Consider the following 61,878-nt stretch of genomic DNA (forward strand, 5'->3'; position numbering starts at 1 on the left):
GTTTTGTGCCAGAGGGAGCCTCTTCTTGGTGGGTTTTTCTTTAAATTTTATTTTTTAAAAAATCAACAACAATCTATTTTTTCTTCTTCCAATCTCCATTGCCTCTCCCCATTGATGAAAAAACACCATGAAATCCAAAATCCCTGTCATAAACTTGAATAGTCAAACAAAACAAATTCCCATATTGTCTATGTCCAAAAATATGTTTCAACCCAATTCTATCACCTCTCTATCCAGAAGCGTTTAATATGTTTCATCATGAGTTCTCTGAAATCATGCTTGATCCCTATGTTGATGAGTTTCATTGTGCTGAACACAGTCCTAACTCTTTCAGAGTTACTTATCTTTGAAATATTGTTATTATTATTATATGAACTGCTCCTGATTTAGCTCACCAAGCTTTAAATCAGTTCATAGAGATCATCCTGGGTTTCTCTGAAACTGTCCCTTTCATCATTTCTTTCATCAGAATAGTATTCTATCACATTCATATATCATGGCATATTAAAATTCATGACACCTGCTCAGTTTCCAGTTCTTTACTATTAAAAAAACTTCTATAAAATATTTATAAATATGTATCTATGTGTATATATGTGTATATATATATATATATATATATACACAAATATATATGGACTTTTCCTAACTTGACATATTGTTCCTTTTCCTTTTCTTTGATCTCTTTGCCTCTTGCTGGTATTTAATACCTTAGCCTTTTTTTTTTCAGATATCACTAGATTGCTCCCTTCAGTTAGTCCAAGATAAATTGATCTGTTTTTGGTATTATCATCTTTTTTCTCCTGGCTTCTCTTCCTTCTCCCTTATGTACCCATAAAAATGCAGGTTTTTCTAATTTTTTCTCTTTCATTAGAATCTCAAAAAGAATTAGCCCAATTTAATAAAAAAAAATACTTTTTGCTACTGTCAGTGTAAGAAAACAAATGAGTTTTTTTTAAAAAAGAACAATCAAAAGAGTACAGTTTTAGTTAAGAGAAGTCACAAATAACCCAAATTGTATAAGGAGTAAGTAGCCTTAATTTAATTGTAAATGGTCTTTGCTGAATGTAAATAAACTTCACTTCAGAAGCTCTTTTCTATATAGTATGTTGCAAGAAAAAATAGTTGAAAATGTACAAAAAGGATTGCAGTCTGATCCTTCTTAGCTGCTCTTTTTCACTCACTTTTTTAAGTTATTGTCTACAAAATGAACCTGACTTTGAATTTCTGGGCTTGTGCTTCTCTTCTGAAAGGAGAACCTGCTTTAGGCAGCAGAACTCTCCACCCTCAAAAATTCTCATCCTTTCAATCACCTCAGAGACTAGCATAGAATATGGGCTAGCAGAGGAAGAGTCAGTAGCTTGCACCAAGGATTTGAGTTTATATAAATTAGGGCAACTCAGAAAGATCTAACCTAAATGCATGTCTATGGCTAATTACCCATCTTGCTTCCCAAACAAATTATTTTAGATTATGTTTGTGTTGTACCAAAGGAGACAAAATGTCAGAAGTTCCTTAAACATAGATTGGAGTTGAATGAATTCTAATATACCTGAAGTACAGAGGAATGAATCTCTATAGTTGAAGTCAAGGAATTAAGTTCTATTGTCTGCTCTTCTACTCACCAGCTGTATGAAGTTGGGTGAGTTTTTGCCTGTAATGAGATAGCGGGATCTTCATTACAGATCTTCAAAGAAGATTGGATCTCCACTAGGTCTCATCACCCAACAAAAACTTGTCAAGAGTTGCATATAGAATTTAATTTTTATTTATGGCTACAATATAACCCATACCAATGAGCAAAATAATAAAATGCAGTAATTTAAGTATAATAAAAACAATGAGTAGAATATTAAAACTTTTATTTAAAAATAAGAATGTCATTTTTAATGTGAACCCTGAGTCTGCTTTTTTGATATAAATGCATTTATATCTGAATTGATAATGTAGCAATGTGAAGAATATTCATTTGAAATTTCTGTTCTATTTCTACTTTTTGTATGCTTCATATGAAAAGAGACATCACAAACAGGGCATGTTTGTGAAATGCTGGATTCAATAAAAGGGGGGGCAGCTAGGTAGCGCAGTGGATAGAGCACCAGCCCTGGAGTCAGGAGTACCTGATTTCAAATCCGGCCTCAGACACTTAATAATTACCTAGCTGTGTGGCTTTGGGCAAGCCACTTAACCCCATTTGCCTTGCAAAAACCTAAAAAAAAGTCCAGTAAAGTCACTTCAATAAAATTTTCTTTAAGTTGTATATGATTGCAACTCTGTCCAAGTTTGCATTCTCAACTGAGAATGGAGTAGCAAATATACTGAGATGTAGTTGATATTTTCTGAAATCTTGAAATCTATTCTTGAAGACCTGAGAAAAATTGCAATTAATGCTACATATAATAAAGTTATCCATTGCTATTACAATGATTCATATAATGTTTTAAAATAAAGATCCTGGTTCCTACAGGCATAGCTTTTGTAAAAAAAAATAGTTCTGCTGGTGTGTGAGATTGCACAATTACATGAAAAAGTTGAGCTGTATCACTTAAAGGTTAAGTTGGTCTGTGATGTTGCAATGGTGTTACATGCACTTACCCTTCCTTCATTTTTTGGTTATGTCATGCGGGCAACATGAGGGTAGTTTTGAGGGTCTCATGTAGCCCGTGGCTATAGGTGTGTCACACCTGCATAGAGGGTTTTCTGTTTGGGTTTGGATTAGACTAGGTGATCTCACATTTCTTCCTACCTTGTAACTCTGCAGTGATGTGACTCACTTTGGCCTTGTTTTCCTTATCTGTAAAATAAAATTGACAAGATCTTTTCCCCAACATAAAATATTATGAAGACTAGTAAACTCTCTAAGTTACCTACTGAAAATTGCTCTTGTTTAAGGTCAGCCTGACAGTTTTCTGGGAGATAGAGAGAAGGAGAGAATAGCAAACAAGGAGAAGGAAGTAGTTTTTCCAATTTATGTAAATTTTTAAAAATTAAATATATATTTTTTTATTTGACAAGTATTTATTTTCTTTCCCTCTTCCTCTTACTGGAATAGAAAAAGGAAACCATTCATACAAATATTTATATTCAAGAAAAACAAATTCCCAAATTGGCCATGTCTAAAAATGTGCATCCATTTCCCCCCATTTTTCTTTTATGTTTCAGGAAGTGAGTAATATTTTTTGTCATTGACTCTCTGGAATCATGCTTGATCATTCCATTGATCAGAATGACTGATTCTACTGGTTCTGCAGTTCAAACACTACCCCCCCAGCCCCACACAAATTATTAATCTTTAACACTTTCTCACAAATCACCTTGTATTTTTTGTATATACTGGGGTATATATGTATATATTTTCTCTCTGATAGAATGAGAAAGTTATTGAAAAATTATTATTGATATTATTGAAGACACTACTTCATTTTTAAATTTGTAGTCACAAGACCTAAAACAGAGAGTAGACAATTAGCAGATGCTTGTTGATTGATTTATAAGAAACAACATACCACAACTACTGTGGTCTATGTCATAATGACTCCAAATTTTTCCTGCCTTTAAGTCACAGAGGACATTCTGTAAATACCTCATGTTCATTCTTCCATTTTCGGTATGAAGACTGAGAGAAAATAGGGCTAGAAATGTGTTGGCAGAAAATATCAATTTTTTTCAAAAGAAATATAGATAAATTGTTTCCTTTCAATTTCCTTTCTTCCTATCTCTGTAGGAATTAAAAACTCAAACTCAAACAGGTAAAGCCTGGAGTTTATTCTAAAGCTCTTCCATGTAGCAAACTCAGATTAACTAAATTGGAACAGTCTTCCTTAAGTAATAATAATCATTATTGATACTACTATTTCTCTCATTGATGCAATTAATACTATTCCCTGGACTGACTCTGGGTAGATTTGGACAAGGAGGTGATCAGTGGAAGAGGTAAGAATGGGATGCTATTAGTTGACAACACTGTATGGTGACAAACACACTGAAATTAGAATAAAAAGTCTGGGATTGAAATTTAAGTGGTCTCTTACAAGCTGTGTGAACTAGAGTAAATTCATTACTTCTTTCTCTGTATAATTGATGGGCTCAAATGAATCTTTCCCTGAAAGAAATGAAAGAGTAGCTAAGGAACAAAAGGAGGCCCAAAAAAGTGGAAGTTAAAAAATTAGAGCTAAAAAACTTGGGAAGAAAAGGGAAACATAATTATGGCATTAGTTGTAAATTAGAAATAGCATACTGAAAAGAGTGCTGTTGAGGCACTTGAAGTCAAGAATATCTAGGTAATTCTGCCTCTGACATTATATATGTATATATATATATATATATATATATATATATAGCTACACACACACACACACACACACACACACACACACACACACACACACACATATATATACATATATATAATACCTTGTAACTCTGGATAAATCTTAGCTCCTCAGGCAACTCTATAGCTCTAAGAATGCTGATAAGACTTGTGGAGTGAATTTCCTCAACCAGAAATACTTAAACCAATGAAATCACATGTCTGACAAAGAAAGAAAAATAATTTGCAAACAAATAATACTTCATGATGTGTTCATTGAAACTATAACATTCAAAGCATCCTTGTCCACCCTTTTCCACTGCAGAACTTCTAGGTCACCCCACCCTTTGTCAAAGTTGCTTCAGTTAGTGGAGAACACGGTGATTGATTTCCTTGTGGAGGTCAACTGTGCTAAAAATATTATATCAATATTTAGTACTTTTCATCAGTCACCTAGTTGCTTAAATGGATAGTATGTGAGTAGGGACAGGTGGGAATATTCTAATAAAGCAATTTCTGTGTCCCCTTGAGATTGTGCTTAATGAGTAATTGTTATTGTCCTAAAATAATCATCAGAAATTCAGCTCCAGAGACAAATGAAAAATATAATATTTTAGTTGGCACAAATTTATATCCTTCTGTTCATTCCCCATGAAATCTTGTACTTTTTATGTACCTAATTATGCTATTTATGGAAATTGGAGAATTTGTTCTCTTAGCTCTATCACTGACATCATAATCCCACTCTTTCTTTTTTAAAAATTTTATCTATTTAAGGCAATGGGGTAACTTGCCCAAGGTCATACAGCTAGGCAATTATTAAGTATTTGAAGTCAGATTTCAGCTCAGGTCCTCCTGACTCCAGGACCAGTGCTCTATCCACTGTGCCACCTAGCTCAACATTTTAAATGATTTGTATGTTGAAAAGAAATCTCACGGGTCGGCTAGGTGGCATAGTGGATAAAGCACTGGCCTTGGAGTCAGGAGTACCTGGGTTCAAATCCAGTCTCAGATATTTAATAATTACTTAGCTGTGTGGCCTTGGGCAAGCCACTTAACCCCATTGCCTTGCAAAAAAAAAACCCTAAAAAAAAAAAAAGAAAAGAGTTCCCTTTTTCTCCCAGTAAGTTACAACACAGATTTCTGGAGAATTATTTTTTCCTATAGTTGTAGAATACAGTGTATTTGTCAAATTATCTGGAAAGATTCTTTCCAGTATGAAGGATGTGGAATAGGAAAAGTTTGGCTTATATGGTATGAGGTATATTTTAGGATTTTTCCCTTGATACTGATTTTCACCCATGTTTTATATACATATATATATATATATATATATATATATATATATATATATATACTAAATTCTTTTTCCTCTAAATTCATCTGCTAATTAGATGAGATTGCCTAAAATAAATTGTAATTATTTTTTCATGGCCTAAAAATAACTTTTTGATCAATCAACTAAGAAGCATTTATTACATGTCTTCTAAGTAGCAGCCAGTATGTTAGATGCTAGAAATATCAAAACAAAAATTAAACAGTCAATGTCTTCAGGGAGCTAACATGATGCTAATAGTGAAGCCAAAGCTAGTGACCTGAAATTTTGTGCCTTCCAGACCTAGGTAGGATAAAGCTTGGGCAAAAAGTCCTTATGATATAAGGACTCTGTAGCTGAAAAGAGGAAGAAATTTTCTCATCACTGAAGTAATCTGTGACTTGAAACTCTTTATTGTGTCAGAATGAACTAATTCAAGTGCAACAAATCAGATATAATCATAAATTTACTGAGTTCTCAGTCAGTTGAAACATTTATCTATTTATTTGTTCATTCGTTTGTTTATTCATTCATTTGTTCATTCATTCATTTGTTTATTTATTCATTCATTTATTCTTTTATTTATTTATTTGGGTTTTTTTTGTTTATTTATATGTACTTTTATAGGTAGCTAAGTGGTGCAGTGACTGGAGTGTGGACTTCCAATCAGGAAGATCTCAATTGAAATTCTGTCTCAGACACTTTTTCACCATGTGATTCTGGATAAATTTCTTGACCTCTTTCTCAGTTTCCTCATTTGAAAAATGGGGATAATAATAATAGCACCTATATCCCAGGGTTGTTGTGAGAATAAAATGAAATGCTATTTTTAAATTGCTTTGCAAATTTTAAAGTGCTTTGCAAAAGCTATTAATGTTATTATATAGACCCTTAATTATATATTTCTATCTTTATTAATATACTTAGATTAAATGTTGCTTGTTACAAAAAAGATATTGTGATATGGTGAAAACAGAACAAAATAAAAAACTGACCTTGGAATTACAGGACTTGGGTTCAAGTCTTAAGCAAATAATTTATCTCCCTTTTCCCTTAGTTTCCTGATCTATAAATAAATGGGAATTGGAGTAGATGGCTTCTGAAATCTTTTCAATTATTTTTTTAAGGCCAGACTCACAGAGGTCATCAGTACACTCTATAAAGGCTAGGCATTATTATTTACAATCCTTGAGATCATTTCACAAAAGTGGGTTTTTTGTAATAACCTTATTGCTGTTTTTTTTTAGGAGAAATATAACCCAATTCAGGTAAAGGGTGGGTAAATAACTTATCAAAAACACAAAATATATATGAATTTGTTCAGGCCCTCTGAATTCAAATCCATCATCCTTCCTATTTTAACACATAGTTTCCTGCTACACTAATCTCTCAAGTGCCAGCAAGGTTGTATTCTATGTTTTTTTTTTTTATCCATTATGGTTTTGTTACTATCTCATTCTTTATGTCTTATGAACATAAAGGTCTATATGTCCTATATACTGTTCAGCATCCCTATTTTTTCTTATGTCCAATGGTTTCCTCCTATCTTGAAGCAAATTCATTTTTTACATGTGTATCCTTGGTTTCTCCAATGAACAGGAGAAGTTAGGACACAGAGAGCATGGGTTTATCTGCTTTTCTAAAGGTAATATGTTGTAGCATTTCATGAATCACCTAATCATATATATTAGTGTTCTTTAATTGAAAACCATGAATTCCAAAAAGTGAAGAAAGGTTTTAAGTAAATTTCAAGTCTCTGAGGTAAATTCTGAGGGTTAAAAGTTATGATGTCTTTAGGATTAAATTTTGATTCTTCATCTAGTGCTATTAAAACACCCAAATAATTTCCCCATTGTGGCTCTAAATGAATAGGAGTTGTAAAATAAATCAAATGATTACTCATCATCATTTACTGAATGACAACATTAGACCAAATACTTTTCTTCCTATTGAAGAGTACTATAAAAGCCAAAATATTATAGCACCTTCAAAGATCATGAGTTAGTTAAGATTTATTTTGGAAATTCATTTGAATGGTGTATTGTAGTTATCAAATATTTAAAAGCATATTACTGTTGGATGTAAGCTCTTACCCAGGTAAGAAATTTTCACCTGGAGAAAAGAAGGCACTATCTATAATCATTTAAATACTAAGGGAGCTGGCAGACCTTAGCAAGCAGATTGATTCCAAAAGAAAATAACACATAATGATTTTAGACCTCTTCTTGAGGTAAACAAAGGTAGCTGTGGACAGAACACATGTGATTCATTTGTATATAGTTTCATATATATATATATGTATGTATATGCATGCATATATTATGTCAGTATACATACATAAGTATATAGACATATACGTAAAATTATTCTTTACATAAATCTATCAATTCTTTATCTGGATGCAAATAATGTCTTTCTTCATTTATCCTTTATAGTTAATTCAGATGTTTATAATAGACCAAATAACATAATTTCTCAAAGTCATTCATAAAACTGCTATCACTGTATATAGTATTCTCTTGGTTCTACTCATTTGCCACTTCTTTATTTTGTTCAGGTCTTTCTATGTTTTTCTAAAATCACTGAGCTCATTTTTTATATCACATTATTATTCTATTCTATTCATATGCCACAATTTGTTCAGTCATTCCTCACTTGATGGATATCCCTGCAATTTCCAGTTTGTTGCCACCACAAAGAGAGCTGCTATAAACATTTTAGAACATATAGACTCCTTTCCTTTTTTTCCCTAGTCATCTTTGGAAATAGTTCAAGCAGTGGTATTCTTTAAGCTATTTGGGATGAAGGGCTGGCTTCCTCAGGAGTCTTTTAACATCCAGTTTAAAATCTAGTTGTTTATAAAAACTCTAAAATTGAATTTTGGCATTGTTTCTCAAACAAAACTATCTTTAGAAGTTCTTCAGAAAAGGTTAGATGAGCTCAGTTGTTATAGGATGTATTAGTTAGGCACTTCCAACTCGGAAATTATGTGCTTTAGTAAACTAGTTGGATAAACAGAAATAATGAGAACCCTGAAAGAAATTCAAGATATTTAATGAGTGAAATCTGAAATAACTGAGGAAACAAAGACTGAAGGTTCTAAATATAATGATTTAATAAGTAATGTATATAAATATATAACAAATCAGGACCATACTTCATTAGCTTGAGAAAGGATCCCAAATACAGACTTTTATGCATTAAAATAAAATAATTAATAGTATAGAGACTAGTTTATGAAATTAGGTAATCTTCTAACTGGAGAAAAGATTAGAGACTTTCCAAGTTGGGAGGATGATAAACAAGTTTCAGGAATTGGGGGGTGGGGAGGGTGGAGAGCAAGGAAGCCTACTTTCCCAGATATGAAATAAGATTTCATTCAATTCCCCTGATTAGCAAGGAGATGGAATTAAAGGAAAATGGAATCAAAATAGAGTAAGTTTGGTTTACATAATTTTTATTATATCATATTAGAATTTATAATAGTCAAGGAAAGATAGTGGCACCATGAGTCTTTGGGAAAGCAGATTTCAAAAATTCATTGAAAAGAATGATTTTGGGGCCCTCTCTGGACTTTTGAACTGGCTATCCCCAGTATCTGAACTGATTTCCATTCTTATTTTGTCTCCTGGAATTCCCAATTTCCTTCAAGATTGAATTCAAATGCCTTCTTCTATATAAGACTTTTAATACCTTTTCACCTTGTCAAGCTGCTAGTAACTTTTCCCATAATTATATTGCACTCATCATACATATATATGTATGTATATGTATACTCGTATGTGTGTGTGACCTTGCATATACTTATATGTGCGTAGGTATGTTTATGTGTGTGTGCTGCCTTCTTTTTTAGAATGCAAATTTCTTAAGATAAGGGACTATTTTACTTTTGTGTTTGTTTTCTCAGCTCTTAATACAGAGCTTGCTTATTCTATGCACTTATTATAAGATCTTTTGATTGATAGACCCAAAAAGATATGAGGCTTAAAACCCTAAAAATATAATTCTGACTATAAAATATTTTTTGGTTCTAGGGAAGGAAGAGTTACACAAACCAAAGTAAATACACCAAGAAATCTCAAATAATTTCTGATTTTAAAATCATCACATCATCAAAAAAGCTTGTATTTATATATAGCCACTTTAAGATTTGCAAAACACTTTATAAATTTTATCTTAGTTAATCCTCATAACAACACTGGGTGGTAGGTTCTATTATTGCTCCCATTTTGTAGATGTGGAAACTGAAGTAGAGAGAGGTTAGGTGACTTATACATGTCTGAGTCAGGATATAGATATATTAGAAGATGAAGCCTATAATCAAGTCTGAATATCAAATAATGCTTGCCTTTGTAAGAAAAAGTGTCATGAAGAGAAAATTTCAGAAATGCACTAATATTTATTTTAAAAAAAGTATTAAAGACTTTTTAGCCTTTTGGGAGGTAAATGTTGTTAGGGGCAGATAGTGTAATACTAGCGATATTATAGGAGTGACCATTCAATATTTTTGCATGTATTTTTCCCCCCAACAAGTAGAAAAAAAATTTCAAATTAGAAAAAAATAGAATAAAGAATGGAAATAAGAGGAAATTGAAACCCAAGACAGAAAAGAAGCTACTTGTCTCGACCTATCCAGAAGCAACTTTTTCCTACAAAGGAAGCAGAGAACAGAAGGCAAATTAAAACTGTTCACATCTGTACTTAAATGGAAGGTGAAAGGAGAGCTATAACTGGGGTAGAGACTGGTGCTTTCCCCAAGGATACTATGTCCACTGTATAGTTTTACTGAACCAAAATTTTGCTAGCCACTCTCTTGTCCTCAAATGAACACTTTTGTTTTTAACAACCTGGTCTTTGACAAGCTGCTACAAGTACTGCCTTTTGCAATATATATACAATCTTTGTTTCTTTCTTCAAAAATATAGGCAGTCTCATGGCCAGTTTTCTTCTGTCTGTTCCCAGCTCTAATATTATTGCAAACCAGCAAGTTGGTGCCTTAAAACATTCCTGGACAAGGAACACCTCCTGAATAACTGGAAAGGTATTACAATAGTGCCTAGTCAATTTCAATGAATGCAAATTGCCAAGCCCCGTGGCGATCAATCAATCAAAAATAACTTTTTAAACACCCACTGTGTGCCAGACATTATGCACTGGACTAAGGATACAGAGATAAAATAAAATAGTTTCTTTCCCTAAGGAATTTCCATTGCATGGACAAAAAATCATTATTTACAAAAATTTACAAAATACAAAAAATGATTTTGGTGGGGAGGACACAAGTTGTGGCTTAATCAGAGAGTGCAGAATTGGGGCGGGGGCCTCAGATAGAAAATGGCATTTTAACTCAGTCGTAGAAGAGATTGGGAATTTTGGGAGGCAGAGGTGAAGAGGAAGTACATTCCAGGCAAGGGAGTTAACCAGTACAAAGTCATAGGAATGGGAAGTATAGTGCCATGTTTGAGGAAAAGTAAGAAGACCAGTTTGACCAGAATGTATGAAGGGAAGAAATAGAAAATAAGCCTATTTGAGTAGGTAGGGATCAATTTATGAAATATTTTAAATACTAAGCAGAAATGTTTATATGAGATCCTAGATGTAATAGGAAGTTTATTGGGAAAGGGAAAAACATGATCAGACTTATATTTTAGGAAAATCACCTGATCCCTATGTGGAAGATGGATTGAAGCTAGGAGTGACCTGGGGCAGGGAGGATACTAAAGAGACTATTACAATATTCCAGGCAAGAAGCAATGAAGGCCTGACTAAAATGGTGATGTGTGGGTGGAGAGAAGGGAATGGATGCAAACTATGATATGAAGGGAGAAATAACAGGATTTACTCCATATGGAGTAAGAGTTATGAAGGACACCCAGGTTACAAATCTGAAGGAATGGAAGGATGGTGTTGTGCTCAACAGAAATGAGGAAATTTGGAAGAGAGGTTTGAGGGGCACTGAAAAATGTTGTAGAAGTTACTGCAGGATCACTTGAATTAATGTCAAAGATCATAGTTTTGGAAGGGTCATACGCAAAAGGGTGAGCTTATATAGACACATGGAAGCTGCATTTATCAGCAACATGTCAGCAGAATTCAAGGGAGTAGTGACCTTTTGAAATTACGGAGAATGGGAAAAGAATCAGAATGCTGGTGATGTTCAACAACAAGCATGAAGCTAAATTCATGAGTGTCAGGTAATACTACAGAGTTGTTTTAATTTCATTGTCTCATTATAAGTAATTTTGAGCATTTTTGCCTTACTGGTTATTGAGTTTGTACTTATAATTTCAAAAACTTTCAAGTCCTTTGATCACCTGTCTATTGGAGAATGGTTCTTAATCTTGTGTTTTTGTACTAATTCATAATGATAATGATGATGATGATGATGATGATGATAATTGTCCTTTGATTACAAAAATGACTGCACCAAAAAATTAATGGCATGGCTTACACAATTATGATTATTATAGTAAGGAGTATGTTGTGAAAATGCATCCTTCTTACTTGCCTTTTACCATTTCACCCCATGATCTGATTTAATAGGAAAGAGAACTTTTGGTGATGGTCTGAATGCTGTGGGAGTCTTTTTGGTCTTTTTATGGTTTCCTCTCCCATATCAACAAGTTTGGACAACAGGGTATATCCAAGCCTGTCTCTAAATGGACTAATTGTTAACTGGGCTAGATCTTTCAATAACCAGCCTGGCAGTTCATGGGAATAACCCAGATTGCTAGTTGGCATTGTTTATGATAAGGACTGCAAAACTGGCTTCAGAGCTTTGACTTTTATTCTTCATTAATGAAAATATAATTGGCAAATGCTTTTTGTTCTGGTCTATTTTGGGCCAATTCAAGAATTTCATCTCGAGATGGTCTCTGGCTGACCCTCTTAATCCAATCCAAACTCTGATTCCAAAAAATCAATTCCCTATAGATTTTAAACATCAGCTGTTTATCAGAGATATTAATTGCAAAAATTTTCTGTCTGTTTTTTAGTTTTACATGATATTTCCCTCCCTCAATTACATGTAAAAACAATTTTTAATATTTGTTGTGGGTTTTTAAATTTTGAGTTTCAAATTCTATCTCTCCTTCCTTCCCTTCCCTGTTCCCTGATTTGGCAAGTAATATGACATAGACTATAAGATATATATCTGATATATGTAAACAAATATATAATCTGATAGACATCTGCAATTGTGTAAAACATTTTCATATTAGTCATTTTGGGCAGGAACATTCAAATAGAAAAGAAAGAAGAAAGAGAGAAGAAAGGAAGAGACAGGAAAATAAGAAAGATAAAGAAAAAAGAAGGAAAGAAAAAAGGAAGGAAGGAAGGAAGGAAAGAAAAATAGAATGCTTCAGTTTGTATTCAGATAATCTCAGTTCTTTTTCTGGAGGCAGATAGCATTTTCATCATGAGTCTTTTGGGATTGACTTGGATCATTGTATTGCTGAGAATAGCTAAGTCATTCATAGTTGATCATCATACAATATCACTCTTACTTTCTTCAATATTCTCTAGGTTCTACTCACTTCATTATCAATTCTAGTCTTTCCAGTTTTTATTCCACTACATTCATATAACACAATTTGTTTAGCTATTCTTCAATTGATGAATATCTCCTCAATTCTAATTCTTAGCCACTGCAAAGAGAGCTACTGTAAATATTTTTGTACAAATAGATTCTGTTCTCTTTTTTGATCTCTTTCCAATACAGATCTTCTTGTGGTATTGTTGAATCAAAGGATATATAACTTTATAGCCCTTTATATAATAGTTCCAAATTGCTCTCCAAAATGTTTGGAACAATTCACAACTTTACCAACAATGCATCAGGGTCCCAGTTTTTCTACCTCTCCTCCAACATTTATCATTTTCCTTTTTTTGTCATATTAGCCAATCAAATGGGTATGATTTGGTACCTCAAAGTTATTTTAATTTATATTTCTCTAATCAATAGTGATTTAGAACATTTTTATATGATGATAAATAGTTTTGATTTCTTCAACTAAAAATTGCTTGTTCTTATCCTTTGAACAATTGTCAATTTGGGAATAGCTTGTATTCTTATAAATTTAACTCAGGTCTTTATTGTTGTTCTTGAAGAATGAAGATTGGGGAGGTGATACTGTGACATTCATGTGAATTGGAAGTCACTAGCATCACATTCTTCTCTGGATTCATCTGAGTACCATGGCTAGTAATGGATTAGTATGACTGGAGATGAACCTGGATGCAAAGCCATCAGGATTAAGTGACTTGTCCAAGGTCACACAGCTAGTAAGTATCATGTCTAAGGTTTGATTTGAACTCAGATCCTTCTGATTCCAGGGTCAGTGCTCTATTAACTGTGTCACTTAGCTGCCCTGTCAGGTCTCTATATATTTGAGCAATAAGATCTTTATAAGAGATACTTGCTGTAAAAATTATCCCCCAGTTTTTGCTTTCCCTCTATATTTGGCTGCACTAGTTTTGTTTGTCCAAAAACTTTTAAATTTTATATCATTAGAATTATCCATTTAACATTTCCCTATATTTTGTTTGGTCCTAAATTCTTCCCTTTCCACATATTTTGTTGGGTAAACTATTCCATTTTATTTATGGTATCACTCTTTATGTCTAAATCATGTACCCATTTTTGACCTTATTGTGGTATATGGTTATGAGATGTTGATCTATATAAAATTCTTCATTTCTATTTCCCAGTTTTCCCAATTATTGTATTATAATGAATTTTGTTACAAAAGTTTGGATCTTTGGGTCTATTAAACACTAAATTACTATGGTCATTTACTATAGTATATCATGCTTCCTAATGTATACCACTGATCCACATCCTGTTTCTTAGCACCATATTGTTTTGATAATTATTTTAATACAGTTTAAGGTCTGGTACAGCTAGGCCATGATCTTTCAAATTTTTTTCATTGATTCCTTTGATATACTTGACCTTTTGTTCTTCCAAATTTTGTTATTTTTTCTAGCTCTATGAAATATATTTTGGTTATTTGGTATGACACTTAATAAGTAGTTTAGTTAGAATTGTCATTTATATTATATTTATTTGGATTACACAAGAGCAATTAATATTTTTCCAGTGACTTAGATCTGACTTTATATGAAGTGCTTAATAAATTTGTTTCATGGAAAAATTTTCTCTGATACACATTTTCTCTTATTTAAGCTATACTGATTTTTATCTTTGCAAAAGACATTTAAATTTTATATAATTGCACATCTCTATTTGATCTTTTATGATCTCATGCATTCCCTATCTGGTTACAAATTTTTCCCTTATTCATGATTATAAGAAAAATAAGCTTCTTTTTTCTTTTCCTTCTCCTCTCCTCCTTTTTTCTCCCTTTTCTTCTTCTTCTTTATTCTTCTTCTTCTTCCAGTATGACTTTTATATTTAATAAGTTAATCTATCTCAAATTTGTTGTGGTAAAAAGTTATCTTTGGTTTGTTTGGCTAATCAGAAGCATTGGAAAGGTGATCGGTTTCTTACATACATTAAACATTTAGAAGTAAATGCTTTATAAAAGACTGTGTGTGGTGAAAGTAATTGCTATTAAAAAGGTGAAAACAGAAATCAAACCCATATATGTATACATACATATATATGTATGTATGTATTAGTCCAGTGAGTTATATTAAAGGATATGGCATAGCCAACCAGTTCTTCAGTTATCAGTGAATACATTGAATACATGAAAACGTTCTAGCCTCCTCCCTGCACCCCAAATACTTCTAGATGAGGAGCATGTTTCTCTGACCTGGTAAAATTCTTATAACAATCATTAATATGCTTATAAATCTCTAAAATTCTTGTTTTAGTTGTTTAGTTATTTTCAGTTGCATGCTCTGTATGGGGTTTTCTTGACATAGGTACTGGAATGGTTTGTCATTTTCTTCTCCAACTCATTTTAGATGAGGAAACTGAGACAAACAGGATCAAATGTCAAGGTCAGATAACTAGTAAATGTCTGAGGATAGATTTGAGTTGATGAAGATGAGTTCTTCCTGACTCCAGGACAAGTGCTTTATCTCCTGGGCCACCTCAATAATATATGAGAGTCCATCTTCTATGCATCAAATTAACAAAATTGACAAAAAAGAAAATGTCAAATGTTGGTGTATCTTCAAGAAAAATAAGGCATTGATGTATTTTTTTGTGGATTTATGAATCAGTCTAGCCATTCTATAAAGTGATTTGGAACTATGCTTCACAATTCATTAAAATTGTGCTCTTACTTTGTCACTATTAGTCTGATTCCCCAAAGAGTTCGAAAAAGGAAAGGAAAAGGAAAGGACCCATATGTACAAACATACTGGTAGCAATTCATTTTGTGGTGACTAGAAACTGAAAAGAAAGAAAATGTGATGGATCGCTGTGGTGCTAAAAAAAATGACAAAGGTGCAAAGGGAAAAAATTCTATATGCTCTAAAATGTTTATAGCAACTGTCTTTGGGGTGGAAAATGCAGCAATCAATTGGGGAATGGCTGAACAAATTATATAAGGCTAAGACATACTAATGCTGTGGAATAAGAAATGATGAGCTCAGTGATCTTAGAAAATCATGGAAAGAGTTGCACAAAATAATGAGGAGTGAAATGAGCAGGACAAAGAAAACATTGTATACAGTATCAGTAATTTTGTTTCAAATTGAGCAAATAAACTATTGTGGCTAATATAAACACCCAAATTAACTATAAAGGACATATGAAGAAAGATGCTATATTTAGAGGAAGAACTGAGACATAGAAGTATGCATAGAAGTATGTTTTGAATAACTTTATATCTATTTGTGTCTACTGGTAGCTGTCTTGGAGGGGATGATTAAAAAGAAAAAAAAAGAAGCCCTTCTTTGTCTTCTCATATGATTTTCAATTTATCCTATATACATTTTATTTGCACATAATGATTTCCAAGTTGTCCCCACTACTATTACCTCTGAGAGAAGGGAGATTTTTTGCCCTTCTTTGTAGTGCCTAGGACATGTTTGGTACATAATAGATCCTGAATAAATACTTTTTGATTAAAAAAATCCCAAAATGATAAAGGAGACAATTTTATTTTATTTATTCATTTTTTTTAAGCTTTCGCAAGGCAAATGTGGTTAAGTGGCTTGCCCAAGGCCACACAGCTAGGTAATTATTAAGTGTCTAAGGCCAGATTTGAACTCAGGTACTCCTGACTCCAGGGCCAGGGCTCTATTCACTGTGCCAGCTAGCCACCCCAAAGGAGACAATTTTAGAGAAACTGAAGAAGCTTGCAGTGTTGTGGAGTAGTCAGCAAAATAATGTTTCTGGACTAACTGTATCATTATCAAGACAAACCACTCTGAAAGACTTCAGAACTTTATCAGTGCAATGACAAATCATGATTCAAGAGGACCAATGATGAAGAAAATACTATCCACCCATTAGGAGAGAGGTAATAGGCTACTAATGCAAAATAAAACATATTTTGTGGGAATTTGTTTTACTTGATTATGCATATGTGATACAAGGGTTTTTTCTTTTTTTTCTGTTTCATTTGGGAAGAGGTGGGAGGGATAAAAAATAAATGTCTATTAATTAAAATATTTAATTTTATAAAAGAAATAGAACAATGTATCTTCCTATTTAACACATAATTGTTCACTTAGTATCTGGAACAGTTTTGCACTATTTCCCCAGATAATAGCTGAGGAATTATCTTAATTGTGAATTCTTTTTGTCCAGTTTCCTGGAAATGAAACTTTAGAATTTGTTTTTTTATATCATTAAATTAAATCTGTGAACTAAACTCTAAGTTATAAAGGAAATCACTTACAAGAAATTAAAAAATTAGGTCAGTTCACCTACCATGAAGGACACTGGAGTAGATTTGTATCTGCCCCAGCTTAGACTTGAAGGGTAATATAAAAAAAATCTCACCTCAGTACTGGTATTTCTTGGGAAGTTGACTTGTTAGGTATTATTTCAGGAGGTTATTGGGTAGTCTCCAAAATAATCTACAAGGGCCTTTTGGACATTAACGAAAACAATTTAGCATCACTAAGTGCCAATTCTCCCTCCCCAACTATTTATGAAACAACTATAGGCATCAATTGTGAAGACAAGTGAGATTTCGTTGAGTGGTAAAAGTGTCCTTTTCCTTATAGGGAGTGGAATACATATTTATATAATGTCTACTATGTGGTGGGAACTGTGCTGAATGCTTTACAAATATAATTTCATTTGGTCCTCACAACAATCCCTATTTACAGATGAGAAAATTGAGGCAAGGTTGCTACAGCTATTCCAGTTCGAACTTCAGATAAACCAGCTCCAGCTCATTATATCCAGGACATACTCAATGTAGTAGAGGAAATACTGAACAGAGGAAAAAAAGTTGTGCCAAATGGTATTTCCTTCTGTGCTGGTCCAGTTCAGTTATGGAGCTAAGCAAACAGCTATTCAGAGAAACACAAAAAAAATCTAATGGAGCCTTCAAGATTAAAAATTAATAGGAAATTTCTAAAATTGTCCAGGGTCACACAATTAGTAAGTATCTGAAGCTGGATTTGAACTCAGGCTTTCTGATTCCAGACCCAGTGCTCCATCCACTGTATTGTACAACTGCCTAATAAACACTGTGGACAAGATTATTATCTAATTCATTTAAAAACTTTATATTTATGATGCTGAAATATTTACACATAGCATATTTGCAGCCAAAGATTACTGAGTCAAATCTGCAAATCTCAATTCTTTGCAAACTTTTTTGTACTCTTTGCATCAGTTTACTTGGTGGGATCAAATAAAACATAACATGTACACATATACACACATAAATGTCAAGAAAATTGAGATCAAATATTTCATAATTTTTTTTCATATATATCTCCCATCTTTCTAAGTTTACAATATAGCAAGTCCTCAATATGCAAATAAACCTTCTTCTAAGATTTCATTCCTAAGTCAGTTTAACACTTGGAGCAGTTTTGCAGAAATGGGTCTTCTGGTCAAGATGGTGGAGAGCAGCTAAGCACTGTCCTAATATCTCCTGGCTTTCTTTTAGAACTAATATGAATCAAGCCTCTTAACAGAATTTAGATCCACAAAACCTAGAGAAGAACAAAGGAGAACATCAACCAACAAGGTCTGTCTCAAGGGAGCATGGGTGATCTGGGGGCAGAGAGCAGAGTAGCCAGCCCATGGGTGGCATGATGATGCCTGGGGAATAACCTGAGAACAGCCATGGAAACTTTGGCTATCTGGGTGGCAGGCAAGAGAAGTCCAGTGAGGTTGGTGGGAGAGTTCCAGCACAGCAGGCAGGAGATTTCCAGAGTGCAGCTAGACAGTCAGCTCAGCTGGTCTGAATGACCAGGGTCATGAGCCCCATATTTTCAGTGGAATCCTCATTGAGTCCCCTCCCCCCATCTCTGGAGGAGAAAGTGACTGTTCCCAGAGCAAACACAGTAACAATACCCACCCCCCCCCACACACACACAACCCCCAGGCTAAGTATGGGCAGCAGATCTCTCTCACTCCCTCAGTAAAGAGTGAAGGAGATTAATTATATAGCCATAGAGTCTAACCTAAACTAACCAGTATCCTGCTGTTCCCCCCCAACCCTCCCAGGCCTAGGAAGTAGGCCACTTATCAAGGTCACAGACACACCAGAGAAAGCAACCAGCACCCCCTACTGGCCAGCTCACTTGGAGTTACTAAGCCCAGTGAGCAAAGCCTCTGGAGATTTCAACTCCAAAGGTCTGTGAACCAGCCCCTCCCTATCACAAGATCCTAGGAAAATGAAGAAAAGTCATCAAAAAGGGGGGGTTCCATTGAAAGCTATCTGGAAGACAAAGATCCTAACTCAGAGAGAGTTAGGACTTCTGAGAAGAATATGAATTGGTCTTCAGCCTAAAAAGATTTCTTAGAAAAGATCAGGAAGGAGTTTAAAAATCAGTTGGAAAAATTGGGCAAAGAAACACAAGAGAAAATTAACATCTTGTAAGAGAAAAGGAACATCTTGCAACAAGAAAACTAAATCTTGGAAAATACAATTGGACAAGTGCAAAAAGAAAATAATTCTCTCAAAAACAACAATTGGATAAATGGAAAACTTCAAAAATAGAATTGACATTTGAAAAAGGAGTTGCAAAAGGCAAATGAAGAAAATTCTTCTCAAAAAAAGAGAATGGAATCTGTGGAAACTAATGACTTCATGAAACAACATGAATCTGCTAAGCAAAAACAAAGAAATTGAAAAAAATAGGAGAAGATGTGAAATACCTCATTGGCAAAATGACTGAGCTACAGAATAGATCCAAGAAAGACAATTTAAGAATCATTGGGTTTCCTGAAAACATTGAAGATAAAAAAGCCTGGACTATAATTTCAGGATTTAGTGAAGGAAAAATGCCTAATATCGTGGAACCAGAGGGCAAAATAGTTATTGAAAGAACATATCAATCCCCTCCTGAAAGAGATCCCCGAATGAAAACACCAAGGAATATTGTGGCCAAATTTCAGAACTATCAGACAAAAGAGAAAATCCTACAGGTAGCCAGAAAGAAACAATTTAGATACCAAGAAGCCACAGTAAGGAATGCGCAGGACCTGGCTGCATCAACAGGGCCTGGAATATGATATTTTGAAGAGCAAGGGAACTTGGAATTCAGCCAAAAATTCACCATCCAGAAAAAAATCTAGCCTTCTCTTCCAGGGAAAAAGAATGGACATTTAATGAAATAGGAGACTTTCAACTTTTCCTGATGAAAATCCAGAGCTAAATAGAAAATCTGGACTTCAAACAGGAGACTCAAGAGTTACATGAAAAGGTAAAGAATGTGATACACCAAGACAGAGCAATGGTATCAGAACACAGACTGAAATACATTTTCCCCTCTTTCTTTCATTTCATTTCTCATGAGGTTTTATATTTTTTTGGGGGGAGGAGGGTATTATGTTTACTCTTACAGTAGTGGGGAGAAAAAGGTGTATTTTTGGTTAAAAAACTTAATTTGAAAATAAATAAAATGATAAAAAATGAGGGGGGACAGTAAAGAGATGGGATGATGGAGGAGATTGAATGGGGGTAAATCACAATATATGAAGAGGTACAAAGGACCTATTGCAACAGAGGGGAAGAAGGGAGGAAGTGAGAACTGCTTGAATATTACTCTCTCATCAGATTTGACTTGAAGAAGGGTTAACATACATACATTCAGTCAAGTTATGAAACTTATCTTACCTTTCAAATATTAAAAGGGGAAGGGGGGGAGGAAAAAAGGAGCTAACAGAAGGAAGAGAAGGAAGAATGGGCAAAGGGAAAGGGGAAAGAAAGGGAAAGGGGGGTTAGATATAAGGGGGCAAACACACTGAAGGAGGTAGTATTCAGAAACAACATACTGGGGAATATAATAAAATGAACAAAAGGGAAACATAAAAGCATAGGGAAGATAGCATGGAGATCAATAAATAGCTGGTAACTATAACTTTGAATGTGAATGGGATGAACTCTCCCATAAAATATAAGTGAATAGCAGAGTGGATTAAAAACTAGATCCTACAATATGCTGCTTACAAGAAACTTATTTGAAGCAAAGAGATACATATAGATTAAAAGTAAAAGGTTAGAGCTGATTATATTTTGTTTCAGCGGAAGTGAAAAAGACAGAGGTAGCAATCCTTATCTCAGACAAAAGGAAATAGATCTCATTAAAAGAGATAATGAAGGAAACCATATCTTTCTAAAAGGTACAATAGGCAATGAAGCAATTTCAATACTAAATACATATGCACCAAGTGGTATAGCATTTGAATACTTAGAGGAGAAACCGAATGACTTATAGGAAGACATAGACAGCAAAACTCTACTGGTGGGAGAACTCAACCTCCCTCTCTCAGATTTAGATAAATCTAACCATAAAATAAGCAAGAAGGAAGTCAAGAAGATAAGTAGCATGTTAGAAATCCTAGACATGATAGACCTTTGAAGAAAATTGAATGGGGATACAAAGGAATATACTTTTTTTTTCTGCAGTACATGGCACTTACACAAAATTGACCATGTACTAGGGTATTAAAAACCTTATAATCAAATGCAGAAAGGCAGAAATAGTGAATACTTCCTTCTCAGATCATAGTGTAGTAAAAATCATGTGCATTAATGGGCCATGGAGAGATAGATTTAAAATTAATTTTAAAGAGTGAGTGGATCAAACAAAAAATTATAGCCAGAATTAATGATTAATGATTTTATCCTAGATAATGACAATAACAACAATACCAAAATCTATGGGATATGGTCAAGGCAATTATTAGGGAATATATTATATATTTAAATGCTTACAAGAATAAGTTAGAGAAAGAAGAAATCAATGAACTAAACATGCAACTAAAAATTAGAGAAAGAATAAATTAAATCCCACAATTACATACCAAAGTAGAAATTCTAAAAATTGAAGGAGAAATTAATAAAATCAAAACAAGAAAACTACTGAACTAATAAATAAAACCAAAAGTTGGTTTAATGGAAAAAAAATTGATAAAACTGATTAATTTGATTAAAAAAAGAAAGATGAAAACCAAGTTATCAGTATTATAAATGAAAAAGTTGACCTCACCACCAATGAGGAGGAAATTAAAGTAATAATTCAGAATTATTTTGCCCAACTATATGCCAATAAATTTTATAATCTAAGTGAAATGGATGAATATTTACAAAAATATAAGTTGCCCAGTTAAATGAAGAGGAAATTAAATATCTAAATAATCCTATCTCTGAAAAAGAAATTCAACAAGCCATTATTGAACTCCCAAAGAAAAAATTTCCAGGGCCAGAAGGATTCACAAGTGAATTCTATCAAACATTTAAGGAACAATTAGTTCCAATTCTATATAAATTCTTTGGAAAAATAGACAAAGAGGAACTCTGCTTAACTACTTCTTTGACACAAATATGGTACTGATACCTGAACCAGGAAGATTCAAAACAGAGAAACAAAATTATAGAGCAATTTCCCTAATGAATATAGATGCAAAAATCTTAAAGAAAATCTTAGCAAAGCGATCACAGCAAATTATCACTAGGATAATACACTATGACCAAGCAGGATTTATCCCAGGAATGTAGGGTTGGTTTAATGTTAGGAAAACTGTTAGTTTAATTGACTATATCAATAACAAATCTAACAAATCATATGATCCTATCAATAGATGCTAAAAAAAGCTTTTGTCAAAATACAGTACCCATTCCTACTAAAAGCACTAGAGTGTAGGAATAAATGGATTATTCCTTAGAATGATAAGCTGTATCTATCTGAAATCATCAATAAACATTATATACAATAGGGTTAAGCCAGAGGCATTCCCAGTGAGATCAAGGGTGAAACAAAGATGTTGAATCACCTCTATTATTCAATGTTGTTTTAGAAATGTTAGCTTCAGCAATAAGAGGAGAAAAAGAAACTGAAGGAATTAGAATTGGGAAGGAAGAAATAAAACTGTGACTCTTTGCAAATGACGAGATGGTAAAAAAATTTCTAAAAAACACTATTAGAAACAATTAGCAACTTTAGCAAAGTCTCAGGATATAAAATGAACCCACATAAATCCACAGGATTTCTAAATATTACTAGGAAGATAAAGCAGCAAGAGCTAGAAAGTGAAAAATCCCATTTAAAGTAACTTCAGACAACATAAAACACTTGGGAGTCTACCTGCCAAAGCAGACTCAGAAACTCTATGAAAACAACTATAAAACACTTCACACAAATAAAATCAGATTTAAATATCAACTGCTTATGGATAGGCTGAGCTAATATAATAAAAAAATGACAATTCTACCTAAATTAAACTATTTATTTAGTGCCTTACCAATCAAACTTCCAAAAAATTACTTTAATGAGCTAGAAAAAAATTGCAACTAAATGCATATGGAGAAACAAAAAGTCAAGAATATCCAGGGATTTAATGAAAAAAAAGTGCAAAAGAATGTGGTTTAGCACTACCAGATCTAAAATCATATTATAAAACATCAATCATCAAAACTGGTATTGGCTAAGAAATAGAGTGGTGGATCAGTGGAATAGACTATAGACAGCAGGAAATGATTATAGTAATCTGTTGTTTGATAAACTCAGAGTCCAGCTTCCAGGATAAGAACTCGCTCTTCAATAAAAGTTGTAGGGAAAATTGGAAGTTGGTATGTATGGCAGAAACTTGGATTAGATCAACATCTTACATTCTGTACCAACAGAAGATCAAAATGGGTACAGAATTTAGATCTAAAAGACAATAGGAGATCAAGGATCTATGAAAAGCAAAGCAATTTATGACCAAGGAAGAAATGGAGAACATTATTAAAAATAAACCAGATAAATTTGATTACATTTAATTAAAAAGTTTTTGCACAAACAAAACCACCATAAACATGATCAAAAGAAATTTAGTAAATTGGGAAACAATTTTTACAACTAGTATTTCTGACAAAGCACTCATTTCTAAAATATATAGTGAACTGAGTCAAATTTATAAAAAAATAAGCCATTCCTCAATTGACAAATGGTCAAAGGATATGCAACAGCATTTTACAGATGAGGAAATCAAAACTATCCATATTCATATGAAAAATTAAACTAAATTATTCCTGATTACAGAACAAAATAAAGCATCTCTGAGGTACCACCTCATACCTCTCAGACTGGCCAATATGACCAGAAAGGGCAATGATCAATGATGGAAGGCATGCGGGAAATCTGGAACACTGACACATTATTGGTAGAGCTATGAATCCATACAACTGGAGAGCAATGTAGAATTACACCCAAAGCTCAAAATGTGCATACCCTTTGATGCAGCAATACCTCTACTGGATCTATACCCTGAAGATATCATGAAAAAGTATAAAAATATCACTTGTACAAAAATATTCATAGTAGCTCTGTTTGTGGTAGCAAAGAATTGGAAATTGAGTGAATGTCCATCAATTGGGGAATGCTTGAACAAACTGTGGTAATATGTACATTATGGAACACGACTGAACCAGGAGGGATGGGATTTCAAAGAAGCCTGGAAAGACTTCTGTGAACTGATGCTGAGTAAGATGAGCAGAATCAGAAGAACATTGTACACCATAACAGCAACATTCGGGTGATGATCAATTTTAAAGGACTTGCTCATTCCATCAGTGCAATAATTAGGGACAATTTTAGGGTATCTGCGACAGAAAATACCATCTGGATGCAGAGGAAGAACTGCGGAGTTTAAATAAAGATCAAAGACTATTACCCTCAATTTTTTTAAAGTTATTTTATATACTACATAATTTTGCTATCTCTAATATTTTATTTTTCCTTAAGGATATGATTTTTCTCTCAACACATTCAATTTTGATCAATGGATACTTAGAAACAATGTAAAGATTATCAGACTGCCTTCTGTGGGCCGTGGGGGGGAGGGAAGGGAGAGGGTGAGGGGAAATTGTAAAATTCAAAACCTTACAAAAATGGTAGGTAGATTATTATTATTATTGTATATAATTGGAAAACAAATGAAATATTTATATAAAAATAAAAAGTTAGAAATGATGAATAGATTCCCAATACACCTACAAATGCCTATTTAAGTCATATCATCATCTAATTTAAATTCTGGATTCTGGAAGCAGCCATATGTTCACTATGAAAGAGAAAAGAAAATTTCCTGCTTTTCTTTGAATTCAAGATCAGCCCCAGACAGTTAAAAAATAACTAAGAAAGCTTATATATGGAACCATTTCACCTCCTATTTCTTTTTTTGTCATTTACATATTTTTAATATTTATTTTGTCTTCACTTTACCCCTTCTTCTCCAGTTATTAACTACCTCAGCCTTGGAAATTGCTAAAAAAAAGTGGTGTCAGTGTGTGTGTGTGTGTGTGTGTGTGTGTGTGTGTGTGTGTGTGTGTGTGTGTGTGTGTGTTAAAATAAATGCAGACATTGGACCATGGTAGTTTTAACCACTTCCTTAGTAATTTTGTATAAAGTAGTGGCACAGTAATGTTTAAAAATAAAATTTGAGGAAAATGGAATTAAAGATCATATTTCATGAGTCATGATGGACCCATAAGTTGTTGAAAAAGTAATCTGATATTATAGAGCTAGCTTTCCTTTTATTATTCATATAACAAATCAGTTAAGTATTAGGTGCCTACTATGTTCAAAGGAATTGACCCAAGTTAAAATTACAGAAGTTAGTGACCATGATTATTTGATAATTTAGAGTTATTCTGTGAGGTAGTGTAGGAAACAAAGCTTAGAATTATAGAGCTGGATTCTCTTTCTTAGCCTTAATTTACTAATAGGCCTAGAAATATTTAATGGAGCTCTAATTCACACCTAGGCTTTGTGACTATCAAAATCCAATGCTTTTCCCTTTATCTTATTCTTGTCTTATTGTGAGTTGATGATCTTTTCCTTTAATCCACTTAGCAGTGTGGGAAAAAAAAAGAAAAACACTAAGAGATCTAAGACGATAAAGCTAAATTTAGTAAAGAATTATCAAGCAGAAAAAGTGAGAGTCTAAAAGAAAGAGAGTTTTGGCACTTTGAGTGAAAGGTAAAGGTTTTCAGGACATTAAAGGAAATAAAAATGTGGTTAGAAGTATAGGCATTAGGTATACAGTAGGTACAAATGCATTTTTTAAAAAGAGAATAATTCCTGGCATAGAACTTAAAAATTTGTAGTGCTTTTATGTACATTAATTTGCTTGGATGTTAAAATAATTCCTTGACATTGGGTATCATAGGAGGTGCTGTCTTGCCTTTAATGATATAGTAACTGACATGCCTTTGGTCATACAACTAAAGTATAAAAAGCAGTATTTGAACCCAGATCTTTCTGACTTCCAAATCGTGCAAATTGTTGACTACCCTACCTCTTTGAGGGTGTGAAAATAGAGCTGAATAATTAACAAAAGGACTTTTTAAAATATGTTTTTAAAAAAAACAGCATTTACATATTTACCTCTGTCTACTTTGTAAGAAAAAGTTGAGTGAAACTGACACTATTGACACTATTCCACATCCAAAATATCTGAGAGAAAAAGATGTTTACATCAGTTTTGTGATTAATATTTTACATTAACCTGAATTTTTATCTTTTAGTATTATATAATTATATAATAATTTTTTTACTATTTAAATTTATATGAAAAATCTCTTGATTCTGCTTTCTTCATACAAATCTTATGTATTTTTTTTTTTAGGTTTTTGCAAGGCAAACAGGGTTAAGTGGCTTGCCCAAGGCCACACAGCTAGGTAATTATTAAGTGTCTGAGACCGGATTTGAACCCAGGTACTCCTGACTTCAGGGCTGGTGCTTTACCCACTATGCCACCTAGCCGCCCCTTATGTAATCTTCTTAAAAAGTTTCAAATTGTTGGAATGGTTAGACCAGTGCCAAGTTCAGTATGCATTAAGAATTCTTATCTTGTATAGCTCATTCAGCACTGCTGGTTGTGGGTTTTTTTTATGTTTACCAATTTAACGTGAGGTAAAACCAATAATGTTGCAATATTCATTTCTCTTAGTGATTTGCTATAACGTTTGTTAATTGCATTTCTTAATTCTAAGTGTTACTTGTTCATATCTCGAATACTTAACTAAGAAATGGTTCTTAGTCTCATTTTTTTAATCAATTTACTATAGCAGATTTTATTCTCTGTTAGTTGATTAAACTATTTTCCCCAACCTAATTTCTCTTGGTTTTGTTTCTGCAAATGCATTTTAATTTTATGTAATTCAAGATCTATTTTTATCTTTTATGAATACTTCTAATCTTTAGTTTAGAATTCTCCTTATAATTGTGAAAGGCACCTCCTTTCATTCTCTTAATCTCATACCAATGTTTTTTTTTTTAACAGAAAGTTAAGAATCCATTTAAACTTATCACAAAAATAAGAACTGGTAAGTTTTCTGCCAAACATATACAGTAAGTTTTCCTAGTAGTTTTTGTCAAATAAGAAGGGTCATGGTTTTAATAGTAGGGACTGAATGACTAGCATCAACCTTCAAAGATACTACAAGGTATAAGAGTGCTGTTAAGAGATTCATAAGGTGGAATAATCAAAACAATTCATTCTGAAGTGAGAAAAAGTGAGCCTGGAAGAAAACATATAGGTAAACATCATAAGAAAGTTTCATTCTAGTATTGGGAGTTTGGGCTTAATAATGAAATGGTTTTGGAAAAATTATAATGCTCGATGTCCAGTTTCAAGTAGTATGCTTTTCACATCAAGCCTGCTGTTCTCAACATAAGGTTGGTATAACCACATAGATAAGTAACTTAAAATGAGATCCTGGTTTGTAGTATGGCGAGCTCTTCCACAATGATGCATTTGAGGAGTATTTCCTTCTTGTACATTTCTGAAAGCTTATGGGAAACTTCAGGCCATGTATGGAAAAGAGGTATTCGATAATTTCCATTTCCACGATGGTAATTTTCTAGGTTACAAATTCCTTTACTGGTGGATGTTAACTTTTCCATTTTCATCTGTATCATAGCCAAGTTTTCCAAAGTGTCCTGAAGCTCCTTGCACAGCATCTCAAGTTCTTCATTATATTTTGGATGTACTTTTTGAGGATGAAAACCAGAAGCAATACTGTTGTATTCCAATTCTACCTTGTCTTCAGAAAGGGCACTGATTTTGATATTTCCTATTTTGTTTGAAACAGAAAATCCTATATTGTTGAGAGCTTCCCATTTCTATAATAAATTATGCCAATCTGCAGCATTGTCTTTAATTTTTCTTGCACTGACAGATAAGACAGTCCTTTTGGGAGTCACCATGCCAGAGTTCTTCACATCTATAACTGGCGCCCAAGATCCAGGCTGTAGGAAGGTTGACAGATGACCCAGAACCAATTGGGCCAACTCCTATTTCTTTGAACAGTTTTCCAGCCAACTGGTGTCCAAATGCTCCCAACTTCCCAAGTGCTTATATTTCCCTAGGTTTCCCTCTTTGGCACTTGTGTTTTCAACATAGTTGCTTACTCTTCAGGCTAGAATTTTGGTTATCTATGACCAATTTTCTGGGTACAGAATCTTGAGAAATAGACTAAGTAGTGGATAAAGATCATGATCTATGTGAGTAAAGGTCATGCCTAAACAAGTAAAATTATAGCTGTTTGAAGTATATTATTATTATCAAGCATTTATCAGATGCCCATCATATTCTTCATGCAATAATCTTACACTCCCTGATATGGCATGGTTTTGTATACTTTAACAACAATCTATAGAATTGTATTACATTCCATTTAATGAGTGTCAAATATTCTAGCTCCACTGACCATTAAAATATAATTATATGTGTTTCATTTTAAGTATCAAACTTTCTAAACAGTTGTTATCTTTCTTTACCTTTATTAAGGTGAGTAAATATCTGTTCTGGCATATTTCTCAAAACTTTCACCTCAAGATTTCTATTTTAAATTTATTCAAGTTGCAAATTCCAATTATTTTGATGTGTATTGGAAACCTGAGCAATTGTAGCTGAAAAGTTCACAGAGAGCATGATCTAAGAGGCTAGATAAGTTCATCATTATTGATTAGACAAAGGAAGAATAAAACAAATGAGGATTTAAGGGAGTGAAAGATTATGAGAATGTATTGATGCATTTGGACTTTTAAAGTTGGAGGACTTTTAATATATATATTATATACTCTATTAATGCGATTAATATAATGTGTTGTTAGGTATATGTTATCCTATATCTAAAAGAAGAAAAATAAAAATATTATCTGAAAAGGTGAAGAGGAGGAATGGCAATCTCATTTAGTATTTTGGGAATACGTTTTCCTATGTGGTTCCCTACAGAAAAACAACCCAGGGGTCCATGGACTCTGAAATAAAATGAAATAAACCAGTTTATAAGGTCCAACCAATGGAGTTTTACTAGTTAACCAGTAGTTAAATTAAAAAAAAAACCTTTTTTTTTTTAAAAAAAAGGCATTTAATGAAATTGCATAATAAGAAAAGCAGCAATAGAACTACTCCATCAAAGGAAACAATCACCACCACACTCCTAGGGCATCCTCTGTGGCAATACATAAACTTCCATGGGGGAAGGGGAATAACATGTAAGGAACATGTGTGTCCAAGGTCAAAGAGTAGGCAGTATGCATGTATGAAGCAGCATTTTATGTCTTCTCTGCTAAATAGCTGTCACTAGCTTCTGAGGAGGGCATTGTCCTCTCTGCCACTGCTGCTCTCTATACCCTCCTATTTCTTGTCATATTGGGGCTGCTGCCATCTACTGTACATCAAACGTAATCTTCAGCTGTATGGTTAATAGAGCTGGTTTAGATATTCCTGTCTTTTTCAAAAGTTTTTTGCCCAGAGGCTAAACATGAATTTATACTCTTCAAGAGAAAAACAGACCTTGGCACATATCCAGTCATCAGATTAGGTAAAAGTAGCTTTTTGCAGTAAGGTGTCTACCCACTCTCAGAGTCTTTATCCTAAGGGTTAAAGTTTTTTGGAACATAGACAAGTCAGCTAGATAATTAGAGTCAGTGGTTATTTAGTCTTTTTGAATTAATTTCCTTTTGCTGGTAGGATTAACATCCCTATCCTGAGCTTTTTCTCTGTGGTAGAAATTTGAAGCCATGTAGTTTATTTCTGACTCCTTTCTTGGATTTTCTCTCCTGAGAACTTCTCCAGGTTATTCTTTATTGTAGCCATATTTTTAGATTTGCAAGGCACAGGACAAATACATTCTTATCAGCTTTTGTAGTATACTTCTTCTCATCTTCATTTTTAAAGCTCTGATTCTGAAGTCCAGTTACCTTCCCTGTTCCCACATTATGAAAGTACATTTCATTTACCACAGCAGTTTGTATTGTGGTGAGGTATTCTTTGAGTCCCTTTATCTCAGCTTACATTTACAACGCTGATAACAGTCATTTGACTAAGACAGAAATACAAATATACCATATGATCTCTACTCACCATAAATGTCTTGTGAATATACTTTTAACCCTAAGCACTCGGTTAAAACTTTTGTAACCAGTTTGAAATTTACTTAATTTCAATTATTCCACAACCACATCTATCTCTTTTTAACCTAGTAACAATCTTCTGTTTCAATTTGCTCTCTGATTACTTCATTTACCTTTTCTTAGTTTGTTTTTTTCCTTGTTAACTTCTTCCTTTCCCTCTTGAGTCTCCTAAGGGATTCTATTTCCTGTTTAACTACCATCCTCCTTAAACTTCTCTGTTTTCTTTATGTCCCGAGTTGTGCTTGATCCAGTTCCTTTTTCACCCCAGAAATAGAATCTGGAACAATATCTAGGCCAGAAAATTATCCTCCTTCATTTTTCCCTCAATTTCTACTCCTCAAATTCAAATTCAAATTTACTGCATAGTTTAAACTTCTCTAAAGTCATTTATCTAATTTCCTTCTCCTCAAGACCCAGTCTCTTCGTCTTTCTCTTTCACAATCTTCCACTGAAGCAGGAAATAGGCAGGGAAAATCCACCCCCACACACACACACAAAGAAGATGTGAATAGAAAAGGGATAGTAATTCATTCATTCTCTCAACAAGCATAAAAGAGTATATGAGAGTAAGATAGGAGCAGTAGAAATGAAGGATTCTACAGCTGCAGTTATAAAAGACCAAGGTAAGAGTATGGTCTTGGACAAGGAAGCAAAAGGGACCATTGAAACACATACTTATGGAAATAGGAGGAAAGGCTACATAGCAGAGGGAGTAATAATAGCTCTAATATGGGGCCATAAAAACTTTAGGAAACAACTTTGCAGACTGTTAGATTTTCCAGGATCAAATCCCACCTTAGGAGAGAGGAAAAAATAAATCTGTTTTGTAGGTCTGGCAAAGTGGGTAGGGATTCTTAGGATATACTGAAATCAGGATGGGTTATTAGTAATGATAAATGTAGGGAGTCGTTAAAAGTATTTATTTTATACTACATTGACTTTTTCATGAGTTGATATTTCTCTGACAGAGGAACAGCAGAAAAGTTATACCACCAAGGGTTAAAAAAAATAGGCAGAAAGAACATTGTTTGGTATATACAAATATAGTATTACAGGAATGAAATAGAGCAGGTAGCTCAACTCTTGTCTTCTCAAAGCACTCCCTTTTTATGAGGTGTGTTAATGGAAGGATCATGTAATCCTGATACTCATGCATGGAAAGATAGACTTCAGAAGAAGCTAGATTTGTTTTGTTTAGACCTATTATTAAATTCTTATAAGTGGAGATTAAAATAAGGAAGCAGATCATGTAAATATTTCTCAGAAAAGAGTGCCAATATGGGGCGGCTAGGTGGCGTAGTGGATAAAGCACCGGCCTTGGAGTCAGGAGTAACTGGGTTCAAATGTGGTCTCAGACACTTAATAATTACCTAGCTGTGTGGCCTTGGGCAAGCCACTTAACCCCATTTGCCTTGCAAAAAAAAACCCCTAAAAAAAACAAAACAAAAAAGAAAAGAGTGCCAGAAACAGATGTAATTCTAGTTGAAGCTGACTAATTGAAGGTGACAGAGAAGATTATAGGGAAAGGGAAGAAGGTGTAAAAAGGTGCAGTAAATATAAGTGAAAAGAAAGAGAGGTCAACAATTTAAACAATCCAGGGAACTTGGACTATATAGAAGTTAAACAGGAATTGGTGGCAGGAGTGTAGGTGAGAACATGTGGGGAAAACCTAGGTTTAATTAGTGTAAACAAAAGTCATCACAGGGATGAAGTATTCACTCAATAGAGAATGGGAAAAGGATTAAAAAGAAATAAGTGAATAAAAAGGTATATTTAACAATCATTCCTAACAATCATTTTAAATGTAAATAACACTCTCCTCTTCCCCCATGAAAGACAATGAGAAAAGGTATTTTTAAAATCCTGTTTATTGGATACAGGAAATTCATTTTTTAAAATTCAGGAAAAAGAGTGGTTAATAAAAATTTATTAAGGAAAGGAAAAAATTACCTGACAATTATATCATATATATTATCTCATAACTATCATATTTTGTACATAATAGATTTGCAATTTCATGTGATCATCTTTTTCCCTATTCTAATATGCTAGGGAAATGCTCATTTTTATTAAGTTCAGAATCAAATAAATTTTTCAAAAAAATTAAAAAATGACTAAAAAAGTAAAGGAATTGCAATCATGCTTTTAGACAAACCAACCTTGACATCATTCTCACTCTTCACTCCCCCCCCTTAGTCCCATATATATACTATAAAGTTGCAAAATCTGGATATTTCTGCATCTAGAAAACCTCTTAAATTTGACCATTTCTCCTTATTTAGTCGTAGTCTTAGTTCAGTCCTCATCATTCCTTGCCTAAACTATTTCAATTACTTTCTCTTTTTTCTTTTTCTTTGCAAGGCAATGGGGTTAAGTGACTTGCCCAAGGTCACACAGCTAGGTATTTATTAAGTGTTTGAATTCAAATTTGAATTCAGGTCCTCCTGACTCCAGGGCCAGTGTTCTATCCACTATGCCACCTAGCTGCCCCTGCAATGACTTTCTAATTGATTCCTTGGCTCCAATGTTTCCCCTTTCCTATCCATATTTCACATAGCTCCTACAGTGATTTTCCTTTAGCACAAATTTGCTACTTCCCTAATTAATGACCTCTAATGAATTCCTGTCGCTTCTAAGATTAAATATAAATTCCTCTGATTTTTAAAATTCTTTATAAACTGATCCCAGGCCGTATTTACATCTTCATTATACATGTCTCCCTTTCCCATATTAAGGTAAATTATATTAGCCAGCTGTCCACTTCTTGCATTCAACATATCTCCCATCTCCCATATCTTTTTCTTTATATTGTCTGCCCCCTAACTCTGAAGGGAGGCTAGTGGGTGCAGTGGATAGGGTAGTAGGCTTGGAGTCAGGAAGATTGATGTTCATGAATTAAAATCTGACCTCAAACACTTACTAGCTGTTTGACTCTGGGCTAGTCACTTAACTCTGCTTGCCTCTGTCTCCTCATTTGTAAAATGAGCTGGAGAAAAAAATTACAAACTACTTCAGTATCTTTGCCAAGGAAATACCAAATGGAGTCACCAGAAGTTATACATGACTGAAATAGGAAAGAAATATATTACAGAGCTGTTGTTGTTGGGGTTTTGCTTCAAGATGAAGCCCAAAGTTTATCTTTTATATAAATTATTTTCTGATCCCTCATCTACCAACACATGCACACATTTCCTGATAGAATATAAACTCCTTGAAAGTAGTTGGGATTGTTACAATATTTTTCTTTATATCACTAGCAACAATCACATATAGTTGGCCTTTGATATATGTTAATTGGTTGATTAAAGGTGCCATGAAACATGAAATAGCTGTTATCAATGTATAAGTACCTAATGGCATAGCATCTAGTTTCTTTCTTTCTTTTTTTTTTTGCAAGGCAATGGGGTTAAGTGGATTGCCCAAGGCCACACAGCTAGGTAATTGTTAAGTGTCTGAGGCCACATTTGAACCCCGGTACTCCTGACTCCAGGGCCGGTGCTCTATCCATTGCACCACCTAGCCGCCCAGCATCTAGTTTCTTAAATGAAAGTTAACTGAATTGTAAAAATAACTAATATTACTACTAATAGTATTGTTTCAATGTTGTTCTCTCAGAGTTGGATCAATATATCAGAAAAGTAGAGTAAAATGAAAATAAAGAACTGAAAAGTTAAGTTACAGGATTTATGGAGTCCTGGGGCAGCTTAGAAGGACAAGGGATAGAGCATAGTCTTTGGAGTCAGTTGGACCTGAGTTCAAATACCCCCCCCCCCCAGACACTTACTAGCTGGGTGCCCTGGGCAAGTCACCTAATATTGATTGCCTCAAAAAATGATTTATGGAGTCTTATTTTTTTTTTAATTCTTGTTTAAGGCAATGGGATTAATGTGACTTGCCCAAGGTCATACAGCTAGGTTATTATTAAGTATCTGAGGTCGGATTTGAACTCAGGTTTTCCTGACTCCAGGGTTGGTGCTCTGTCCACTGTAACACCTAGTTAGCTACCCCTGGAGTCTTCTAAATTAGAACATTAAAATTTTATTTTATTTCAAAATATCTGGAGATATTCCATAAAAATATACTATATTCTAGGTTTCAGAGAAATTATAAATTCATATAAGGTAATTGTTTTAATTTTATCTTTTATAGAAAATACCACAATATAAATTAAAGAATAGGATCTTATGATCATACTGAAGCAAAATGTACAGAAATAAATGGATACTAAGAATTGACATTTCTGAAAAATAAAGTGAATTCACAAAAACAAAGAAGAAATACAAAGATTTCTCAGAAACCAACATATATCATTGTATATCAGCAAATCAGTAACTTAAAAGAAATGAGTTATTGCTTAATATATGTGATATATATATAATGTTATATATATATATATTTTATATATATGTACCCAAATTCATAAAACTGAAAGTAAAACTCTTTATATAATCTCAGAAAGAAAAATTGGTATAAATAAACTAACAAAGTGGGGAGGGGAACCAAGCAGAGCCCAAAATAAATTCAATCAAGTATTTAAAAAGCAATTAAATCTATGCTATAAATTATTTTCAGTAATGGAAAAAGCACTCACTTTTTCTTTGTGATACAAATTGTTCTGATAAATTAAAAGGAGGTATAAAGCAGGGAGTTATAAATCAATGTCACTAATATATTTTGTTTCATGAAGTTAAATAAAAAATTAACAAAAATACTAGAAGAATATATCCTATAATGTTCATTCTAAACAAATAGAGCTACATGGATAGTCCAATCTTAGAAAAATTGACATTATTAATCATGGATAACACATAAATGATGTAACATAATGGATAGAGTTCTAGTAAAATAAGGCATGTTATCCTAAATAGAAAATAAATCATTCTAATCCCTCAAAACTAAATCAATCAAAGAAAATCAATGAAATAGGAATAGTAATTATTGATTAGGTTAAAAAAAAACCTTGTACCAAATATAAAGTCAAGATAAATCAGAAATTAATGCAAATATGTAAGAGCGAAGGTAATTGAACAAAAAATATGGTTTTTCAGAAGGACTATTGCAAATAGCAAATAACTATTTAGAAACAATCCATCATCACTAATAAAGTGAACATTTAATTAACTCTGAAGTTTATCTCATACCATACAAATTAACAAAGATGACAAGACACAGAAATAGTCAGTGGTAAAATGACTATGGGAAGAACATTTATTTTTCTGTTGAATTTTGACTTGCTCCAACCATTCTAGCAAGTGGTTTGGGACTGAATGGGAAAACCCCCCCACTAAATTCTTCATAACCTGTGGCCTCAATACTCTGAATACCCTCCACTGTGTATTTGACCTAAAGAGAACAAAGACAGAAATAAGAAGATATCCATTCATACTGATAAATATTAATAGAACTACATATCAACTTTTTGGTAGGGAAAGAAACCTGGAAAAAAGTAGATTGATTAGGGAAATGGTTGAGCAAATTGTGTTATATTAACACCATAGAATGTTATCGTACTGCAAGAAAAAAAATGTATGAAATTTAAAAAATACACGAGAAAATGTTTATGAACTATTCAGTGATGTATGAGCAATATTTATAATTCTAGAAATATAAACTAAAAGAATACCCAATTAAAGCTGAATACTGAATAATTGTGATGAGTAGTCTTGTCTTCAAAGAAGAAATGAGAAAATTCATTGCCCTCCTTTCATTAAAGATATGGAGGACTACATATGCAGAATGTTGTATACATTGCTTTTATCAATTGGTTTACTTAATGGTTTTTCTTTATTAAAAGTGCTACACTTAAATGGAAAAGTGGTCCTGAGATCCAAAAATATCTATCTACTCCAGACGAAGCCAGAAGCATGCAAAGACATACAAGTTTAAATCTCTTCAGTGCAGCTCTCTCTTCTGTGGTGGCTGTGTGAGAGGAAACAGATTTGGTAGCTCAAACTTTTGGATCTCAGGACCACATTACACTCTTAAAACCTATTGAGGGGGGCAGCTAGGGGGCGTAGTGAATAGGGCACCGACCTTGGAGTCAGGAGGACCTGAGTTCAAATTTTACCTCAGACACTTGATGATTACCTAGCTGTGTGATCTTGGGCAAGTCACTTAACCCTGCTATTGTCTTGCAAAAACAAAAATCAAAACTATTGAGGACTCAAATAGCTTGGGTTTTTTGGGGAGTATAGTTATTGACATTGACAATAAAAGAAATTAAGACTGATACTTGTTTTTTTTTTTAGGTTTTTGCAAGGCAGATGGGGTTAAGTGGCTTGCCCAAGGCCACACAGCTAGGTAATTATTAAGTGTCTTGAGACCGGATTTGAACCCAGGTACTCCTGACTCCAAGGCCGGTGCTCTATCCACTGTGCCACCTAGCCACCCCTATGATAAGTTTTTTTTCAAGAAAGATTTTATTTATTTTGAGTTTGACAATTTTCCCCCTAATCTTCCTTCCCTCCCCCCACCCCCCACAGAAGGCAGTCTGTTAGTCTTTACATTGTTTCCATAGTATACATTGATCTAAGCTGAATGTGATGAGAGAGAAATCATGTCCTTAAGGAAGAGCAATAAAGTATAAGAAATAGCAAAATTATATAATGAGATAATGGATTTCCCCCCCAAAATTGAAGGTAATTGTCTTTGTTCTTTATTCAAAATCCACAATTCTTTCATTGGATATAGATGGTATTTTCCATCACAGATAGCCCAAAGTTGACCCTGATTGTTGCACTGATGAAAAGAGCAAGTTGATCAAGGTTGATCATCACCCCCATGTTGCTGTTAGGGTACAATGTTTTTCTGATTCTTCTCATCTCACTCAACATCAGTTCATGCAAATCCTTCCAGGTTTCCCTGAATTCCCATCCCTCTCGATTCTTAATAGAACAATAGTGTTCCATTATATACTTATATCACAGTGTGTTCAGCCATTTCACAATTGAAGGACATTTACTTAATTTCCAATTCTTTGCCACCACAAACAGGGCTGCTATGAATATTTTTGTACAAGTGATGTTTTTACTCTTTTTCATCATCTCTTCAGGCTGGAGCAAAGGGTATACACAATTTTGTTGCCTTTTGGGTGTAATTCCAAACTGCTCTCCAGAAAGTTTGGATGAGTTCACAGCTCTACCAACAATGTATTACTGTCCCAGATTTCTCACATATCTTCCTACATTAATCATTGCTCTTTTTGGTTATATTGGCCAGTCTGAGAGGTGTGATATGGTACCTCAGAGATGTTTTAATTTGCATTTCTCTAATAAGTAATGATGTAGACAATTTTTCATATGACCATGGATCGCTTTGATTTCCTCATCTGTAAATTATGATAAGTTTTAAAATATCTATTAATTCATTTAAGATTTAAGATTAATGGTATCATTTAAGATACCGTTACATATTATTATGTGAGCATTTTTTTTATGCAAAGGTTTCCAAAACAAAAAAAAAATATGAGTGAGAAAAGTGGTATTATTTTACATATTTTTTGCTCTTTAATATCTGGTTTAATAGAAAAATAGCTAGATTTTCTTATGTGTTTTTAGCATTCAAACTGTTGTATTTGTGGTTTTAGTTGAAGTATACCAAGACAATCTGGCTTAACACAGATTTATATACTTGGAAAAGGGAGGAGTATTTTAATAGACAAATAAGAAATTAGTTGTATTATGAAGTTGGTTTTGATTTTGTTGATCCTTCATAATGGTCTTGGAAACCCCAGCAATCAGAGGACAATACTTTAAGAACCTCTGATTATATGGACCTCTCAGGTGAGGTAGTTGCATTTTACCAGTTCAGGGTGATACTTTCTACATTTTAAGAGTATTAATGGTTTGGATTTTAGAACACTAGGCAATGAAATGACTGCTTAAAGTCACAGGCAATCTGTCACAAGCCAGAATGGAACCTTAGTCTTCTGGACTTTGAGAAATTATAAATTTATCTCTTTACTCTATAGATAATTTTGTAACACTTTACTTAGTTTTGTTAAAAGTTATTTCAGTGTTCTTAGATCGGAGACCTAAAGTTGACAAAGAACTCATAGGCCATCTAGTGCTATCCTCTCAGTTGTACAGATGAGGAAACTGAGACCCTAAGTGATTAAGTGACTTAAGGTCATGTAACTAGTAAGGGGAGAGAGAGAGAGAGAGAGAGATAGAGAGAGAGAGAGAGAGAGAGAGAGAGACAGAGAGAGAGACAGAGAGAGAGAGAGAGAGAGAGAGAACTTTTCCCCAACACTTAGGAGAGTGCTTGTCATATGGTTATGGTAGGCATTTAAAAATTGCTTGACTTTAACTATATACCCAAATTATACCAAAAATTATTCATAAAGATTTTAAGAATTAGCTTTATTTATTGTTATAAAAGATGTAAATATAGTAGAATAGACAATTGTCTCAAATATATCCCAAGTTCTTGAAAAACATAGTTGCTTAAACTTTCAATTGGATTTCCTTTTCTTCTTCTATTGACCAGAATATACTTAGGAGCTTAGCATCTAATTATTTTCTATAAAGAATAAATATCAATCAATATTAAAATAATCCAGTTGAAAATTGATGTAATAGATGAATGGTGCCAGAGGGTGTCACTGCATCATCAAGAAAAAGGAAGACTACTACTTCAGCTCTTTGTACAATGTATTAAATACAATCAGTTTTTAAGTCTCTTCCCTTATGATTTTAACAGTGATATATATATATAGTATATATATATATATATATATATATATATATATATATACTATATATATATATGCTTATCATTAGCTTTTGGAATACACATTTTAATTCCATTTAATATGGAATGTGTAATATGTTAGATCTTTGTAATATTTTAAGCAAAATAGTCCCATTGTGAAGGCCCAAAACTGAAGGCCCTGGAAAGTTTACCAGATTTTTTAAATTAGGATTTGATGGAATCACTTATTCAAAAGTATACATCAGACTGAGATCAGGGAGCACTTCAAACTTCCTAAATCTCTGGTTTCAGCTGAGTTGTAAGCTAAGTTATAATTAAAAGTCAGTTAGAAAGACTGCAGTGTGCATATGGATAAAGTTAGAAATCAGTATTTATATTCCTTAAACCATTATGTAAAATAGAAGAAATGGAGGTGAGATTTGCAGGGAGTGTGAAGTATTAGTATTTTGGTCATAGTGAAGGGACTGTGAGCCATGTTTCAAGTTTAGATTGCTCCTCGGAGTAAAAGGTGAAGAAATTTGAAGAATGCCTCTGTTGAACAAAATTAAAGGTTTCTAAAGGAAACAAAAGCAATGATTCTTCAGGAAATAAAAAAGGATTTGTGTTAGATGAGGGGAGATTTGACCCTTATCAGGGTAATGGAGAATAAAGAAGTATCACACAATGAAGAAAAAGGAAGAGAAATGACAACCACACAATTGAACAATTAAAAAACAGGTGACTTTCTTTAAGAAAAGTATGTGTTTTAAAGAGGAAAAAATTGTTTGTCCTTCCAAGAATCAGAGGCACAAAAGATATCAAGAGAGAAATCATCTGACAAAGGTTTGAGACAGAAGAGAAGAGTTTTAACAATAGTTACCAGTTCCTTCTTTGGAGATATGGAGGCCATTATTTGTCAGATTGAGAACAATATGGAGAATATTGGGAATATTGTCTTAATGTTGTCTTTGGGGCATATATTAAAGCCATAACAGAATATTGTCTTTGGGGCATATATAACATATATATATATATATATATATATATATATATATATATATATATATATATATATATATATATATAAAACATATACTTGAAAAATCCTTTGATCTTATGGAACAAGAGCAAAGTAAATGATAATGGTTCTTAATTTTTATCATTTCTATTCATAAAACTATGTAGGCTTCTAAAGTTGAATCATTTGACATACTAGGAGTGGGGGTTGGGGGAGGGAACTATTGCCATTCCCAATGTTCTTAAACTTATCTACACATTGGTGACATTTTATTATGATGGGTGTAAAAACATCCTAAACCCACGAGACATATTTTGCATCTGGATTTATTAAGAGAAATGACAACCCATGTGAAATTCCTATGCGGGTGGAAAGAGTTCACAATCCAAAGAGAAGCTTGTGTATTTTTGAAATTTTGAAAAACAGAGTATTAGACAGTAAAGCCTTCTTAAATGGGAGTATCATGGGAGGAAGAAAAGAGCAGTAGTGATAGGAAAAGGATGCCCTCCTAAAGAGAAGGTGAAAGATAAAAGAAGGGGGGGATAATTAAAGTAGGATGGCAAAAGCAGTCTTCCTAGGGAATTTCTAGATTATGAAGCTATAATGACTGACTTAATTGCAAGGGTCCCAATTGCCCAGACAATTTCTCAATCTGGTATAGACTGACTGGGGACTTTTCTGACTCCCAAGGATGCACAGGGAGTCCAGCTTCAGGTGCAAACTACAAATTATATAAGTTCAGAAGGGGCTTTATCCATGTCATGTTCAAGGCCTCCTGTATTTAAAACCCTCTTGGGTTTAATGTATCTAGAAAATACAACAGTTGAAGAAGACAAATTCAGAGGAACCTTTAATATGGGAATAGTAGACTCCAATAAGGAAGGGTTACACCTCTCATAGATGGATTCTGGTACCAGGTAGAAGCAGCACCAGTGACTTGAGGAGTAATATTCTACCTAGGACTCTTGGATTTACTTACTCATAGGTGAAAATTGATAGGGTTGGTATTGGCAATAGCAGAGATCGTGAGTCTCTTCTCCTCTTAGATTTAAGTAACCCTATTCAGAATACAATGGGCTGGCTGCCCCTGAGAAAATTTGTTAAAGAACCACAAAATGAAGAGAGAAAAAATTATCTAATGTTTTTAGAAGAATATATCAATCCTTTTAATTTTTCACAAAAATAAATGACCACAAATTAGTGATCCTACATACAGAATATGTAGTAGTTTTACGTTCCGAACTCTCATGTGTGCTGAGGGCCATGTGTTGTGAAGACTGTCTCTAACATATAGCATGGGTGTGTGTATCACTGTGTAACTCAAAAGGAGTTAGAATAGATATTTCTAGCCTCTTCACCCTCCCTTTTTTCCAAGGGAGACTTTAGTTCTTGACAGGGGAGCGAGTAGGAAGGTAAGAACCAGAAGAGGGAGAGGAGGTACCAGGTTATAATTATAACTATGTTCACCCTTAAATAATGTCAGTCTAGGAGGTGTGATTTTGAGGTTCAAAGTTCTGATTAGGGGGAAACAAGACTCCAAGTTCTATATGCAAAGCTTGACACCTTTCCCACCAAATCCTAGTTCCATAATGAAACCCTTGGCCAAGAAACCCATTTATCCAAATTAGTAGAAAAATAAAGATCAGAAGAATTATATACATTCATATCCACATTTACATCCATCTATATCTCATTTATCCATCTTTCTCTCTCCATCTTTCCATCCATTCATCTATCTATCAATCTATCTATTGAACTATCTATTAATATATATGAGACAAAACAGAGTGAAGAAGTGCTCTCAGGAATGAGGTAACTCATCTTAACCAAGAAAATGTATCCTAGAGCCCATATAATGGGAAGTTCCCAGAACTTGTTAATGGAGCAAACTAGGGATAGGGAGATAATGGAGACTGTCCACTCCTCTCATGCCCTGAAGACTTTCCTTCAGCAGCCTGAAGTTGCATTGGCATCTTCTATCTTCTCTCTGGAAGCTGGAAGTGCCCAAAGTCTGTTAAGATTCAGTGACTTGAAGGCAGCTCAAAGAAGTCTGAAGAACTCCCACTCTTACCAACTCCAACCTGACCCACACAAATGTGCACTGATGATCACCAATAAGGATGGAGTCCCACACTGATGATCTTTGGAAGGGGTGACATGTGTGTCTCTGAAGTTAGATACTATAGAAAATAGCCACAAAGATGCAAAAGAGTATGATCTGAGATACAAAGCAATTCAGAAGAAATAAAATATAGGAAAAGATTTGGTAGTAAAATCTATGGCCTCAAATGTCTATATATTAATTTCCTAACAAATTAATATAAATAAAAGTCCTATTGCAAGAAAAAAATTTTACCTCTTTGGTATCATTGAACCTTGATAGGATGGCATCTCTATGACTAGACTCTGTGTGTGTAAATACACATATAACATATATACACATCTGTTATATTCATATGTATGAATAATAATGTTAAATATACACTTATCTGTACATACAGATATCTGTATATAGCTATAATGCTACTTCATTCTATCTCCATCTTTTAATTATCCTGTTTATTTTAAATAAGGTATATATATATATATATATAAATCTCTCTGTGTGTATATATATTTACATATGTATATAGGATAAAATAGCATTGTATCTTAGGAAGATATACTCAAGTGAGGAAATATAGGGGCCAGAGGAGGGAAACATGATAGGAGAACTTGGGTGAAGTTCAAAAGAGGTTGAAACAGAAATGATTTTTGTTACTGAACACCTGGGTAAAAAGAAGAAATCGATGACAAATTTAGGAAAAGATCCTTGACCTGGCACAGAGGTGTGGTATAGAAGTGATGAGGGATTTTCAATCCTTCCTACATCTTCTGGAGCTCTGGAACACAATAACACATAACTTTTTGACTTGCCTTATTGATATTTTATTCCTTCAAAAAATTGAGGAAACAAAGGAGAAATCAGTCTGGATATGATTCTTACTAAAAAGAAAAACTGGTTGTTGGGATCAGAATGATGTGAATCTTTGGAAGAAAGGATTTCTTAGAGTTTGTAATAAAAGAGATTAAATCTGTAGTCTCATCTATAATCTACATTTTTATAAAACAGAATTTGAATGGTTCAGGATAAAGATAAATAGGATATCATGGGCATAAAATATTGAAGGGAAGACAGACTAGGAGGGATAAAATTCTGAATACTCAAAGGGATACAATTCTAATAATTTTTGTTTCTGAAGATATCAATAATGATGTGTGGGTAATTCATCAAACAACTTTCATTTTATTTAATTATTTATTCATTTTGTAAGTTAAAAGATTTCTGTATATTTTCATGGGATGTCTCAGTTTTCCAGAATGTTACTCACTAGGTCCTCCCCTCCCTCTTTGTTTTTAGGGTTTTTTTTGTTGTCCCCAATGCTTGAAAGTTTGGGTCCAGAACACCACGTATTTGTGTAGCCAGGCAGGGCAGGTCCTTCCTAAAAGCTTTCAGATAGATAGCTGGACACAAGATGAAGACTTTCTGTATTCAGCATATTGAGACTTCTGTGAATTCTGCCCTCCAGAAATGGATCCTCCAATTTTCAACCTCACAAGGGTTTTACCACTGGGTAAGTGAGTGTCCATCAAATACTTGAAATCCAATTCTTGAAGACTTTTATTCCCTCCACTTAATAGATTTTCCCCCAATTATTTGTAAAGATAGTTTTCAACATCCATTTTTGTAAGATTTTGAGTTAAAAAATTTTCTCTCTCCCTTCTATCCCTCCTCCCCAAGGCAGCAAGTAATCTGATATAGGTTATCCATGTACAATCAGATTGATCATATTTTCATATTGGTCTTGTTGTGAAAGAAAAATCAGAACAAAAGTGAAAAGGATGAGGGGGGAAAACCTTTTAAAAAAGTGCTTTGGTGGTGGCTAGGTGGCACAATGGATAGGGCACTGGCCCTGGAGTCAGGAGTACCTGAGTTCTAATCCGGCCTCAGACACTTAATAATTACCCAGCTGTGTGCCCTTGGGTAAGCCACTTATCCCCATTTGCCTTGCAAAAACCTAAAAAAAAATGCTTTGGTCTGCATTCAAACTCCATAGTTCTTTCTCTGGGTGTGGATGACATTTCACAAGTTTTTAAGAAGTGTCTTTGATGACTGTATTTCGGAGAAAAGCTAAGTCCATCATCGTTGATCATCACATGATGCTGCTGTTACTGTGTACAATGTTCTCCTGGTTCTTCTCACTTCACTCACTATCAGTTCATGGAAGTCTTTACAGATTTTTCTGAAATCTGTTTGCTCATCATTTCTTATAAAACAATATATTCCATTACATTCATATACTACAACTTATTTATCTATTTTTGAATTGATGGACTTCCCCTTAATTTCCAATTCTTTGCCACCACAAAAAGGGGTGCTATAATTTATTTTTGTACATGTTACTTTTTTTCCCTTTTTTATGATCTCTCTCTAGGATACAGACCTACCAGTGGTATTACTGAATCAAATGGTATGCCTAGTATTACAGTCCAGTTCACAACTCCACCACTAGTGAATTAATGCCAGTTTTCTTACATCCCCTTCAACAAAAAGAATCATTTTTCTTTTCTGTGATATTAGCCATAGAAAATCTTTTTTTCAAGATTCTTGCTCTTTTAAACTTAAAAATTTGCCTCACTAACGTTGGGACCCAAAAGCCAAGAAAATAGACAAGACTTTGCTAGTCTGGAGAGACTCTAACAAGTCGATGGAGACCTCCTAACCCACAGAGACTAAAAATAAACCACAGACATACCCTCCAAATCACTTTCTTTTACTTGAAAGAAAATTTCATCTACTGTAAAATTAACACACTGAATGGAACATTAGACTATAGCATCTAAAGCATCTTTTTTTTTCAAAATGTACCTCATCTAGTATTATGTTTTGACTGGCTATGATGAGGAAGAGTAGGAAACAGATTCTCTCAGCAAGAGTCCCAGAAAAAGAAGATGCCCCCATATAGATTGACATTCGTGGAGCAACTTACATAGATTTTTAAAATGTTATAACTTGAAAGTCAAATCCTTATTGTATGTCTGAACTACAGGCATAAATTAGGATATATTTTTTGATACCTACTCCACAGGAACTATCAAATTGAGGAGTAGATTCAGACCATAATTCAGGATTTTTCATCCTTAACTTCACATTCTGATTTGATGAATCCTAGGTAGCTGGGTTCCACCCCACCCCACAATTTGGGTTCTCAAGGAGCAACAAAGTTTGGAAAAACAGTTCTCTGAATTTACATCAGGTACTTTTTTTCACTTTTAGTAAACTAGATTAATTGGAGAAAAAACATTGTTCTTACTCTCAGAAACAAAATCCATTTTTTTTCACCCAGAGTATTTAAGTACCTACTACTCCTCAAAAGCACTGGGATACAAAAAGGATGGGGAAATCAGGTCCTGTGTTGAATAAGGGTGACAGAGATACACTGTGTAGCAGAGGAGAAAATACTCATAATTTGGGGGATCAAGACATGGCTGCACAAAGGAAGGTGACCCCATTTGTGGGGAGGTGAAGGTGAAGATGGATTTATTCCATCAGAGGTGTGGAGGGGAGAGGGAAATGCCTGTATCAGAGACCTCTTTGGTAAGGCATGAAGCAGTCAAGGAGAATGATATCATATATAAGTAGGACTGGCATAGGCTGCAGACCTGTGCCTGAGCAAACCTGTGCTTGAGGAACATTGGAATTTGGAGAATAAACTTGAAGGCAGGAAAGAGACTGGTAAGAGCAGGCCATTGCAGAGGTGATGAGAAGTGAAGGCCTGGATGAGGGTGGTGGCTTAGCAGAGTGGGGATGTTGCCAGAGGACTGATGCTGCCAGTTTAAGATTGAGAGGTCTTGAAGGTGAAAGAATTCACATATAGCCCTGGAATTTTAAAACTACTCAGGATTTATTATACAAGCCTGAAAAGTTTACAGATTTAAAGCTTTTATTCTCCAGAGAGTCAGTAAGTAACTTGAGGACAGGTTAAATAGCAAAAGACCAGGTCAGGTGCCTGAGGAGAAAAGAAAGTGAAAAGGAAAATAGCCAAGAGACCTTGACTGAGCTGAATGTGAGAGGGAAAAGTAGAGACAGTTGTAAGGGCTGTCTTGGGCTGGCCACATGGCATAGAGGACCATGGTTCTCCAGCAGACCTAGGCCAGGGCCAGGAGCACATGGCACCACCTTAGTAAGGGAGAGAAAGAGGGGAAGAGAGAGAGAGAGAGAGAGAGAGAGAGAGAGAGAGAGAGAGAGAGAGAGAGAGAGAGAGAACAACAACTTATATTTTATGTTTTGGGGGGTTGGTTTATTTGTTTTACATTATTACAATAATCTTGTTGTGAGGGCAAACATAACCCCCCCCCCCCAGGTGAAAAATCTCAAAAATAATGAGAGAGAAAAAATGTACTTCAGTCTGTGTCAGATTCCAATGGCTCTGTCTCTGGCATATTTTGCCTTCTTTATCATGAGTCCACCGAAGAAGTCGCTTCAATATTCCCCCCACACAATTGCTATTACTAGCTGTATTTCCTTCCCCTCTAATCCTCCCTGCTCTCATTTATCCTATTATCTTTTTCCTTCTATCCTGTTCCTGTTCAAAAGTGTGTTGTATCTGATCCCTGAGTAAAACTATATCTTCCTTCTCCTCCCAGGGATCTCAGGGTGATACTTTTAAAGATCTGGTGATATCCTTCTCTAAAACCACTGACTCAAGCCCCTATTTTGGACACTTCCGTTTCTGCTGCCTTCTCCTCCCATTGGTGAGTTCCTCCCTATAACCTTTCTTTAAGAAGGTGTCCATATCAGCCATGTTCATTCTTAACCTAATTCAATTCCTTTTCTACCTTGCCCCATTGCAGCTTGATTACATTCCCATTAGAATGTAAACTTTAGGGAAGGCTTATGATTATTTCTATTTCCTAAATACAGTATCTAACATATTTTAAATTATTAATGAATGTTTTATCTAATCTCTAATCTCTCTAATATTACTCACCAATTACAGTTATTATCTATTCATTCCCCCCTATATTATTTAAACAATTTATAATGATTAGATTTTATAAAGGAACATTTGAGAAAAATTTAGCAAATACAGAACAGGAAAACCATCTTCCTCAGCACAGAGGCATTCTATACTACCCTTTCCCTTTTGTAGTATGGTTCAACTATAAAGCAATTTCTCCAAATCACAAGACCCACCAATTTTACTTCCAAATATGGTAGAGCTGATTGAGCCTTCCCTTTTGTAATAACTACTACCCTGGTGTCAGACTCAATGCACTGTTATGCTGGCTCCCATTTGCTCCATATAGTTGTGCTAGCAGGTGTTGATAACTTGCCTGTAGAATAGATTCTGAACCTCTGGCATTTCATTTTCTCTACCCTCCACAATTCTCATAGTTGTAGTCCAATATCCTATCACTTAAGAGCATGAAAAAATAAACACAAACATAGCCAAGAGGTCCTAGGCCAAATGTGGGAGATAAAAACCTGATTCTTCTTCACCCCATATGGAGTCTTACAGCATTCCTTGCTTCTTCATTAGAGTACAACCAGGTAGGAAAGACAAAATATCATGCTCTTTTTGAATAAATTCTCAATTCCAGCTTGACAACTCCTCAAAAGGTTTTTTTCTTCATAATTACCTGCATATATATTTTTAAAAATTATATTTAAGGTAATGGGGTTAAGTGACTTGCCCAAGGTCACACAACTAGGCAATTATTAAGTGTTTGAGGCTGGATTTGAACTCAGGTACTCCTGTCTCCAGGGCTGGTGCTCTATCCACTTCACCACCTAGCCACCATGTCTGCATATGTTTTGAAGTGCACCTGGGGATTGCCTCAACAAAAACACCATACATACTCACAAAGTCTGAGTTCAATGGTCAGTTTCCCATTACAAATTATAATAGACAATAGAGATGAGGAAAAGTTGTTTAATTACAATTTTAATTCTTTTATTTGCAATAGAAAATGACCTTTTCACTGGAAATGACAGAACTAGAAAGATCTAACAAGAAATTGGTTCCCGGGCAAGAAAACAGAATCAGAATGCCTAGCTACTCTTGAGGAATTTAAGTCATTTGGACTAGATGAAATCCAGCCTCTTTGGATACTGAAAACATGGGAAGATGCAGCTATAGAAGCCTGGTCAGGGATATTTGAAAGGTCATGGGAAGTCAATTTTCTTGAGACTGTAGTAGGGCAAATATTGCCCCACCTTAAAAAAAAGGAAACAATGGGATCTAGATTTGTGACCTTAATTTTGATTGATTATTGGGAAAATTTTCAGATGGACTATATTAAAGAGATGGTTAGCAGGCATCTAGGGAAAAAATGGTGATTTCAAAGAGCCAGCATGGATTCATCAAAATAGTTCATGCTAGTTCAACCTATTTTGTTTCTCAACAAGATTAACAAAGTAGTAGATGAGTAGTATGATTAAAGTAAACTTATATCTTAGCAAAATTTTTGATAATCTCAGGTTTTACTGATAGGAAGATGAAGAGATTTAGATTAAATAATAACATAAATTCAAAACAGTTTGGATGACTAGATTCAAAGTAATTACTTTGAATTGATGTTTTCATGTCAGCATGGTAGGAAATTTCAAGTGGAATATCTTAGGTATCTATGCTTGGTTTTGGTCTGTTAAACATTTTTGGATATTGACTTGGATACGACTCATCAAATTTGCAGATGGCATAAAGTAGATAGAGTGCTGGACCTGGAGTCAGGAAGACTCATCTTTTTGCATTCAAATTTACTCTTAGACACTTGCTGTGTGACCCTATGATAGTCACTTAAGCCTTATTGCCTCTGTTTTCTTGTCCGTAAAATGAGATGGGAAAGGGATTGGTATCTTTGGTATCTTGGCAAGAAAATTCCAAATGAGGTCACAAAGAGTTGGACATGATTGGAAAAATAACTGAAAATAGATGAAATGATCATCAAATTTGTAGATGATACAAAATTTGGAAGGAATAATTAACAGAGAAGATGACAAAGTTGGTATTCAAAAGGGTATTGAGTTAGATCTAATCATATGAAATTCAATGGGTATAAGGGTTGACCTTAGCAATAAGAATGGCTATCTCTTTAACAGAGATTAAATTAAAGAGAGTACAGAGGATGCTATCAAGGGGTTTTTGAGATGTAGAGACAGAGGGAAAAACTGGGTTCATATTGAATGGTACCTATTTTCTTAGAAAATCCTCCAGTGGAGGGGTGGAAATATAGGATGCTTGAAACAAAGGAAACAGAGGAGTATGATAGATAGTCGTGCAGGGAAGAGTAAAAGTATTTTCTTGTGGACATACTGGCTATTTGAAATAAAATTGTGTTCTTTGTAATGAATTCATTTAATGCAATTGGGTAATTTCCTTCAGATGTGTCCAGTAACATGTGAGTGGGAGTGAAGGACGTGAAATATGGGGTTAGCCTAAGGTTGGTGTTTTGCAAGACATGACTGGTCAAGGAAATAGTTACAAGATAAAGGACAGTTCATATACATTCTAGATAATTATAGGGTCAAGAATAGAACAGGAGAAAAGTGAAAACAGAACAGGGTTGATGACCTTAGAGATCACAGATAGATGGAAGATGGAAGAATAGGAAGTCATGCTAAGAATAAAGAATAAAAAAAGATTTAGGAGGAATCGAGCAAAGATTTAGGAGGAATAGAGGAATATTGGAAGGATATTAGTTTGTAGTCAGAGGTATAGAATTCTTGATCATGGAAGTGGAACAATTTCAAGTAATTCAAGTCAATAATGTGGTCATCCATGTATGTGGCTGAAGTAGAGATGAGTTATAGGTCAGGGAAACTGAAAAAGTCAATGAACTGAGAAGTGAAGTGTTTAAGTCATGGTGTTTTTTGAAAATTTTACAAATCTAAAATGAAGATGAGGGGGGAAAAAAAGAAATGACAAGCAATTAAATCAATTCTAACTTGATCAAGTTAAGTACATAATTAGAGGTGAAAACTGGAAATAAATGGAGAAGCAGATGTTGACATTGCTTTTTAATAATCATATATACAGAATTTTAATGTATATAAATAAGTTGACCCAGTCAACAGAGAAATAGAACCTGAAATCTGCCTTAGAAAATATAATATTCATCTGCCAAGCAGAGAAATATATCAAATTAGGGTAACACTATTTTAGAATACAAGCTTTATTTCTAAAATCTTATGATGAAGAGAGATGGCAGAATAGTGGGACATTTTCTCATGAAATAGTGAGAGGAAATGAAGGGAAAATGGATTTAAAGAGATGGGAAAGAAATCTTACTAAACAACATCATCCTGAGAATGCTTTGAGATAATACTGATAAAAATAATGTTGATAATAATGATAATAACTAGCATTATATAGCACCCACTATAGACCATGTACTGTGCTAAGCACTTTACAAATATTATCTAATTTGAACCTCACCATAATCCTTGTTCAGGGTCACAAAGCTAATAGTGTCTGAGACTGAATTTGAACTCAAGTCTTCCAGTCTGCTTGGAGAGCTCTAAGCACTGTGCCAGTTAGCTCTTATGAATGAAACTGGAAGGTGAATAACAACAGATGAAAGATAAAAAAGATGAAATTTGTAAAGACTTGTTTTGATGAGAAACCTTTTTCAACATCAAGAACAGTAATATTCTCTATACTCTAAAATCATAATATTAAATATTCTTATAGAAGTAGAAATGACATTGGAAAAAGACAAAGATATGAAAAGGAGCCTGACTAGACAAAGGATACACAGAAGAGTGATAAAACATTTAAGGGCACTGAGTGATAGATTATTAAGGATTATCTGAAAGATAATAAAGGAAAGAGTAATGTAATTTTGGACTTTATTATTAATATTATTAATAATAATAAATAACATTTATGTAACACTTACTAACCTAAAGAACACTAATAACTCCTTTCTTATATGCCTCTTCTTCTATACATACAAAATTTTTCTGAGATTCATTTTGTATGAAACAACAGCATCCTAAGAATGAAATAGGCAGGGGCAGCTAGGTGGTGCAGTGGATAAAGCACTGGCCCTGGAGTCAGAAGTACCTAGGTTCAAATCTGGTCTCAGACACTTAATAATTACCTAGCTGTGTGGCCTTGGGCAAGCCACTTAACCCCATTTGCCTTGCAAAAACCTAAAAAAAAATGAAATAGGCAGACACTGACAAGTAATATTCAATAAATGACCATATATTTATCCTTTCATATTTGCTCTAAAGATGGGGAAAATACATAATCTACTTGTCTTTATTGTTTGGTAATTATCAAAAATTATTTGACTTATAGAACAAAACTCTGCCTTGCAAGATCTTTTACACAAGGTGTCTCTTAGCTATGCAACAGCATCAGTTATGATTTTTCAGAAGGTATAATAACAAAATTATCCTGTTCATTAACTTCCTGATAATCAAAATAAAAAAAAAGGCAGACCATAGGGAGATATATAGTCATCAGAAGCATTGCCTATAGGGCAAAGGATAAATGACACAAAGTCCAGGTCAAAGCTAAAATTTCTATATAATTAATTCTACTGTGTTAATTACAGTAAGAACCTCTAGGGAAAAAAATATTAACTCTTCAAAGAAGTTTGGCTTTCCATCCACAATTAAAGTTCAAGTGGATGAAGAATTTCTTTTGCTCAAAATTTCACATGCATTTGACTTAAATCCTCTAAATTTGTCCAGATGTATATCTGGGACAGCTAGGACAAATGGATAATGACAATATTGTCTGTCTGTAGACAAGTATTGAACAGGAGAAAAGCATAGTGGATTTGACCGGGATGCAATAAGTAAGCAAAAGAGAAGAAGAAGAAAGAAGGAGGAGGAGGAGGAGGAGGAGGAGGAGGAGGAGGAAGAGGAGAAAGAATATCATCAAATAATTATATGATGAGAAGACTGAGGTATTACAGATAAGAAAATCACACTGATCCATGGAAATTTTTCAACATCAGGAGAAAGTAAAGAATATTTTCAGGTCATTGGAACCAGGGCAGACTTGTGCTAGTTCTAAATGATGTTGGTAATGAAAGAACTGATAGATAAATTTTCACTTTAGAAAATTTCAAATACTACAAATCAGGGCTTGATTTATTATTTTGTTGATTATCTAGGATTAAAAAATGATTTAGAAAGCAATAATATAGATTTATCTTAAAAGTACATTTATATATATTATATATATTATCAAAGGGGTCAAGTGTTAAATATTTAACAATGCAACCTTGAACGAAGTAACCATGGGATGGGAAGGTAGTGATGGATTGCAATTTATTTTGCTGGAAGAAACTTCTGAATTGAAGAGACTGCTGATGTATTGAAATATTTTATCAAATAACAAGAGGAAGTGGATCTGAATTTTGAAAGAAACTAGTTTTTTGGGGGGGAAGTAAAGTTGAGAAAGTCAGACAAAAGTCATGAGATGGAAGCTGGAATGTTTTATGTAAAGATAGCAAGAAAGCCATTTTGGGTGGACCATAGCGTACAAGAAGACATATTATGTATAATAAGATTGGAAAGGTAGGGTTTCTAACAGATTCTGAGGGGTTTAAAGTCCAAATTAAAAAAAAACAAATTATATTTGATCCTAGAAGCAATAGAGAGCTACTGGTAACTATTAAATTGGAGGAGCAACATGATCATAAAAATACCACATGAGGTCAAGTAGGTTGAAGATTGAGGAAAAAAATCATTAAAAACTGTACAAAAGAAATTGGAGAGGCAACTAGATGAAACAGTTGGATAGAGCACTGGCTGTGGAATCAGGAGGCTCTGAGTTCAAATTTGTCCTCAGATACTTAATAATAACTTAGTTGTGTGATTTTGGACAAGTCACTTGCTTGCACCCTCCCCCCCCAAAAAAAAAGTTAGACTGGAAAGTAAGAAACATAAGAAAGAAATGTCAGAATACTACTGAACAAAACTCTAGGCAGGATGTATTAAGGTCTGAATGAAGGAAGTAACTCTGAGCGGAGAGAAAGTGATGGATGGGAGAGATTTTGTACAGGTAAAATTAGTAAACCTAGACAATAGATTGGAAGTAGAAAATGATGTAAAGTCGTCCTAAAGATGACCTGGAGGTTGCAAGCCTGGGTGACTTGAAAGGTAGTGAAAAAGAGGTACATCAGCATAGTGTAATAGAAAATATGTGGCATTTGGAATCAGAGGATCTGGGTTTGAGTTCTAGCTCTGCCACTTTGAAGATATATGATGTTGGGTAAATTATTAACTTCCCTGAGACTTCATTTTCTCATCTGTTAAAGAATAATTATACCTATAGCTCTTCACTCATAGAGTCTTTCTGAAGATTAAAGAAAGTCCCTTACATAAAATTATTTTCCCCATGGTAAGAAATACTAAATGTTTGTGATTTCTAGTCTATGATCCTATAACCTCTGATTAAAATACTTCTTTGACCCTGGCATAAAACTATGTGGAATGTGGATTTACTGAAATGACAGAGGAAATAAAGTTTCAAGCTCTGAAGCATATTTATATGCTAGACAAAGCATGCCAATTGCATAAGAAACCTGGACCTCAGCTTGGCACTGGACCCTGAATTCAGGGAGAGACAGATTTTTATGCATTAAAATATAACAATAAACAAGACACAAAACAGGATGTATAATTAAGTAATTGGATTTCTAATTGAAGGAAACATTGGGGATTTCCAAGTTGGGAACAAATAGGTGAAATTTCCTGAAATTAGAAAAAGAGGTTTCTCACTTCCCCCCGACCCCCACTCCCCACAAGTGTCTGTATTCAATTAAAGGAGAGTGGAAGTAGAAATTGACTGACTAGTACAGAGCTAGTTTTCAGAAAAGACCTATAGGTTGCTTGAAATGTATAATTATAAGAAAGTCCTTGCATCAATCTTCTGATTTGACTGGGTTTCTGCTCAGCATCACCCAGGTCCTTTGTTAAGGCAACAGATAGGATAGTTCAACTTTTCTGCCACCCAAGGCAGGGTTCAAATAATACAATTGAGTTTTGTCACAATTTCCAAATTCAAATAAAGTTTTCTCACAAGATAGAAATTGAACTAGATCCACAATTGAATAGAAAGAAATAGAGCTACATCCAGAATTGTCACAAGATGGAATCAGTGAAGTTCACTCAATTCCCATAGTTCCACAACTTTTTTTAATGGGATTGTAGTGTTACAGATGAAGGAAGTCTTAGGGAGTTATTGAATTCAATAGCCTCATTTTACAGAAAACAAAACAAAACAACTATTTTGTTAGTAGGATTCTTAAGCCTCAGAAAAGAAAGATTGCTTTCATTTCACAGCATAGTTCCTTGAACAGAGTAGATGATTAATAAATGTTGAAGTAAATTAAAACATTATGAATGCTAAATATGGACATCATGTTCACAGTTATTGTGTCAGTCATCCCTCGTAAAGGAAATTCCTTAACTATCTATAACTAATTTGGAATTTAACATGTACATTCTTGACTAATGCCCCCACGCCTTTTTTTTTTTTAAGAATATACACGTACTTATAACTATCCAAAAAATTCAGTGTAAGTGTTTTTCATCATTCCTTGTATTCTTGCTTCACCCTGGATGCATGACTTTGCTACGGTTTGGGGGATGATTAACAATTAATGGCCAGCTTATCGGAAATGCACTTCCTGACCTTCTCATGCAAATTCTTTAACAAGCATTTAAATTTTAAATTTTAAATTTTACAACTTTCCATCTGTCAAAGAACAGGTTCAGTAGTTCTGACTTTCAGGATTTATGTTTCATCATTCATTGAACTTTTATCATTGAATATTGAATAAATAGTTCATCAAACATTTATTTATTATTATTTCATTTTATATTTGTTTATATTTTTATGTATTATAATATATTATTTATTACTATTATTATTATTTATAAGAATCACAATAATGAGAACAACAGCTATCAATATGAAGAAGGGACTCGGGAAATCCTTTATCAGAATCTTCTTGTTTTACAGTTGAAAAATCTGAGATCAAACAGAAAAAATAACTTGTCCAAGGTCATATAGTTAGAAAGTAGAAAAGTCAGGGTTTGAAATCCAGGCTATCAATTTTAAATCCACTGCTCTTTTTACTATACCAACATCTCTATTCTACAACACATGAGCTTTTTAAAAATTTTGCTTTGTTTTTGCAAGGCAATTGGGTTAAGTGACTTGCCCAAGGTCACACAGGTAAAATTGTTAAGTACCAGAGGCTGAATTTGAACTCAGGTCCTCCTGTTTCCAGGGCCCATGCTTTATCCACAGTGCCACCTAGATGCACCCACATTAAAGGAAAAATTTTGGACTAAAGTATCTTGATTGGTTACACTACAAATTCATGCTATCTGATCTTAAATAAACCTCACAATTGAATGACAATCTTTTTATTCTTTTCTGATTGATTCTCAAACAGGGTCTCAATAAGCTGATCTGATATTTAGAATAGTTAACATATTCTCATATCTCCTCTAGGACCCTATCTGATTTGTCAAGTCTTATCAATTCTACCTCCACAGAATCAGGTAGTCCTGAGTTCAAATTTGATCAGAGTTGCTATGTGACCCTCGATAGGTCCCTTAACCTATTTGCTTTAGTTTCCTTGACTGTAAAATAGGGATTATAACAGTATCTAGCTCTCAGAAGAGTGAGAAAGATGAGGCTCCCTTTCCTTTCCCCTCCCTCTTTTACTTACATCTAGCTGTTTCTAGATCACCATCACCCTAGTCCTCATTGCCTCCCTCCTGAATTATTGCACCAGCTTCCTGATTGAACTTCTACCTTTCAGTCTTTGCATTCACCTTTCCATCCACTGCATAAACTATCCAAATAATTTTACTAAAGCTTGTTTGAGAGAATCACACTTCTAAGAAACTTCAGTAACAATATAATAAGCCTTTCCACTTGACATTTAAAGCCCTTCACTAATTGGTTCCAGATGATCCTTTCAGGTTTTCTACACATTTTTATACTCTTTCCACCACTTCATGTCCCTAACAAATTCTCCTATTGGCAAGTCTTCAAACTCAGCCTTAATATCTTTGCATGGGTTATTCCTTATGTCTAGAATGCACTCCTTCCTTGTCTATTTTTTTAAAATCCTGGCTTTCTTCAAGGCTCAGATCATATAGCAACCTTTCCTAGTCTCCCTAGTTATGAGCAGGCACTCTTTCTCAAATTATTATGCTCATACTTATCCCTTTATATGCCATATTCCCCCAGAAGAATGGAATTTCCCTGAGGGGGTCTATTTTTCAATTTATCTTCCATCCCCTAACTCAATACTTTCCTCAAAATAAGCTATAATAAATGTTAATTGGGTTAATAAATGTTTATTGGGTTGATTATGTTGCATTTGATTCATTTTTAGAGATAATATCCTGATATGCTTCAATTTCTCCAGTAGATTCTTGAATCATTGTTTACTGAACAATGCTCCAGTTCATATCTGTTGTTACTGTTGTGTCATTTTCAGTCATGAACAAATGAGATGATCCTTGTAAAATACTTGGCAGAGTACCTGCAAAAAGTAGACACTATATAAATATTAGTTATATCATCATTATCATCATCCCAGAGTCCTTTTGTAGGCCATGGATTACTTAGTAGCATTTGTTGTTTTTCAGTCATTTTAGTCATTTCCAACTCTCCATAACCTCATTAGGGATTTTCGTGATGAAGATACTGAAGTGATTTGCCATTTCCTTCTCCAACTCATTTTATTGATGAGAAAACTGAGGCAAACAGGGTTAGGTGAGTTGCCCAAAGTCACACAGCTTGAAGCATCTGAGGCCAGATTGAACTCAGGAAGATGAATCTTCCTACCTCTAGGTCTGGTGCTCTATCCACCCTGACTCCCATCTTCTAGTCATCTAGAGAGGATCTAAAAATTGTGTGATCTTAGCAACCATTGCTCTTCTTTATGTAATTCTGTTATCATTTTCCCTTGAGAGGGACCAAGTAAGTATATTAATCATTTTGTATTTTCCTTTCATGTATCATGATAGTCAAAGAACTCATTGTTAGTCATCAGATGAATGTAATTCACCAGTCTGGTGTTTGAACAGCAAACTATGTTTGATGCCTGTGTCTGGAACTTTACCAGTATTAAAACTACTTGTAGCACTTGAGATTTCCCTTAACCATGAACCCAGAAAAGCAACTGTAGTTGAAGCACTCTGTGGGTCAGTGCTCACTTAAAACCATAGCTCACGAGCGCTCATCAATGTGCTCACTTTTTACTATCTAGTCAGAGGACATATTAATTTAAAATTTAAGTCTTTTCATACCAATGATAGATTTCTACCTAGATTCCACCCCTTAGTTTTAGAGATGAGGAAACTGAGCCACCAAGAAGTTAAATAACTTGCTGAGGATCACAAGGAAATTATACAAAATGAGATATAAACCCAGGTCTTGTTGATTCAAAATCTAGTGTTTTATTCACCATTCCATGTTTCCTTGTAATTTAATTAAATGACATACCAAGTCAAATAATAAGAAAAAGTTTCTCATGAACACAGGACACAGACAGAGGTATACATGACCAGTATTCAAAGATGACTGGAATCATATACCTCTAATAATACAGAGATACTAATATTCTGAAATGATCTCACCACACTTCTGTTTGCTACCTTTTTGAACATTTTTTCTGTGCTCTTCACTGCTCATATGCCACATTTTTGTGTTGGATCTTGTGTCTCTGTTGTCAGGAACTCGATCCAAATTTTTGTAGCTATTGTTCAGGTCAACTCCTCTTCGCTACTCAATAGGTTAGGGACCTGGCTCACAATTTCTTCCTCAACACTTCATGCTAACGGACTTCAATATACACATTGACTCTCCCTCAAACATATTAACCACTGATTTTCTCAACCTGCTCATTCCTATGATATAATTTTTCCACCCCACCTCAATCATGCACAAAGATAGTCATATCCTTGATCTTGCCATCACTCACAAATGTGCCATCTCCATGTTCAAGAATTACGAAACCCCCTTATTTTGTCATAATCTATTAGCTTCTGACCTTTCCCTCTATCTTCCCTTTACCAGATCTTTCTTTTCTTTCACAAGATGACCTGCAATCCATGCAACACTTGCTTCTCTTCTAGGTTATTTCCTCTACACTGTCAACTCTCTTTTTTGCTGTCTTTACTCCTTGGTAAACCAACTCAACCCTAACCTATCCTATGTCCCTACTTGCCCATTGCTCTTTTCTGTCTATTTTCCTTTCTTAGCACAAATCCCAAATTTGTAATTCTGATAAGTGGATATTTCCAACCTGGAGATTGCTTCTTGGGTAATCCTGATTCCAATCAAAGATTGCTATCAAGAGAGTGATAGTTTCTGAGCTTAAAAGTCAGGTTCTGGGGGGCAGCTAGGGGGCACAGTGGATGGAGCACTGGCCCTGAAGTCAGGAGTACCTGAGTTCAAAATCTGGCCTCAGACACTTAATAATTACCAAGCTGTGTGGCCTTGGGCAAACCACTTAACCCCATTTGCCTTAGGCAAAAAAACCTAAAAAAAAGTCATGTTCTGGACTCTTGGAGAAATATCTTTTGAAAGGCACACTGCCCGGAGGTAAAGAGAAGCTTCTAGAAAAGGTTGCCTAACAACTGAAAGAATAGAGAACTATGCCATGAGGGGTCAGGAGAACTTGACCTTGCTAACTTTCCATGATATTAGGGATGCTCAGATGATTCAGATTTAGGGAAATGGGGAGTATTTGTTCAAAAGTTTAACCCCATCAGGCATCTTTTTTATTTTAGGGAAAATCTAATAGTCTATTTGAGTACTTTATGTGTCTACAATTGGGCCTTCAATATTTTCCATGGAGAGTAAAATAAAGACTATATCAATACCTCTATAGTACATTGAGTTCTGAAGAAGAATTTGGAAACTGCTATTTAGATTTGAAGAAACCTGGAAATGAACCATTCCTTAGCTTTAAATAGATTTCCCTGGAGTCCTTTGTGACCACTAGCCAAATAGAGAAATTTGCCCTTAGGATAAGGCCCCTAACATGAGATTCAGTTTGTTTAAAAGGATAATACTTGTAATGTATTTAGTTATATCTAGCAAAAGTAGGCTCTAATTAAATGTTAGTAATTATTATTACCACCTCTACTACCATCACTACCACCATCACCCATCATTGTCCCAGAGGTCATGGTTCATTGATGTTCTTAGTCATGTCCAAAACTTTTTGATCACTTTTGGGGTTTTCTTGGCAAAGATCCTAGAGTGGTTTGCATTTTCCTTTTCCATTCCATGCTCAGACAGTAAGTAAATGAGGCAGGATCTGAACTCAGGAAAATGAATCATCCTACCTCCAGGTCAGTACTCAATTCATTGTGCCACCTAATTGCCAAAGATACTGGAATACTTTGTCATTTCCTTTTCTAAATCATTTTACAGAGGAGAAAACTGAGGCAAATAAGGTTAAGTGCCATGGCACAGCTAATAAGCATCAGAGGCCAGATTTGACTTCAGGAAGAGGACACTATCCACTGCTCTTGTAACGCTTAAAATACTATGTTAAAAGCTATGATAGTTAAATAATAATGAGAAGGGAAGTAGCTTCTTGTACTCTTGTCATCTCTTTCCTAATGTTAAGTTCTGCTTTTTTTATATATTTCCAGTAGCATGTAAACATTTTGAAGACTAGGCTATTTTGTTTTTGTCTTTGTATATAAGAGTGCCAATATAGTACCTGTCATGGTGCCCACATAATAAATGTTTATGGAACTGAATAAAATTGAGTGACAATAAAACTAGTATTTCTCAGCTCACTAGCTATTTTGTTACTACTTTTCCTCTGATACTGTTTTGGAAAGAAAGAATTCTTTGCAGATTGTCAAAGACACATTAACGGCAATCTTCTGAGTTCCCTCATCTTATCAATTCTAAATTAATCTAACTTCTCTATGTCCTAATCTATATACAACATGCTCACAAGATTGGCATAAGAGTCATCAAAACTTGACTGAAATCTAGACATACTATGTCTAAATCATCCTTCTGATTTACCAAGCTAGCTAAAGGAAATGAAATTATTATAGCATGATCCATTCATGGTGAAACTATGCTGGTCCTGTGTGATCATTGCTTCCTGTTTCAAGTGCCCAGAAATCATCTTTTTAGAATATATCTATATGTGACAGGAATTAATTTCAAGTTTAGTGGTTTATAATTTGAAAGTTCCATTCTTTTCTGAAAATATGGAACATTTACCTTTCTCCACTACTGCGGCATCTTTCCTATAGGACAAATCACCAATAATAACTCTGCAAACATACTTTTAGTTCTTTTAGACCCCCAAAGATGTATTGTCCTTGAATAAGCTAAAGTGATTTCACCAAGATCAGTTAGATGTTCATATCTCCTCCCTTATAGGTTTAAAGTCTCTGATAAATACTTTTTCCTCTCTTTTCCACACTGAAGATTATTCTACTTGTCAGGAAAAGAATAATTAAAATAAGAGTAGAGTGGTTCTCCCCTTCTTTCTTCATTTATTTCCATTGTCCTATTTAAGTCAAGAAATTGTCCTAGAAGGGTGGCTACGTGGCGCAGTGGATAGAGCACCGGCCCTGGAGTCAGGAGTACCTGGGTTCAAATCTGACCTCAGACACTTAATAATTACCTAGCCATGTGGCCTTGGGCAAGCCACTTAACCCCATTGCCTTGAAAAATCTAAAAAAAAAAGAAATTGTCCTAGCCCTCCTTCGAGCTTCCCCCCCAAGATAGTTTAGATTTATTTTATTTTTTCAATTGTCTTTTACATCTAGAGAATTTTTGTCCTCTGGCCCCAGATCAAATGTGTTTTCCAATATAGCACACCCAGGAATCTTTCCCTTTGTGGATCCACTATAATTACTTTATATTTTTTCTATATATTTTATTCTTCAATATACTACATTGTACTTTGAATTATTGTTGGATCTTTGTGTATAGAGTTTATCTCTTCTATATTGTAATCACTTTGAAGAAAGGGCTTATGACAATCATCTTCATATTTTTCTTTGGTCTTGATCAGAAAACATCTGTAATATGAGGTTCAACCATGGATAACACAATTTAGGAAGAGCACTGACAAGTTGGAGAACATTGAAGAGATGGTGAACACTATGCTAAGGGAGATGGAAGCCATACCATATGAATAACAATTAAAGGAACATGGAACTTCTACTTTGAAGAAGGCTTACATGGCACATGTATTTGAGATTCTTTTATGTAGTGGAGAGACTTCAATTTATTCTGCTTGGCCTCAGGGCAAAACCAGGAGAAAGAGGTTGACTTAATGACAAACAACTATCAGTTATTAAATACTTATTGGCTAGGAGGTCAAAACAAAGAATGACAAACAATAATAACTGCCCTCAAGACGTTCATAATCTAGGGAGGGTAAAAGATGAAAACAATTCCATTTAACAAACAAGAGAAATTTTGACTGGCAGGG

The 61,878-nt window shown here is 34.2% G+C and overlaps 1 pseudogene; it reads right to left on the reverse strand.

The window, feature by feature from the left end:
- Positions 1-27,834: 27,834 nt before the first annotated feature.
- LOC141499168 (cyclin-dependent kinase 2-interacting protein pseudogene) lies at positions 27,835-41,621 on the reverse strand (annotated as a pseudogene).
- Positions 41,622-61,878: the final 20,257 nt, after the last annotated feature.

The sequence above is a fragment of the Macrotis lagotis genome, chromosome X (assembly GCF_037893015.1).
Source record: "Macrotis lagotis isolate mMagLag1 chromosome X, bilby.v1.9.chrom.fasta, whole genome shotgun sequence".
In the NCBI taxonomy this organism is placed as follows: Eukaryota; Metazoa; Chordata; class Mammalia; order Peramelemorphia; family Peramelidae; genus Macrotis; species Macrotis lagotis.